At 44.8% G+C, this 72,089-nt stretch overlaps 1 protein-coding gene, 1 long non-coding RNA gene and 1 pseudogene across 2 annotated transcripts in view; 2 read left to right on the top strand and 1 right to left on the bottom strand.

Annotated features, from left to right (window-relative positions):
- Positions 1-29,216: 29,216 nt before the first annotated feature.
- On the bottom strand, positions 29,217-34,462 carry LOC139080742 (uncharacterized). The gene is made up of 2 exons (XR_011535482.1): positions 34,256-34,462; positions 29,217-30,480 (listed from the first exon to the last, which is right to left on the bottom strand). It is a non-coding gene; the product is annotated as an uncharacterized lncRNA (long non-coding RNA).
- Positions 34,463-39,049: 4,587 nt separating this feature from the next.
- Positions 39,050-51,130, top strand: LOC103542349 (retinoic acid early transcript 1E-like; annotated as a pseudogene).
- Positions 51,131-63,382: 12,252 nt separating this feature from the next.
- Positions 63,383-72,089, top strand: part of LOC103542348 (UL16-binding protein 1-like) — a 12,483-nt gene continuing 3,776 nt past the window's right edge. The window contains 4 exon segments of the mRNA XM_070602833.1: positions 63,383-63,421; positions 63,576-63,633; positions 63,636-63,815; positions 64,060-64,335. Coding sequence (XP_070458934.1) covers positions 63,383-63,421; positions 63,576-63,633; positions 63,636-63,815; positions 64,060-64,335 — 553 coding nt within the window.

Here is a 72,089-nt window from a genome sequence, read left to right as displayed (position 1 = left end):
AGAGTGGGGCAGCTCCACCCCTGAGAGCGGGGGGATCTACTCATCACTCAGACGTGGATGGAAGTGAAACTCCTGCCAGGTTGAGAGAAGAGAGGAGCTCTGTCCCCAGAGAGAAAGTCTTCTCCCTTGTGGGCAAACATGTGGATGTTGGTTTAGAGAAATGAGTTGTAAGAACAATGAATTTTGAAAGGAGAGAGAGCTTCTACAGCATAATGGTGAAGGCTTTGGGTTCAGAGAACCTGGGCTTGAATTCTGGCCCCAGCTCTTCTTCACACCTTGTCCCGGTACCCAATCTCGCTAAGTTCCATTGTCCCGATTTACAAATAAGAATAAACAGTGCAGCCAAGAGGGAAGACCTCTACCAGGGAGAGAGCTTTCACAGGGGGTGACCTCATCAATCCAACACCCCAGGAGACCAGATTGTGAGAGTAGAGTGAGAAAGCCCATAGAGCACATAGGAGAAAGCAGACCTCCCCCCACCTGCCCTGTGCCCACTCCACTACCAGGGTTCTCAGGTGAAGGCAATGGGCTCAGAATACACTGCTCTTGACCCCCAGCCAGTGGCGATAGGCAGTAACTGCAACCAGATAATATCAGGATGCATCAGAGCTGACCCACCTCCTCTAGGAATATCAAACACTATATCAAATCTCCAGATTAGAGAGAAAATGACAGGTACCCAGAATTCAGCCCTGAGGACACAGAAATATGTAATCTAAATGATAATGAATTCAAAATAGCTATCATAAAAAATTCAATGAGGTAAAAGAGAATATAGAGAAACAATTTAACAAGTTCAGGAGCTACTTCACAAGAGAAATTGAAACTATAAAGAAGAATCAATTAGAAACATTAGAGACAAAAGACACAATGGAAGAGATAAAACAAAATATGGATTCCCTGAATGCTTGAGAGGACATCATAGAGGAGCGTATCAGCATAATCAAAGATAGACATGTTGAAATGCTCCAGACAGAGAAGGAGAGAGAACTAAGACTAACAATAAATGAAGAAAGTCTTTGAGAAATATCCGACTCAATTAGGAAATGCAACATAAGAATTGTAGGTATTCAAGAGGGAGAAGAGAAGCAGAATGGAACAGAAAGTGTGTTCAAAGAAATAATAGCAGAGAACTTCCCAAATCTAGGGAAAGAGAAGGAAATCCATGTGGAAACAGCTTCCAGATCTCCTAGATATGTCAATGTAAAAAGACCTACTGCAAGGTATATAGTAGTAAAACTGGCAAAAATGAATGACAAAGAAAGAATACTAAGGTCAGCAAGGCAGAAGAAAATAACATACAAAGGAACCCCAAACAGGCTTTCAGCGGTTTTCTCTGCAGAAACCTTAAAAGCTAGGAGAGAATGGAATGACATATTCAAATCTTTAAAAGGCAGAGATTTTCAGCCAAGAATACACTATCAGCGAAAATATGCTTCAGATTTAAGGGAGAAATAAAAACTTTCCCAGACAAACAAAAGCCAAGGGAGTCTGTAGCCACAAGACCCCCCTACAAGAAATCCTCAAGAAGGTCCCCATATCTGAAAAAAAAAGGGAGAAAGAGGTCACAAAACACTAAGTAAGGAGATAAATAGGTAGACAGAATCAGAATAGGATAACAAATACTCAAGTATAGCATTAAGCTAAAGGGAAGGAAAACACCAAAAACACAGATAATCCTGTCATTTTAACCACAAACTCACAATACAAGATTGAATAAGATGTGAGAAAAACAACTTAGGAGGGGAGGAGGAAAGGGTCTGAAGCAGTTTAGACTAAAGAATAAGAGGCCATCAGAAAAAGGACTGTCTTATACATGAGATTCTGAATACAAACCTCAGGGTAACCACTAAACAAAAAAGCAGAACAGAGACACAAATAATAAATAAGGAGAAAACAAAGAAACACATCATAAAAAGCTACATAATTCAATGGGTACACCAAAACATGCAGGATGAGAAACAAAGGAAATGCAGGAAAACCAGAAAATGAGTGATAAAATAGCAGGCTTAAGCCATCATACATCAATAATCACACTAAACATAAATGGATTGAATTCTCCAATTAAAAGACACAGAGTGGTGAGATGGATTAAAGAACAAGATCTAACAATATACTGCCTCCAGGAAACATGTCTCAGCTCCGATGACAAACACAGGCTCAGAGTGAAGGGATGGAAGACGATACTCCAAGCTAATGGAAAATAAAAGAAAGCAGCTGTTGCAATACTTATAACAGAAAAAGAATTCAAGATAAGATAGGTAAAGAGAGACAAAGAGGAGAAGTATATAATGATCAAAGGGACACTTTGTCAAGAAGAAAGAACACTTATAAATATCTATGCACTCAACACAGGAGCACCAAAGTTCATAAAGCAACTATTAACAAACCTAAAAGAAGATAGCCATAATAACACAATAATAGTAGGGGACGTCAACACTCCACTCACATCGATGGATAGATCATTCAGACAGAGAATCAACAAGGAAACAGGGGAATTAAATGAAAAGCTAATCCAGTTGGACTTAATAGACATATATAAAACACTCCGTCCAAAACCAGCAGAATACACATTCTTCTTAAGTGTGCATGGAACATTCTCAAAGATAGACCATATGTTGGGAAACAAGGCAAGCCTCAATAAATTTAAGAAAATTGAAATAATACCAACTTTTCTCTTTTTTTATTATCTTTTTATATAGCATCTTTTTTATAGCATCTTTTCTGATCAAAATGCTATACAGCTAGAAATTAATTACAAGAAAAAAGCTGAGAAAGGGACAAAGATGTGGAGACTAAACAATGTGCTGTTGAACCAGCAAAGGATCACTGAAGAAATTAAAGGAGAAATCAAAAATATCCGGAGACAAATGAAAATGATAACATACCATACCAACTCATCTGGGATGTAGCAAAAGCTGTATTAACAGGTAAGTTCATTGCAATACAGGCACACCTTAACAAACAAGAAAAATCCCAAATAAGCAATCTCAAATTACACCTAACTGAATTAGAAAAAGAAGAACAAACAAAGCCCAAAGTCAACAGAAGGAGGGAAGTAATAAAAATCAGAGCAGAAATAAATGCTATTGAAACAAAAAAGGCAGTAGAAAGCATCAACGAAATAAAGAGCGGGTTCTTTAAGGTAAATAAAATTGACAAACTCCTAGCCAGACTTGCAAAGAAAAAAAGAGAGAAAGCTCAGAGAAACAAAATTAGAAATGAAAGAGGAGCAATAACAACAGACACCACAGAAATACAACGGACTATAAAAGACTACTATGAAAAACTATATGCCAAAAAAATGGATACTGTAGAGGAAATGGATAGATTCTTGGACTCTTACAACCTCCCAAAGCTGAATTAAGAAGAAACAGACAATATGAACAGACCAATCACAAGGAAAGAGATTGCAACAGCAATCAAAAGCATCCCAAATAATAAAAGCCCAGGAACAGATGGCTTCCCTGGAGAATTGTACCAAACTTTCAGAGAGGATTTAATACCTATCCTTCTCAAGCTATTCCAAAAAGTTAGGGAAGATGGAACATTTCCTAACACATTCTACAGGAACAACATCAGTCTGATACCAAAACCTGGCAAGGACAACACAAAAAAGGAAAACTACAGGCTAATATCACTGATGAACATAGATGCAAAAATCTTCAACAAACTTGGCAACCCGAATTCAGCAATTCATCAAAAGGATCATTCATCCTGATCAAGTGGGATTTATACCAGGGACTCAGAGATGTTTCAACATCTGCAAATCTATCAATGTGATACACCACATCAACAAATTGAAGAATAAAAACCACATGATCATCTCAATAGATGCAGAGAAAGCATTTGACGTTATCCAGCAGCCATTTATGATGAAAACTCCTAACAAAATGGGGATAGAAGGAAATTACCTCAACATAATAAGGGCAATACATGACAAACCCACAGCCAACACCATACTCAATGGGCAAAAACTGAATGCCATCCCGTTCAGAACAGGAATAAGATAAGGATGCCCACTATCACCACTCTTATTCAACATAGTAGTGGAGGTTTTGGCCAGAGCAGTTAGGCAAGAGAAAGGAATAAAAGAAATCCAAATTGGGAGTGAAGAAGTGATACTCTCGCTGTTTGAAGATGACATGATCTTATATATAGAAAACTCCAAAGAATCCAATGGAAAACTAAAAGAAATAATTAACAACTACAGTAAAGCTGCAGGGTACAAAATCAACTTACAAAAATCAGTTGCTTTTCTATACTCTAATGATTAACTTACAGAAAGAGAACTCAAGAATACAATTCCATTTGCAATTGCAACTAAAAGAATAAAGTACCTAGGAATAAACAACCAAGGAGGTGAAGGACTTATACAATGAAAACTATAAGACAATACTGAGAGAAATTGATAATGACGTAAAGAGATGGAAAGAGCTTCCATGCATATAAGATTGGAAGAATAAAAATAGTTGAAATGTCCATACTACCCAAAGCAATCTACAGATTCAATGCAATCACAATCAGAATCCCAATGACATTCTTCATGGAAATAGAACAAAGAATCCTAAAATTCATATGGGGCAACCAAAGACCCCGAATTGCTAAGGCAATCCTGAGGAAAAAGAACAAAGCCGGAGGGATCACAATCCCTGACTTCAAAATGTACTGCAAAGCCATAGTGATCAAAACGGCGTGGTACTGGTACAAAAATAGGCACACAGATCAATGGAACAGAGGTGAAAGCCCAGAAATAAAACTGCACATCTACAGACAGCTAATCTTCAACAAAGATCAGCAAAGGTGCCAAGAACATACAATGGAGAAAAGACAGTCTCTTCCATAAATGCTGTTGGGAAAACTGGGCAGCCACATGCAAAAGAATGAAGGTAGACCATTATCTCACGCCACACACAAAAATAAACTCAAAATGGATCAAAAACTTGAAGATAAGCCCTGATACCATAAAACCCCTGGAAGATAATATAGGTAGTACACTCTTTGACACTGAACTAAAAACGATCTTTTCAAATACCATGTCTCTTCAGACAAGGGAAACGAAAAGAAAAAATAAACAAGTGGGAGTTCATCAGACTAAAGAGCTTCTGCAAGGCAAAAGAAACTAGAATCAAAACAAAGAGACAACCTACCAACTGGGAGAAAATATTTGCAAATCATACATCTGACAAGGGGTTAATCTCCATAATATATAAGGAACTCACGCAACTGAACAATAAAAAAACAAACAGCCTGATTGAAAAATGGGCAGAGGATATGAACAGACATTTTTTTCAAAGAAGATATACAGATGTCCAATAAACACATGAAAAGATGTTCGACATCACTAATCATCAGGGAAATGCAAATGAAAACTACACTAAGATACCACCTTATGCCTGTTAAAATGGTTATAATCACTAAGAGTAAAAGTGGCATATTGGAGAGGGTGTGGAGAAAAGGGAACCCTCATACACTGCTGGTGGGGATGCAAACTGGTGCATACACTATGGCAAACAGCATGGAGATTTCTCAAAAAACTAAAAGTAGAACTACCATACCACTCGGCTATCCCACTACTGGGTATCTACCCAAACAACTTGAAATCAACAATCCAAAGTAGCATATGCACCCCTATGTTCACTGCAGCACTATTCACAATAGCCAAGACATGGAAACAATCCAAGTGCCCATCCACTGATGATTGGATAAAGAAGATGTGGTATATATATACAATGGAATACTACTCAGCCAGAAAAAAAGACAAATTCATCCCATTTGCAATAACATGGAAGGACCTGGAGGGAATTATGCTAAGTGAAATAAGCCAGACTGGGAAAGACAAACACCAGATGATTTCACTCATATGTGGAATATGAACAAACACATGGACAAAGAAAACAGTTCAGTGGTTACCAGGGGAAGATGGGTTGGGGGTGGGCACAGAGGGTGAAGGGGAGCACTTATGTGGTGAGGGTCAAGAAATAACATACAACTGAAATCTCACATCTATGTAAACTATTATGAACTCAATAAAAAACCCCCACACATCTCTTAAAATCATTGTGAGAATTATATAAACTCATTCAGATGAAAATCTTTTACAAGCCCTGAAAATGTTACCAAACCTGAAGTGAGTTCGCTCACCCATTGTGCAGCAAGCCAATCTCTGACACCGGGTGTGGTGGAAGAAAGTAGGAATTTCATTTTTGCACAGCACTGAACAAGGAGAGAGGGCAGCCAATGCTGAAATCCCAAACTCCCCGTAAAGCTAAAAGGAAGGGTTTTTATTTGGGGTTTTAGGTAGGGGAGGGGGAGCATATGGCCTTGCTGGTCAGAGCTTTCCCATCAGCCTGTATCTCTTTGCCAGGAGGAGATAATCCAGGTGCTTGTCCTTGATGGTGTCTGTCTCCATGGAGGATAGTGGATTCTGGAGCCAGGAAGACAGAGAGTAAGCAGGGAATGAGTGTTTTGGTTTTAACCCCGTATGTGCTGGGTTTAATGTGGGGAAACTGATATCAGGGTCCATATCAAAAAGAGTTTGTATAAGAAAAGTAGAAGGGAACTTAACATTCCCTTATCCATGTTATTTGCTAAGCATGTTGACAAAGACTTTTCACCTATTACCCGGTTCCATTTACTATTGTAATGAAATACAATCTGGATGACTGTGAGGTATTCATTAATGAATTTTTTGATTGACTGATTGTCTAAGTAGGTTTGGTTGCTTCCTCCAAAGCCATCATCACTTTGCTGGTGAGATGGGCTCTTCTGGCTGCTGCTGCTTAAAACCTGCCTGTGGTCCCCGCTGCACTGCAGGAGCAGCATCCTACAGTGGGATGCTCAGAGCTGTGGGCCTCACCTGGGTGTATCATGCACCTGAGTGTCAGGAGACCAGGGGCAACATGGCCGACTTAATTCAGGGGAATTGTATCATGGTTTATCATGAAATGCTGAGGGCCCTTCATTTACAACAGCCTCTTTTAAATCTAAATTTGTCCTGGGTATTATAGCAAGTAAAATGGACAGGTCAAGTTAACTGTCGACTAACAGTTCAATAACAAACCTGACAACAGAAAACTCAGACGACATATTAGGCTCAAAAAGAACTTTCATAAAGATGTGTTTGGCTTCCTCCTCATCTCACCTGCTCCTCACTCACTCCCACATGCTCCTTCTAGATGGGGTAAGAGGTTATGCCAACAAGTAAGCTTCGTAAAGTTATTCAAGAAAGGATGAATACACCCACTTACCAGCATTGCTATGAGAACTAAACTAGGCAATATATTTAAATAACAACAATGACTCCCAGTGACTAAGCACTTACCATGTGCCAGGCACTGTGTTGGGTGCCTTGTGTGTGCCATTTTGAATCTCTGTGAGATAGGAATTATTGTCCCCATTCTACAGACAAGAAAACTAAGGGCCAAAGAAGACACATAATTTGTCCAAAGTCTCAAAGGTCTATTAAATAGTAGACCTAGGATTTAAATCACATCTGTCTGACTCCAAAATCTGTTCTTAAACAAGACGTCCCTTCTGTATCCAGCCCATTGCCTCTTGCGCTTACACCACCCAGTAAATGTTATGTCTGCTCTCCTCCTTTGGAAACGTCAGCAACAGAAATCTTAACCAGTTTCTCTCATGGGAACTTGCCAATCAATTTAAACATATGTGTGCGTGTGCGAGTGTATGTGTGATCACTATTAATCTATTGGATCACTAATCTACTTGTAAATTAATTTCCCATGAAGACTTACACTGGACAGGATTGGCAGTCATTCAGATTCCAATCACATTTTGGGTATAGAAGAGCAAATAATGAGTTTACGGTATCTGAGAGACACAATCTGAACACTGATTCTGCCTCTCCCTGGCAGTGTCAGCTGGGTTTTCAGCTGCAAACATCAGAAACCATCTTTAGCAAGAACAGTCTGTTGAAAGGGCATCTCTCAGGATGGATGGGAAGGCTGGAGAGCCAGGTTTGCAAGCCACAGGGACCAGGCCAGGCTCAGCCAGGACCACCCACAGGAACATTCTGCTTAGGATGCCAGGCTTGGCCCACTGGGCACTCTCTCCATGCTGCTCCTGTGAGTATCCTGACTCTCCCTGCACTGGGGGCCACTCCTTCCAAGTCAGGATCCCCGCAAGCATCCAGTCAGCTCACTCAGGCCACAAGCCCGCTGCCTGGCTGCCAGGGAGCTGGAAGCGAGAATATCTGCCCTCACAAGCTCCTCCCGCCCCCCATGGAGATTAAGGGAGCACTGAGCTTGACATGCTGCAGAGGTCCTGTAATGTTGACTCCCTCCTCCCCCCTCCTAAATATTTGCTGAATTGGACTGAGTCATGAACTAAAGATTCCTAATTTAAACTGCAACTGGTAAAGGCCCTATCACCAATATATTCACCCTAATTAGAAAGTAGAAGAAGGTAAAATAAAAAATACTAACCAGAGGAATACCAATTTTTCAAAGGTTTCTTTCCAGTCTTAATTCTTCACAGCCTCTTGGGGTGGAGAAGAGCGGGTGGCAGCTCTTTCACAGGAGGATGGAGCAGGAATGATGGAAAGGCAGGCTCTGCTATCCCCCCATGATCTGGGACCCCTGCTCCCCAAGTCTCATTCTCATCACGAGATTGTTTTCCCAAGTGTGTTGAAAGGAAGGATCACAAATATTTCATGTACCCACGAGTAACTGAAGAACACTGTATCTGCCTATGCTTCCTGCTGCTGTCAAAGGTACTTGTAAACATCAGGGGTTTTCCCTTGTTAACCAGGATGGACATAAATTTAACCATAGACATTTGTTTTACAGAATTATCCATTCATTTGTTCTCCTGGCAAGCTCCTCTGATTTGTCCAGACCCACCTCAAATGCTACCACCTCTCTCCATGAATCCTCACTCATTCAACAAACATACATGAAGCACCTATGATGTGCTGATCACTGTGCTCAGTGGCAGAAAAACACTGCTGAGCAGGACAGACATGGTCCTACTCTATGGGGTTCCTGTACAAGGTGAGGTAGAGGCTTAATAGGGAGATGCAACCTGGTGTGGGGAATCAGAGCTGGCTTCTCTGAGGAGGTGATGTTTTATGCTGTTCCTCCTCTGCATAGCTCTTGTCTGTTACAGCAGTGATCACAGAGATGTGAGACTGGGGCCCAATCTACCTGTATGCCTCAAAGACAGGGATGCATGTGGAAGGGGAGGAGCAAAATGGCAGGGTGAGCTGACCCGGGATTCTCTCCCCTCCAAAATACAACAAAGGATTGGAAAAACTGAATTTCAGAGAATAAATCTAATGCCAACACGTTAGAGACCTACAATACCAAGAAGGCAGAGAACATAGACCTTGCTGACGGCCTCAGAGGAGCTGGGATGGGTAGGAGAGAACGTTGCTCCCTCCCCTAGAGTCTGCAGTCCCTGCTGCGTGGGTCGTGGAAGGAGCGGGGCAGGGGCTGTGCAACCGGGGAATCATCCAGGACTCCTGCTGCTGGTTCAGTGGAAACCCGCTGCTGGGGGAAAGCTCCCATGTGCGGGGACCCCATAAACCCTGGGCCTCGGGAGACCAGAGAACAGAACTGATCTGAATCCAGATGGCAGGCCAGAATAGCAGCCCCTCCCTCACGGAAAAGAGCACTGGGCGCTGCCATCTTGCCCGAAGGCAGAGAGCTCAGAATGTGCAGCTCTCGACCCCCATCTAGTGGCGAGAGGCTGTCACTGCAACCGAATTCTACCACCATGAGAAAAACCAGCTCCTCTACCATCCAGCAATTTATAAAAGCCCCAGACCAGAAGGAAAACAATAAAAACATAGAATTAAGTCCTGAGGACTTGCAATTAGGTGAACTAAGTGATAACGAGTTCAGAGCAGCTATAATCAAAAAACTCAATGAGGTAGAGAGAAAGATAGAGAAACAAGCCAATGAGTTCTGGAGTTACTTCACAAAAGAGATTGAAATCATAAAGAAGAATCAAACAGAATTACTAGAGATGAAAAACACAATGGACCAGATAAAACAGAATACGGATTCCCTTAATGTCCATGTAGACACCACAGAAGAGCAAAGTAACATAATTGAAGACAGACAGGCTGAATGGCTCCAGAAAGAGGAAGAAAGAGAACTAAGAATTAAAAAAAATGAGGAAAATCTCTGAGAGATAGTGGATTCAATGAGGAGTAAGAACTTAAGGATCATAGGAATTCCCAAGAACATGGAAAAGGAAAATGGAGCAGAAAGTGTGCTTAATGAAATTATAGAAGAGAACTTCCTAAATCTAGGGATTGACGGAGAAATGTGTGGAGAGGAAGATTTCAGATATCCTAGATTTGTCAATGTAAAAAGACCTACTGCAAGGCACATAGTAGTACAAATGGCAAGAAGGAAAGATAAAGAAAGAATACTCAGGGAAGTAAGAAAAAAGAAGAGAATAACCTACAAAGGAGCTCCTATCAGACTTTCAGTGGATTTCTCTACAGAAACCTTGCAAGCTAGGAGAGAATGGAATGACATATTCAAAGCTTTAAAAGATAAGAATCTTCAGCCAAGAATACTCTATCCAGCAAGAATTTCCTTCAGATATGAGGGAGAAATTAAATCTTTTCCAGACAAACAAAAGTTAAGGGAATTTGTAACTAAAAGCACTCCGCTACAAGAAATCCTCAAGAAGGCTCTCATACCTGAAAAAATAAAAAAGGGAGAAAGGGGTCACAATCCACAGACTAGGGAGACCGATGGATAGAACCAGAACAGGATAGCAAATATTCAACTATAGCATTAGGGTAAAGGTAAGGAAACTACCAAAGCAAGGACGATCTTATCACTCTAACTACAAATTCATAACACGAGTTGGAATAAGAAATGAAAATAATTATTTAGGAGGGGAAGAGCAAAGGGTCTAAATCAGTATAGGCCAAGTAAGTAAGAGACCACCAGAGAATGGACTATATTATACACGAGATTCTAAATACAAACTTCAGGGTAGACACTAAGCTAAAAAACAGAACAGAGTCACACAACATAAATAAGGAAAAATCTAAGAAACCCAGCATAAGAAATTGCAGTACTAAATGGGTAGGCTAAAGCACACAGGAAAAGAAATAGGAAAACAAGATAATGAGTGACAGATTGACAGCATTAAGTCCACATGCATCAATAATCACTCTCAGTATAAATGGATGGAACTCTCCAATAAAAAGACAGAGTGGCAAAATGGATTAAAGAACAAGATCCAACAATTTGTTGCCTCCAGGAAACACACCTCAGCCACAAGGACAAACACAGGCTCAGAGTGAAGGGGTGGAGGACAATACTTCAAGCTAATAGCAAGCAAAAAAGGGCAGGTGTTGCAATTCTTATATCAGACAAAGTGGATTTCAAAATAAGACAGGTAAAGAGAGACACAGAGGGACAATATATAATGATCAAAGGGACACTTCATCAAGAAGAAATAACGCTTATAAATACCTATGCACCCAACACAGGAGCACCAAGATTCATAAAGCAACTATTAACAGACCTAACGGAAGATGTTAAAAACAACACAATAATAGTAGGGGACCTCAACACCCCACTCACATCAATTGACAGATCATCCAGACAGAAAATCAACACGGAAATAGTGGAGCTAAATGAAAATCTAAAACAATTGGACTTAATAGACATATATAGATCACTTCACCCTAAAACAGCTGAATACACATTCTTCTCAAGTGCACATGGAACATTCTCAAGGATAGACCATATGTTGGGAAACAAGGCAAGCCTCTACAAATTTAAAAAAATTGAAATAATAACAAGCATCCTCTCCGATCATAATGGTATAAGGCTAGAAATTAATTACAAGAAAAAAGCTGAGAAAGGCACAAAGATGTGGAGACTAAACAACACACTACTGAACAAGCAATGGATCATTGAAGAAATTAAAGAAGAAATCAAAAAATACCTGGAAACAAATGAAAATGACAGCATGCCATACCAACTCATATGGGATACAGCAAAAGCTGTATTAAGAGGAAAATTCATTGCAATTCAGGCAAATCTTAATAAACAGGAAAAATCCCAAATAAGCGATCTTAAACTATACCTAACTGAACTAGAGAAAAAAGAACAAATAAAGCCCAAAGTCAGCAGAAGGAGAGAAATAATAAAAATCAAAGCAGAAATAAATACTATTGAAACGAAAAAGGCAGTAGAAAGGATCAATGAAACAGAGAGCTGGTTTTTTGAGAAGATAAATAAAATTGACAAACCCCTAGCCAGACTTACAAAGAAAAAAAGGGAGAAAGCTCAAATAAACAAAATCAGAAATGAAAGAGGAGAAATAACAACAGACTCTGCAGAAAGACAACGGATTATAAGAGAATACTACGAAAAACTATATGCCAACAGAATGGACAACCTAGAGGAAATGGATAAATTCTTGGACTCCTACAATCTCCCAAAGCTCACTCAAGAAGAGGCAGACAATTTGAACAGACCAATCACAAGGAAAGAGATTGAAACAGCAATCAAAAACATCCCAAAAAATAAAACCCCAGGACCAGATGGCTTTCCTGGGGAATTCTACCAAACTTCCAGAGAGGATTTAATACCTATCCTTTTCAAGCTACTCCAAAAAATTAGGGAAGATGGAACACTTCCTAACACGTTCTATGAGGCCAACATCACGCTGATACCAAAACCTGACAAGGACACCACGAAAAAAGAGAACTACAGGCCAATATCACTGATGAACATAGATGCAAAAATTCTAAACAAAATTTTGGCAACCAGAATTCAGCAATTCATCAAAAGGATCATACATCACGATCAGGTGGGATTCATACCAGGGACACAGGGATGGTTCAACATCTGCAAATCAATCAACGTGATACACCACATCAACAAACTGAGGAATAAAAACCACATGATCATCTCAATAGATGCAGAGAAGGCATTTGACAAGATCCAACAGCCATTTATGATAAAAACTCTGAACAAAATGGGCATAGAAGGAAACTACCTCAACATAATAAAGGCCATATATGACAAACCCATAGCCAACATCACACTCAATGGGCATAAACTGAACGCCATACCCCTGAAAACAGGAACGAGACAAGGAACTGGAGGTCCTGGCCAGAGCAATCAGGCAAGAAAAAGGAATAAAAGGAATCCAAATAGGGAGGGAAGAAGTGAAACTCTCGCTGTTTGCAGACGACATGATCTTATATATAGAAAACCCCAAAGAATCCATTGGAAAACTCTTAGAAGTAATCAACAACTACAGCAAAGTTGCAGGGTATAAAATCAATTTGCATGAATCAGTAGCATTTCTATACTCTAATAACAAACTAACAGAAAAAGAACTCAAGAACACCATACCATTCACAATCGCAACAAAAAGAATAAAATACCTCAGGGTAAATTTAACTAAGGAAGTGAAGGACCTATATAATGAAAATTACAAGGTCTTTCTGAGAGAATTGGATGACGACATAAGGAAATGGAAAGACATTCCATGTACATGGATTGGAAGAATAAACATAGTTAAAATGTCCTTTCTACCTAAAGCAATCTACAGATTCAACGCTATCCCAATCAGAATCCCAACGACATTCTTTACAGAATTAGAACAAAGAATCCTAAAATTCATATGGGGCAAGAAAAGACCCCAAATTGCTAAAGCAATCCTGAGAAAAAAGAACAAAAGGGGAGGCATCACAATCCCTGACTTCGAAACATACTACAAAGCTACAGTAATCGAAACAGCATGGTACTGGTACAAAAACAGGTGCACAGATCAATGGAACAGAATTGAAAGCCCAGAAATAAAACCACACATCTATGGACAGCTTATCTTCGACAAAGGAGCTGAGGGCCTACAATGGAGAAAAGAAAGTCTTTTCAACAAATGGTGCTGGGAAAACTGGAAAGACACATGTAAAAGAATGAAAATTGACCATTCTTTTTCACCATTCACCGAAATAAACTCAAAATGGATCAAAGACCTAAAGGTGAGACCTGAAACCATAAGGCTTCTAGAAGAAAACGTAGGCAGTACACTCTTTGACATTAGTATTAAAAGGATCTTTTCAGACACCATGTCTTCTCAGAGAAGGGAAACAATAGAAAGAATAAACAAATGGGACTTCATCAGACTAAAGAGCTTCTTCAAGGCAAATGAAAACAGGATCGAAACAAAAAGAACAGCCCACTAACTGGGAAAAAATATTTGCAAGTCATATATCCATAATATATAAAGAACTCTCACAACTCAACAACAAAAAAATCAAACAACCCAATCAAAAAATGGGCTGGAGACATGAACAGACATTTCTCCAAAGAAGATATACAGATGGCCAATAGGCACATGAAAAGATGCTCATCATCGCTGATCATCAGGGAAATGCAAATCAAAACTACACTAAGATATCACCTTACACCCGTTAGAATGACAAAAATATCTAAAACTAATAGTAACAAATGTTGGAGAGGTTGTGGAGAAAAAGGAACCCTCATACACTGCTGGTGGGAATGCAAACTGGTGCAGCCACTATGGAAAACAGTATGGAGCTTCCTCAAAAAACTAAAAATAGAACTACCATATGATCTGGCCATCCCACTACTGGCTATTTATCCAAAGAGCTTGAAGTCAGCAATCCCAAAAGTCCTATGTACCCCAATGTTCATTGCAGCATTATTTACAATAGCCAAGACATGGAAGCAACCTAAGTGCCCATCGACAGAAGAATGGATAAAGAAGATGTGGTACAGATATACAATGGAATACTACTCAGCTGCAAAACAGAACAAAATCATTCCATTTGCAATAACATGGATGGACCTTGAGGGAATTATGTTAAGTGAAATAAGCCAGCTAAAGAAGGATAATCTGTGTATGACTCCACTCATATGAGGAATTTAAAAACGTGGACTAAGAGAACAGTTTAGTGGATACCAGGGGAAAGGTGGGGTGGGGGGTGGGCACAAAGGGTGAAGTGGTGCACCTACAACACGAATGACAAACATTAATATACAACTGAAATTTCACAAGATTGTAACCTATCCTTAACTCAATAAAAAAAAAAAAAGACAGGGATGCATGTGAGTAACATGCTGACCACAGAGCCTGCCATGTGACAGTGTCCTGTAAGTGCAATGAGTGAACCAGCTCTGTGGCCCGGCCCTGCTTCATGGAGTTGACAGTGGTGACTTGGGAAGGACAAACATCAGCACCTTGTATCCCAACCAAACTAAAGAGATGCCCTGTGTGAGCTCTTTGGTGGATGCTGAGGAACAGCTCTGTGACCTTCCAGCAGGCTGAGGTGAACATGCATCCCGGTTACTTAGCTGTCAGGTCATCAGCCTGTTGTCCTGACACAGGCACAGCCAGGACACAGCTAGCAAACTAGCACTTTCAAGTAGAATCTTCCAAGTTTGAAACTGGAAGGAGCCCACAGCTCAAAAACCATTCAGGAGACTCTCTGCCCTCAACGTGTCCCTCTGTGGGTCACTGCTGGCAGCTAAGGTCTCAGGGGCACAGCTGTGCTGCTCTCTCCCACTGGCATGACAGCAGTGGGTGAGAAGTCACATGACTGCAAACCAAGCACCGTGCCCAAGGGTGTTTCTCAGCCTTTCTGGAGGAGGTCCCTTCCAGTCCCGGTTATTTGATCCCACACAAGGAGAGAACTCTTGGGGGATATTAAAATCTTCTCTGAGACCAGCCAGACCTGCAGAGAATTTTCTCTCCTTCTGCACAGCACACAAGAATTAATTAGTATAAAATTAATTATGGAGGCCTGAAAACAATTGCCAACAGAGTTGCTGCTTTCAACTGGCGTGTTCCTGCTCAAATTGTGTGTTCTTGACAAGACGCTGCTCCACCAGGGAACTTTCCAGCATGAAGCTCTGCAATGACTTGGAAACCGTGTTGGGCTGATGCCAGCGGCATCTGAATAAATTTCTCTTTCTGACTGTTGTCTCAGTTATATTTGAACCCCTGCCAGCTGGGATGGGGCCAAGGGTGTCAGCAGCTTTGAAGACGGAGGTTGATGAGAACTTCTAGGGGATCATAAAGCAGAATGAATTTCTTACTTGGGGACCTACTACTTTATTTTTTTTTTCTCTTTTTAAAATTTTTATTGCGGTAACATTGGATTATAACATTATATAACTTTCAGATGTACATTGTAATATATTTCGAATTCTGTGTAGATTACATCATGTTCACCACCCAAAGACTAATTATAACCCCTCACCACACATGTGCCCTAATCACCCCTTTTGTCCTCCTCCCTAACCTCTTCCCCTCTGGTAACCACCAATCCAGTATCTTTTGCTATGTGTTTCTTTGTCGTTGTTTTTATCTTCTGCTTATAAGTGAGATCATATGGTATTTGACTTTCTCCCTCTGACTTATTTCACTTAGCATAATACCCTCAAGGTCCATCCATGTTGTCACAAATGGCCAGATTTCATCATTTCTTATGGGTGAGTAGTATTCCATTGTGTATATATACCACATCTTCTTTATCCATTCTCTCTTGAAGGGCACCTGGGTTGCTTCGGAGTCTTGGCTATTGTGAATAATGCTGCGATGAACATAGGGGTGCAGGTATCTTTATGCATTTCTGTTTTCAAGTTCTTTGGATAAATACGCAGCAGTGGAATAGCTGGATCGTATGGTAGTTCTATTAATTTTCTGAGGAAACTCCATACTGTTTTCCATAGTGGCTGCACCAGTTTGCATTCCCACCAGCAGTGTATGAGGGTTCCCTTCTCTCCACATCCTCTCCAACACTTGTTTCCTGTCTTGTTAATTATAGCCATTCTGACCAGAGTGAGGTGATATCTCATTGTAGTTTTGATTTGCATTTCCCTGATCGTTGATGATGTTGAACATGTTTTCATGTGCCTGTTGGCCATCCGTATATCTTCTTTGAAGAAATCTCTGTTCAGACCTTTTGCCTACTTTTTGATTGGATTGTTGGTTTTTTTGTTATTGAGATGTATGAGTTCTTTGTATAGTTTGGATATAAACCCCTTATCTGATATATGGTTTGCAAATATCTCCTCCCAATTGTTAGGTTGTCTTTTCATTTTGTTGATGGTTTCCTTTGCTGTGCATAAGCTTTTTAGTTTGATGTAGTCCCATTTGTTTATTTTTTTCTTTTGTTTCCCTTGCCCGGTCAGACATGGTAGTTGAAAATATGCTGCTAAGACTGATGTCAAAGAGTGTACTGCCTATGTTTTCTTCTAGAAGTTTCATGGTTTCAGGTCTTACATTCAAGTCTTTAATCCATTTAGATTGATTTTTGTGCATGCTGCAAAAGAACGGTCTACTTTCATTCTTTTACAAGTGGCTGTCCAGTTTTCCCAACATCATTTATTGAAGAGACTTTCCTTTCTTCATTGTATGCTCTTGGATCTCTTGTTGAAAATTAGTTGTCTGTAGATGTGTGGGTTTATTTCTGGGCTCTCAATTGTGTTCCATTAATCTGTGTGTCTGTTTTTGTCCCAGTACTATGCTGTTTTGGTTACTATAGCTTTGTAATATATTTTGAAATCAGGGAGTTGATACCTCCAGCTCTCTTCTTTTTCCTCAATATTCCTTTGGCTATTTGGGGTCTTCTGTTGTTCCATATAAATTTTAGGATTCTTTCTTCTATTTCTGTGAAAAATGTTATTGAAACTTTGATCAAGATTGCATTGAATCTATAGATTGCTTTAGGAAGGATGGAAATTTTAACTATGTTAATTCTCCTAATCCAAGAGCACAGAATATCTTTCCATTTCTTTGTGTCTTCTTCAATTTCTTTCAACAATGTTTTATAATTTTTGGTGTACAGATTTTTCACCTTTTTGCTTAAGTTTTTTCCTATGTATTTTATTCTTTTTGTTGCAATCCTAAATGGGATTGTATTGTTAATTTCTGCTACTTCACTGTTAGTGCATAGAAGTGCAACTGATTTTAGTGTGTTGATTTTGTATCCTGTGACTTGACTGTATTCATTTATTATTTCTAAAAGGTTTTTTTTATTGGATTCTTTAGGGTTTTCTATGTATAGAATCATGTCATCTACAAATAGTGACATTTTCACTTCTTTTCCAATTTGGATCCTTTTTGTTTCTTTTTCTTGCCTGATTGCTCTGGCTGGGACTTCCAATACTGTGTTAAATAAGAGTGGTGAAAGTGGGCATCCTTGTCTGGTTTCTGTTCTTAGAGGGATAGCTTTCAGTTTTTCTCCATTGAGAATAATATTAGTTGTAGGTTTGTCTTATATGACCTTTATTATGTTGAGGTACTTTCCTTCTATACCCATTTTATACAGAGTTTTATCATAAATGGATGCTGTATCTTGTCAAATGCATTCTCTGCATCTATTGAGATGATCATGTGATTTTTATTCTTCATTTTATTAATGTGGTGTATCATGTTGATAGATTTGCGGATGTTGAACCATCCCTGCATCCCCGGAATGAAACCCACTTGATCATGATGTCTGATCTTTTAAATGTATTGTATTCGATTTGCTAGTATTTTGTTGAGGATTTTTGCATCAATGTTCATCAGTGATATTGCCCTGTAATTTTCTTTTTTTGTGTTGCCCTTGTCTGGTTTTGGTATCAGGATAATGTTGGCTTCGTAGAATGAGTTAGGAAGCCTCCCCTCCTCTTCAGTTTTTTGGAAGAGTTTGAGAAGGATAGGTATTAAGTCTTCTTTGAATGTTTGGTAGAATTCACCAGGGAAGCCATCTGGTCCTGGACTTTTATTTTTTGGGAGGTTTTTGATTACTGTTTCGATTTCCTTACTGGTGATTGGTCTATTCAAATTCTCTACTTCTTCTTGGTCCAGTTTTTTATGGGTGTATGATTCTAAGAATTTAACCACTTCTTCTGCATTATCCACTTTGTTGGTGTATAGCTTTTCATAATATTCTCTTATAACCTTTTGTATTTCTGAAGTGTCTGTTCTAATTTCTCCTCTTTCATTTCTGATTTTACTTATTTGAGCCTTCTCTCTTTTTTTCTTGGTGAGTCTAGCTAAAGATTTGTCAACTTTGTTTATCTTTTCAAAGAACCAGCTCTTGGCTTCATTAATTTTTTTATTGTTTATTGTTTTTTTAGTCTCTATTTCATTTATTTCTGCTTTTTAAAAAAATTATCCTTTCTTCTGCTGATTTGGGGCTTTGTTCTTCTTTTTCCAGTTCCTCTAGGTGCACTGTTAGACGGTTTATTTGGGATTGTTCTTGTTTGTTGAAGTAGGCCTAAATTGCTATAAAAAATTCCCTCTTAGAACTGCTTTTGCTGTATCCCATAGATTTTGGTATGTCATATTTTCATTTTCATTTGTCTCCAGGTGTGTTTTTATTTCTCCTTTGATTTCCTTAATGACCCAGTCATTGTTCGGTAGCATGTTTTTTAATCTCCACATATTTGTGTATTTTCTGATTTTCCTCCTGAAGTAGATTTCTAACTTCATATCCTTGTGATCAGAAAAGATGCTTAGTATTATTTTGATCTTTTAAAATTTATTAAGACTTGTTTTGTGGCCTAATATGTGATCAATCCTGGAGGATGTTCCATGTGCATTTGAAAAGAATGTGTATTCTGCGGTTTTTGGGTAGAATGTTCCATATATATATATACTAAGTCCATCTGGTCGAATGTGTCATTTAAGGCAAATGTTTACTCATTGGTCTTCTGTTTGGATGATCTACCTATTGATGTAAGTGGAGTGTTAAAGTTCCCTACTATTATTGTGTTACTGTCTATTTCTCCTTTTATGTCTGTTAATAATAGCTTTATATATTTAGGTGATCCCATGTTGGATGCATAGATATTTACAACTGTTATATCCTCTTGTTGGATTGTTCCTTTTATCATTATGTAGTGCCCTTCTCTGTCTCTTGTTACAGTTTTTGTTTTAAAGTTTATTTTTTCTGATCTAAGTATTGCTACCCCTGCTCTTTTCTTTGCCATTTGCATGGAGTATCTTATTCCATCCTTTCACTTTCAGTTTGAGTGTCTTTAGGAATGAAGTGTGTCTCTTGTATGCAGCATATTTATGGGTCTTGTTTTTTTATCCAATTGCCAGCATATGTCTTTTGATTGGAGCATTTAGTCCACTGATATTTAAAGTAGCTATTGATAAATATGCATTTATTGCCATTTTGTTACTTTTTTTTCTGAGTATTTTAGTAGTTCTTCTCTGCTCCTTTCTAGGGACCTACTACTTTAAAATGTTATTTATTTATTCATTCGTGCATCTGTTCACTCATTTATTTTTGCATTTCATGACATTCCCTATGCCAGACTTCACTGGGTGACAGGGACACAGAGTCATATATGCACAGATCCCACTGTCATGACCCTCTCAATCTGTCTCAGGAGACAGAGGCACAAACTCTGGGGAGAAAAGTGAGGAAACCATTTGTGCCGCATCACAGGAGCACCTAGGATGGGTCCCTAAACTGGAGGGCTTCTGTGGGAGGTGACATAGAGCTGGCTTATAAATGGGGGGCAAGAGTTCTCCAGGCAAGAGTGGGGAGAGGCATTGCAGATAGAAGGACACAAGAGTAAAGCACTTCACTTCTGTAGTCTTCAATTTCTTCATCTATAAAAAAGAGGGAAGGCAAAGACCCAGCCTCATGACATTCCTGAGAGGATTAGAGAGCAATGCTGACAATCACACACCCAGGGGCTTACCCTTCAGGGGACCCTGGTTCCCAACAGTGGGGGATGGGTCAGTGGTGATTCATTCTTTCTCTTCCCCATCCCTCTTACAGGCCTGGTTGTGCACCTCCACGAAGCCCAAAGCCCAGGAATTAAGCAAAGCTTAGCAAGGAGGGGAAGTGATGAGTCACCAACCACAGGCCTTGCAGATAAAAAAACCCAGTCAAGTACACTAGCTTGAAATTAGAATTGCTCAGGGTAAACCCACTTCTGTCCCTTGTCAAAATGTCTTCAAGTGCTGGATTCTAGTTGTTTGGGCTCCATCTACATTTTGTTTTTTAATTGTTGTAAAATATATGTAAAATTTACCATCTTAATAATTTTTAAGGGCACGGGTCAGTGGTATTAAATACATTCACACTGTTGTGTGACCATCACCACTATCCATCCTCATAACTCTTTATCTTGTAACACTGGAAGTCTATACCTATTAAACAATAACTCCCCATTTTCCCCTCCCACCAACTCATGGCAACCACCATAATAATGTCTGTCTCTATGATTTTGACTACACTAAATTTCCTCTTGTAAGTGGAGCCATGCAGTATTTATCCTTTGTGACTGGCCTATTTCACTCAGCACAATGTCCTAAGGATCATCTATGATGCAGCATATTGCAGAATTTCCTCCTTTTTTAAGGCTGAATAATATTCCACTGGCTGTATATACCTCATTTTGGTTATCTGTTCCTCTGTCAATGGACACTGGTTGCTTTCATGTTTTAGATTGTGAATAATGCTGCTGATGAGGATCAAGTGTGCCCCTGCCCCAGGGAGAAGCCCAAGGCGTCCTGCACTACATGCCAATCTATATCATCCTCTGGGAAGCATAGGACATCCTAACTTAATCCAATCTGATTCTTATCTAAAAATATAGGACCACCCAGTAACCAGACCCCACCAGCACTGATATCATTTTAATGACTTTTTTCATGATCTTTCCTTTGTCTTGTAAAGAGATAACTCACATATCTATGTCTTATAAATTTAGCTCTAACCCTCAACACATTGCAGCTCTTACTGCCCATGGGTCCTGTCCCCATGCTACGCCATGCTATTCTCTGAATAAAGGAGCACTACTGCCAAACCTTGAGAGTCCAAGAAATCTTTTTTTCAACTTCTTGACTTACTGAGACCCCATCACTGCTATGAATGTGGTGTATGAACTTCTCTTTAAGAACCTGCTTTCAGTTCTTTTGGGTATATACCCATAAGTGGAATTCTTGGATCATATAGGAATTCCCCTTTTCATTTGCATTTCCCCAGTGATTAGTGATGTTGATTAACTTTTCATGTGCTTATTGGCCATTTGTATATATCTTCTTTGGGGAAATATCTTTTCAAGTCCTTGCCCATTTTTTAATCAGCTTGTCTTTTGATAATGAGTTTTAGGAATTCTCTATACGTTCTGGATATTAATCCCTTATAAGACATGTAATTTGCAAATATTTTTCCCACTCTGTGAGTTGCCCTTTATCTCTGTGGTTAGTGTCTTTTCATGTACTTAAAAAAAATTTTGTGAAGTCCAATTTGTCTATTTTCTCTTTTGTTACCTGTGACTTGGTGTCATATTCAAAAAATCATTGCAAATCCAATGTCATGAAGTTTTGTCCTATGTTTTCTTGTACAAGTTTCATTGTTTTAGGTCTTGCATTTAGGTCCTGGATCCGCTTTGAGTTAATTTTTGTATATGCTGTTTGGCAAGGGTCCAACTTTCCTCATTTGCATGTGGATATCTGATTCCTTCAGTATCATTTGTTGAAAAGTGGGCTCCCTCCTTCTTTACAGCACTTCAAAGCTCACTTCACATCTGTTACCTGGTTTGATCTTTCTAACAATCACACAAGGCAAGTATGATGGGTGTTCAGATTTCTTTATTTTTCAAAGCATTACTTTATTACTGGGGGACTGGGACATCAAATCCCTTGCTCAAGTCACACAGAGGTTAGTGGCAGAGACGGACTAAAATAATGGACTCCCAAATAGGGCAAATGCTCACTTGCACCCACACCAGCCTGGTCCAGGAACCAAGTGTCCTTTGAAAGACGATGAGCCATGTGCCCAGCAAAGAGTTGTCTACTTGAAAGTAACATCTGAATCAATGAGTGTATCACAGATCTTAAGAGTAAGTGCAACAACTAGACCTTCAGATTAAATGTTAACTAGCACTCCATCAGTTACTAACCACGAAGCAAGTCTATTGTCCACTCTTAAGCAAAGCATCCAAGCTTCTTTGATGGCTCTTGATGACCAAAAGGATTTTTTAAATTGCATTTAAGCCTTTACTTTTATGGAAGTAGCTGATAAACTGTATAGATATCAGCTCACATTTTGGAACTTTCATATGTCAGAGCTGGAACGGCCGTTACTCTCTATGATCATGTCAGCTCCAGTTACAGCTGATGAGACTTTCCAGACTTTCAATTGTCTAAACACACAGGGCTGAGATTAGCATGGAGGGCAGTTGTTAATGGAAACCTTTTGTTAACTAGGAAAGGCTTCATTTGCCTCAATTTTCATTATTTCTGAAACTTAGTGCAGTTTATTGAATTATGAAAGGTCACTTGCATAAAGATCTTTATTTGTTCCCATAAAATTATGTTAACTGGAGAAAAAAGCATATAGGACAGAATAAAAATCATTATCACTTAAACACATATTAGAAGATAATTTAAGAGCCCTGGGTACAATTTAACACTCATGAAGTTATAGTCTCTATCAAGTTGCTTGTATTTCTAATTTTCAAAATGTATTATCTCTGTAAGATTTAAAAATGGTTCAATTAAATAATATTTCAAAGAATTATATTTCAATTATTATCCATCCATCTTTATCCATGCCCAATATTTATCACAGTCCTGCTGTGCATTTCTTTGAACCTAAATTTTACTTGGGGACTGAAGTCCCTGTGTGTGTACTGCCACAAGGTTAATTTATTTCAGGGGGCTATCTCCCCAAAACACTGTGAAAGCTTGTAGTGTTGACAGACACCATAAACAATGACACCTTTTCATTCACCAAATACTAGAATCCTGGATGCACTTTCCATTGCATAAGAATCCACAGCAAAAGATTAAGGTTTTTGTTTTTGTTATTTGTTCTGGTTTTATTAGTGTGACCATTTAAGCTTTATAACAGCAACAATCCAGATAAGGGTAACAAAACCATATACAACCACTCTCCCAAGGCGTGCCCATCAGGGGAGCTGAAGACTAAATTAAATGACAGCTTTTCACTTGGTTTTCATGGAAGTCTAATCTCCTACTACTTACTCCACCTGCCTCTACTCATGTGTTTTTCTCACCCGCTAAAAAGATTGGCCACGTTCAACCTCACTTTCTTCCAGCTCACTCTTTGACGGGAGTGCCCTCTGGTGTTATTCTTGATTTTAGCAACTGACTCATAGCTTTTGCTTTCTGTTTCCTTGTGCTTCACGGGAGAGTTTTATCATATTTCTCTTAAGTAGCATCTAGAGATAAATTAGAATTATAAGACTTTGTGGAAATAATTTGAAAATAAAAATGCCTAGAAGCCAGCCTTTACAACCTTCTTACTTGATAAATTGCTGGTAAAGAAGTGAAAGCGGGCCCAACTTGATTTAACTATACTCAGTTAGCTGGGTTTGCAAAAGTAGTTAGATAATGCATTACTGAACCCACCCTATAGATGACATCTCTGTTGCTTGAGTCACCATGGCAACAGGTGCTTAAGTTCTTCAGCAACTGAGAGTCTACTCCTTGTCCAGCCCAGGCTGTTAAGACCACCGACTCATCAGCTAGGCCTGTGTGGATGACTGATAGGTGACCCTTTGATGTCATGGAGCTGAAAACTCCAGTCTCAGATCATAGTAATACTGCCATTTTGTGAACATGTGTCTTCTGAAGAGCCATGAAGCTTGATCGGTCTTGCACAGATCATCAATTACCTCACTTCTTACCTGCAATCATCTATTCCCACACGTCAGACTGCTCTGCCCCCTTATCCCATAAATACCCTGGATCCTCATTTTTCAGGGAGGTGGATTTGAGATTGCTTCTCTCGTCTTCTCACGTAGCTGCCTGGTGAATAAACCCTTTCTCTTTGCAAACTCATCATCTTGGTGATTGGTATAATTGTGCCACAGGCAAAACAAACCTGGTTCAGTAACAGAGCTTCCTCCAGGGCCTCACTTTCTCCAGAAAGGGACTTGGAGATTATTGGCTCAGGCAATCTGTTTATGGAGCATGTAAGACAACTCCTCATCTGAAAAAGAAATCAAGACCCAGAGAAATGAAATGCCTTGTCAGGATAACGTAGTGAGTTGAGTTTAGCACCTAGAGCATCAACCACCTTATAACAGAAAGAGCTAAGTTTTCCTGGGAACTTATTGGGAGCTGGGCACTAGGCTAAGTGCGTTACATGTATTATCTTATCTGAGCCCCACAGCAATGTTTTAAAGTAGGTACTATCATTACACCTATTTTACAGATAGAGAAATATAAGCTGTGTGTGTGTGTGTGGGGGGGGGGGGGTTGGGGAAACTTGTGTGCTCCAGATCACACAAATACTGGTTTTGAATCAGGTAGCCTGATTCCAGAACCCGTGCATGAAGCCACTAATGGATCTTACTGCCTCTATGGAAATAGTACATGTAGATGTGGATATAGAGATACTGATGTATGGATGTGCTGTACTTATGTATAGATGATAGATCCATAACAAGATATACCATTACTTTGCATATCTTATAACTTTAAATAAATAGCATCATGTTTTAGAATGAAAAAAATAAAACCAGGTGAAGGGAGAAATCCGTGCATTCAAATGGATTTAGGAGACGTATACAGATTTTTTTAAATGGGCAACTCCAAACTATAATGTCTAAGAATGTTTGCACTTGGTTGCAAACATAAGGAAATGGCTACTTCAGGAGAAAGGAGGTGCTTAGGATGGGATGGGGTCCTGAGGGAGCTGCTGGGGGGCTGACAAAATTCTGTTTCTTAACCTGGGGGGTGCATATTGGGTGTTTGCCTTCTAACAACTCATTAAACTCATTAAGTAATACCAAAAAATAATAAATAGCATCATCACTGCAGGTACCTGAGGTAGATGGGGGAAACAGGTGCCTAACATCTGTCCCATCTTCTTTCTAGTGTACCTTCCTATACTACATGGAAACTAGAAACTACATTTCCCAGAATCCCTCACGACCAGAGCTCTGGATGTGATTTAGATTCTGTCAATCAAACATGGCCAAATTAGAGCAGAGGCCAGGCTTCTGCTTCTCCCGCTGCCAGGCCCAGTCGTGGAGACATTTGGTTTTTCTGCAGCAGCATTAGCAGCGACCCTAGGCTCTGGTCACAGGCTTTGAGGTGTTGTTGGCAGGGCGCATGGCACATGGCACTGGTCGTGGGCTCTGACATGTTGAGAGCAGGGCGCATGGCACATGGCACTGGTCGTGGGCTCTGACATGTTGAGAGCAGGGCGCATGGCACATGGCACTGGTCGTGGGCTCTGACATGTTGAGGGCAGGGCGCATGGCACATGGCATCCGTTTGTGCAGATCGTCACAGCCGCAGTGTGGTCCCCGAGCCAGCAGGAGCAGCTGTGGCTTCTGATTGTGGTGACTTCCTGATTACAGTGGTTTCCTACCTTGTATGGTGGCTTCCTAATTGTGGCCATGTGGTGTGGGAATAAAACCAGCAGCTTTTTGGTCATAGAAGGAGTAGCTCTTTTGGTGGCTTATGCAGGCTTTGGACAATTTCATGGGGCAAAGCAAACAAATATTGCAGTCCAGGGCTGCCAAGAGTGGGGACCCTGATAAACTCCCTGCTTTTTGGGTAGGGATCCTGAGGGGCTGGGCCCTGGGGGTGGAGGGGAACTGAGGGTTCTCAAACAGACTGCAGTCCAGCCTCAAAGCTTCTGCGTGGCCAAAATATCTCAATTTCTGAAATGTACTGGAAGTGAGTCTGGATTTACAGCTACCAAGTGCCTGATGTAAGCAACTGAAAGCCATTTCTGGAGGAGGGTAATATCATTTTAGACTTCCAATTCTTCTAATTCAATAGCCATTTTTAAAACACTAGTACACAGAGAAAGATAACAAAATATATGAGGGGATAAGACAACAAGAATGAAAAGCAGGAGAGATATAAAATAAGAAGAGAAAATAGAAGCTGTGGATCAGTGCTCTAATAGAACTATAATACAAGGCGCAATGTGAGCCACATGCAGGCCTCCGTCAGAGATGCTGTGGGTTCAGTTCCAGACCACCACAACAAAGCAAATATTGCAATAAAGTGCGTCACAGGAATTTTGGGTTTCCCAGTGCATATAAAAGTTATGTTTACACTATACTGTAGTCTATTAAGTGTGTAACAGCATTATGTCTAAAAGAACAATGGACATACCTTAAATAAAAAATATTTTATTGCTAAAAAATGCTAACCATCATCTGAGCCTTCAGTGAATCATAATCTTTTCGCTGGTGGAGGGTCTGGTAAAATATGCAATGTCTGCAACATGTAATAAAATGAGGTATGCCTGTATGTAGTTTTAAATTTTCTAGTAACGACATTAAAAAAGTAAAAAGAAACAAGTAAATTTAATATTTTAAATATTTTTATTTAACTCAGTATATTTTAACTCAAATTTTTATTTAACCTAAACTATTATTTCAACAAATAATCAATATAAAAATTAATAATGAGATATTTGAAATTTTTTAAGCTAAGTCTTCAAAATCTGGTGTACATTTTACACTTAAGAGTAAATCTCAACCCGACTACCCATATTTCAATTGCTCAATAGCCAAATGTGGCTAATGACTATCATGTTAGATCTTGCAGTTTTAGGTTTTAGAATTATCAGGCAGGACTTGTAAAATAACTATGCTTACTATGGGTAAGAAGCTAAAGAAAAAGATGAAAAAATTCTATATAGAATTGGAAGTTATATAAAAGTGACACAGGCTGTTTGAATTATGACGTAATCTATAACTACAACATTGAATAACTGATATTAAGAACTCAGTGGATGCCTTTAGTAGCAGGTTATACATACCTGAGGAGAATTGATCAACTGGAATATGCACCGAAAGGAATTATGTAGAATGAGGTACAGAAAGATCAAAGGGTTGAAAAATCCATAAGAGACAGTAAGAGACATAGCAGACACAGTGAGAAGGTTTACCCCAAATTTAATAAGAATCCTAGGGGCTGGCCCTGTGGCTCAGTGGTTAAGTTCGCGCGCTCCGCTTTGGCGGCCAGAGTTTGGCTGGGTTAGATCCTGGGTGTGGACCTAGCACCGCTCACCAAGCCATGCTCAGGCCGTGTCCCACATAGCACAACCAGAAGGACCTAGAACTATGCACCTGGGGGCTTTGGGGAGAAGAAGAAGAAAAAAAAAGAGGAAGACTGGCAACAGATGCTAGTTCAGGGCCAATTTTTGAAAAAGAAAATCCTAAAGGGAGACGTAAGAGAAAATAGGGAAGAAAGTATTTTTGAAGAGATAATGGCTGAGAATTTTTCAAAACTAATTAGAAATCTGTTGTCAGTTTGATTGTGTTTCCATTGAAGGTAATTTTGTCAATAGTTTCTTTAAAATGTTTTCCCCTTTAAGCTTTTCTCCTTGAAGATCTTGAAGACATCTTGCAATTTCACCACAATGTGCCTAGGAGTGAATTTATTTTTATATATCCTAATTGGAATTTATTGTGTTTCCAGAAATGGAGGATTAATGCCTTTCATAAAATCTGGAAAATACTTAGCTATCAGCTCTGAAAATTTCCCCTCCCTCGTTTTCTCTCTTGCCCGCTTTTGGAAGTCCTGTTAGATGTAAGTTGGACCATCTCATTGTAGATCCATATTTTCTACCTCTCTCCTATAATTTCAAAATGAAACTCTCTCTGCTGAATTTTGAATGATTTCTTCAGATTAATCATCCAGTTCACTGATTCTCTAACCTACTGGGTCTAATATGCTGCTTCACCAGTGTGTTGAGTTTCTAAATTTAACAAACATATTTTTCATTGCCAGAAGTTCTCTTTGGTTCTATTTCAAAAATAACTGATCTTTCTTGATAGTGTCTCATTATTTGCAATGTTTCTATTCCTTCTTGTATGCTTTCAATGATGTAAATATACGTAATTTACGGTTCTATTGGTAGTTCTAATATCTGTAGTTCCTGAGGGCCTAACCTACCGTCTTGGATGGGCTCATTTCACTTACTGTGGTTTGAGTCTTGACGTGTTCTGTAAGTTTAAACCATGAGCTTTTCTTGGGTGGGGCTTTATCTGCAGGAAATCTCTGCAGCCTGCTTGAGGGGGTGTTCTTCTGCAGGGGTACGGGGTTTGATTCTGCTAGACACTCAGGGATCTCCACTAACCAGGAACCATTTTAATTTAAGTTTGTTTATTTTGGAATCATTTTTATTTTAATTTTGTGGCTTGGAGATTCCTGGATCAGTTAGACGGAGTAAATTCTAAACCTATATCTAAGTAAAGATAGACTATAGTTATTAATTCTTAGGGAATAATTTTTTTATTGCTTGTTTTGTTTTTACACACAGACTCAAGGCCAAGACAGAGAAGTGTGCCCGCATCTCCTTTTATGTTGTCTCCCTGTGTCCCTGAGGACATTTTTTTCTGATCCATTTTTTCACTCTGTCTCAGCTTCACATGGTATCTCCCTTCCGACTCCTCACCTTGATGGAGCCCATAGCTTAATCTCTGGTTCCTGAAGGAGTAAAATCTATGAAGTATGGCCTTTGCATACTGAGGCCAACACCCCCACCTTGCTTCCCTGCTCTTCCTCCAGCCTCTGGAAAGCCAGCGTGTACCCTTGTCTTACCACTCCGCTTTTCAGCTCTCTCTTTAAGTCTGGCCCCTGTAAATTTCCCTCCCATGTAAACTCAGCTGTGTGGTTAACAATGGAGTTACATAATCCCCCACTTTGGAGACTGAAAGCCAAAACTCTGAACGTAAAATATCCTATCTCTCAGTTAAAGATGGATAAATTCATCTCGACTCCTAACCAGTTAAAACACAAAAGAAGAGTAGCTGTGAATGATTCTCATGTGTTCTTATCCACATTAAACTACAAGAGAATAAAACCTAATCTGACCTATGTCAGCTGAGTGGACTTTATGGTCGTAACGTACAGACAAACATTAGATTTTTCTCTCAACACTTCCACCTTCACTTTCCACCATCTAAGCAAGTAGCTTTCTGGGTTCTTTTCCTCAGGGGAGATTCATGGCAGAGAAGAAAATAGAAAAGACTCCTTTCTTTTTTCCAAAATCCTGAGCTCTGAAAGAAATGCCTAGACAGGGTGTCTTCAAGAAACATCATGAGCAGGTTTCCCCCCACTAGAGAGCCCGAGGTGACAGTGATAAATCAGTGGGGCAATCCTGGGCAGGTGTTCGTCCCATAAACAATAGCCGTGCACCACCACCTGAGCCTGTTTGTGGTACAGAGGACTCCGTCTCAGCTTTCTCCCCTCCTTCTCATTCTCCTCCTCCTCCTTCTTCTCCCTCTCCTTCTTTCCCAGGGCACATTCTTGACTGCTCATGCTATGGCCCAGTCCATTCTCTTTCCCACCAATGGCTACCGAACAAATGAGTAAACCTGGCTTTGTGAGAAAATGAGCATTGTTTGCAGTAACCTTTGACTCAGCCATGGAGGACCAGGGACTGGCTTCAAGTTTCCACGGGGACAAGCAGAGAGTCTCAATATTACCATCGTGAAGATGAATCTTTTTGGCTCAGAATGGAGACCAGGAAGCATCCTAATGAAAAAAAGAGAGGTAAGGGACATTTCAAATAACATCAGGTGAGAACGTTCTGCAAGCAGCAGTCAGACAGAAGGCAACCAGACTGCTTTGAGACAAGGATCACTTTTATGAAGAGATGAGAAATATTTTGACATTAATTAAAAGGGATGGCATTCTCTGACAGGAGCAATTTTTTTAAGCCTTCAATATTGTGGGAGAAAAAATAAGAGAAATTATTTGTAATACACACAAAAAAATCAGAAAATAAAATTATCTGATTAGTTAAATACAGGTGTAATGAAATGTTTTGGTGCTCGCCTGCTAATCAAGCAAAACATTTTCATGCAAAAATGTATTATGATGTAGCTTTTTATTTTATGTCTATACACCTTTATTCCCAGATGAATATTTCTTCCCTCTATTGACAAATTTCATCCTTTGTTGCAGAAATCAGAGGCTTAACTGTCATTCGTCATTGTTGCTGTTGTGCTTGGTGGGTTAGTTTGTTGGGAGTTTGAGGGACTTTAGCTAAAGTGCTTTGCAAAAGAAGATTTGACGTCCTTTGCTTCCTAGCAGAGCGTTTTCCTGGTTTCCTTGCGCTGCTCCTGCCGCATCACATGGTGTCTGCCAGCGAGTGCTGAACAGTCAGTTATGCAGGTTCTAGGCAGAAAAACGCACACCTTGTAAGGGGCTGTGTCAGCATCCCACGGGGGAACTCTGGTCACATGGAGTTTCTTTGCTCATTTGTACTCTGAAAGGTACAAGTCTCCTGACTTTACACGTTTTCCTGTGGTGCCACTCTGCTCGTTAAATCCAAAATGAATGGTTGCTCCTCAAAGGCAAAGTGTTACTATAAGTCACACCAACTAGATATATTCTAAAAATGCATTTTAGCTATTTAAAATTCTTCATTAAGCTTCTGTTAGAGCTTGGGGTCCTAAAAATATCAAGTAATCTCTGAGTAATTCAGCTGAGTTCCGTTTTAAAGGGCACTGATGTTCTGCACTGTGGCTATTTTTTAAAAGCCTTGAATTAATATAAATGTTTCCAATGACTGAAAGAGATTGGATAGTTTCTTAAAATATCTATCATATTTGTAATAAATCTAGGATTACGGGGGCTGATGTTATGAAATGTATAAAACATAAAAGTGATCGCTAGTGAAAGAGACTTAATCTAGTTCCAGCACTCACTTTGTCGAAAAGCTCAAGTGTTTCACTGAAAATATCATTAGTTTTTTGCCTCTGCAAACCTGAAGATGGTACTGCTTGGACACATAATTCTCTCTAGAATTTAGAGGCTGGTAGGATGAGTCCTGGCTGAAGCAGCATCACTCATCTGTTTTTACTCCCACAGCCTGGGAACACGCCTTGTAACGTGGCCAGAGGCCTCCACGTTTCTCTCACACTCCCACAGATAAGCGACTTCCAGCTACTTGTAGCCCCAAAGCAGGGGAGTGTTGTCTGTAAATTATACCTAAATAAATTTGATTTTTATAAGAGGTGGAGGGACAGGAGACCAGCAGTACCTGAACGAAAGAAATGCAATGAGCCTGTCACACCTATAAGTGCATCTGTTGATCGATTGGTTGAAAGAACTTTAAAACTTTCCCCCACGAGACCAGGACTGGCAGCACAGGATAGAGCAGAGTCAGCTGGACGGAGACGAGCGCAGTCTTCTGGCCCGTCCCCAAATCACCCCTGAGAGAAGGAGGCAGACCAACAGCAAATTTCCACAGTGATCCTGGTAGCAAGAGGACCAAGGAGAATTTCTTTCAAAGTGTTGAAGGAAAAGAGTTCCGGGCCTAGAATTTTATATCCAGTGAAATTCCTATTTAGGTAGGAGGGTGTCTGTATTAGTTTCTACTGCAGCCATAACACGTCGCCACACACCTAGCTGCTCGGATCAGCACGTATTCATTCTCTCCCAGGTCTGTAGGTCACAAGTCTGAGCTGGCGTGGTTAGTTCCGCTGCTCTGGGTCTCACCAGGCCAAAACGAGGGCGCCAACAAGCTGGGCTCTCAGCAGGAGGCCCTGGGACGAATCTGCTCCCAGCTCGTGCAGAGTGTTGATAGAATCCCCTTCCTTGGAGTCTGGGGACTGAAGGACCCCTCCCTTCCTTGCTGGCTGCCAGCCAGGGGCTCTCCTTAGCTCCTGGGGCCTCTTTCCAGGCCTAGCCTATGGCCCCCACATCTCAGGGCCGGGGACAGCACATCAGATCTCTCTGACTTCTCCCTCTGCCACATCCTTCTTGCCTCCAGTCACAGAAAGTTCTCCACTTTTAAATGCTCATGGGGTTACATTGGGCCTGCTCTGATAATCTAGGATAATCTCCCTATTTTAAGGTCAACCCATTAGTCACCTTAATTATAGCTGCAAAACCCCTTCACAGCAGTACCCAAATCAGTGTTTGATTGATTAACCAAGGGACAGAAAATGGGAAAAGTCTTTAGGATTCTACCATAGTGTATTAAAAATGTTTTTGAAGATATAAAGCATAAAGAATAATTTCCCAGGGTTGGTATCAAGATGGCAGTGTAGGCGGACACTGACTCACCTCCTCCCATGAACACAACTAAATTACAGCTATTCTGGGAACAATTACCCCTGAGAGAGAACAGAAAACTGGATAAAAAGAACCCCCACAACAAGAGGCAGTCCTGCCTGAGGTAGAAGAGGCAGAAATTCCTTTCTGGAGAGAAAAAAAGCCACCTTCACAAGTTGCGGAGATTCACAGGCAGCCAAGTTGTTTTCAATAAAGGATGGTATTTTCAGTCATTTTTCTTCTTATTTTTTTCATCTTCAGCAATGAATAAAAATTGTCATAAAGAAGTTCTTAAAATAGTGAGAGATTATTTCAGTACAAGGTGTGCAGAGTCTGCTGAAAAGACACACAAGCTAACAGAAATGTGATCGTCTGTATTTCTGTCTCGCATGTCATACAACCATGCAAATATGAATGTGCAATAAAGACATTTAAAAAGATAGAATCCTGTAATGTTTCTGCAGTGTGAATATATTTAAAAATCTTGTTAGCCTTGGGGCTGGCCCCGTGGCCGAGTGGTTAAGTTCGGGCTCTCTGCTGCAGGCGGCCCAGTGATTCGTTGGTTCGAATCCTGGGCGCGGACATGGCACTGCTCATCAAACCACGCTGAGGCAGCGTCCCACATGCCACAACTAGAAGGACCCACAACGAAGAATATACAACTATGTACTGGGGGGGCTTTGGGGAGAAAAAAGGAAAACAATAAAAAATAAAATCTTAAAAAAAAAAGTCTTGTTAGCCTTATTAAAAAAAACCCAAAAAATTACTGATTTAGTTAAATTGGAGGAGTAACACTGATTACTCGCACATGAAACCGCGTTAACATGACATCATAGTTCTTTACGTTCACTTGCTCAGCGTGAAGAGGATTTGCAAGAATACAGAGGGATCGTGCCACTTCATCTCAGAATAAGCTAAAATTGAACACTTAGGGCATTAGTTTCCGTAACATAGGTGTTAAAAACTTCCTAAGCAACTTATTTACAAGTGAATGCATTGGTACCTCTGGAGTCTGTACACACGGGTATAGAAATGCAGGGGTGATGACACAGATCTTCCTTTCTAGCAATAATCAGTGCAAATGTCAGGTGTCCTTATTTTATCTTTTTGACCAAATTCTTGATTTTAATTCTCTTCTTCCCTTTAAGATATTTCCTTAATGCTCTTCAAATATAACTTTTATTTTGAGCCAAGTGTCATTATAGAAAATGAGGATCTCTGGGGAGAACCGGCCTCCAGTCCTTACCTGGCATCCCAGGGTCGGTCGGACTCTCTGGTCCCCAGAAGGCGGAATGATTCCTCTTCTCCGTGTTTGAAGACGCAGGGGGCTGGTTTGGGGCAGTGACTTTCTGGGGCTTCTCCAACAAGGAGCCCCCCCTGGCATCTTTGCTCGGTCCTGTGGTTCTAGGCTGGGCAGTTGCTGTGCGGGTCCCCATCTTCCGGTCAAGGCTCACTGAAGCGTGGAAGAGCAGCTGTTAGTTGTTGGGTTTCTTTCCTGAACTTTAACCAAAACCACTAAATTTGTAGTAGACTTAAAAGTCGTGGATATTTGGGAAAAATAACCTATCCATGTAAGACGTGTTGGAGCCCCAGAAAAATTTCCTCTCTCTCGTTTTCAGATGGGTCATCTGTTCTCTCTTCTTCCAATAACTGACTTTCTAAATGTCACACATAAACTGACAAAGACAAAATTTAAACCTAAGCTTTGAGTCTTCATCTTTTCTCAAGCTAGAACTTCCCAGAATTTTTTGCAGCTTCTCTGCTTCGTTCCGGTGACTTTTCTGTACATGACATTATAAGACTGGTTTACAGCTCTGACTGAGCCAAACTCTAGTATGTCATAAATTGTCTAAAAAATTTATCAAAACAAAATGTTAACTCACGTCAGTTTTTAAAAGAGCATGTGCTATACAGCATTTTTAGGACTGGAAGAATCTTTTGGAAAATTGAAAGCGATTTTTGAAAAGTGTAAGCAATATCAAAAATTTGATATTTGTCACTCAAACTAGAGACTCATAGTAAATTCTCATTTAATTTAAGGCACAGCTGGTTCACATACAGTTATACATGAAACCGGGCAGAAAAAGAAGAACATTGAGTTTGCATTGTCTCATGAGATTACAGACATCCCCTCCATCCCCTGGCCTGAAAATGCGATGCAGCTGACACACAGTGTTGACAGAGAGCTTCTTCAGACCCATCAGGACACTGCTCCACTCCATCACAAGCCAGCGTGGCATCAGTGCAATAGCCATCATCCCAAAAGAAGTGGTAGCGTGAGCTCAAGTACCCTGTTTATAAACGAGTCTCAAGTCACAGGAGGGCAGGGAAGGTAAGACTTCCACTGGGCCAAGATTAGCAGAGACTAATGTGAGATGAAATGCCTTTGGGTGTGCATGAGAGGCAGACAACGAGGAAACACCTAACAGTTGGAGCTGGATGGAGCAATGGGTTCTGGAAAGGTTAGGGGGTCTCCTCTTGGCCCTCCTGACTTAGTTCTCAGGAATCACCCTGGGCTCTTCGTCTCAGGGCAGTTCTCAAGCCGACACGGCCTAAGAGGTGGGAACAGAGAAGCAGCAGCCCTGGGCTCCTCCAACCAGACCGTCTTCACGCTGTGTCCTGCAGTCTTGTTTCCTAAGTAACAATTTTTACTGAGATAAACTTTCCTCTATTAAACTCTATTGGTTGACTACCTTACATCCTTGGTGCTGTAAAGAATAAACAGAATCTTTAGGTACTAGCCGGTATGAATTAATTTTCTTCAAATAATAAAATGGCCTCCTTTTTGGAGCTCTTAGGAGGTTTTAATCGATGATGTAATTTATAGGAGCTACAAGGATTTTCTTGAAAGGCATTTCCCCTCACCTCCCACCACACTCCAGATTCAGCCAACTTTACAAGAGCTGGGTGACTGTCTGGCACCGGTAACGAAGATTAAAGGTATTAGGCTAGAAGTAGGTCATGAAGAGTTCCATAATTCTCCAGGGACAGAACGGACTGGACAATTCTCTCAGGATGTGGGAGAGTGGTAAACGATGATATTCTACTGAGACAAATGGCTGAGCATACTGTACACACCCAAGCCGAATCTTTGATACATATCCCGTTAGAAAGCTGCTAAATTAAAGGCTGGGAAAGGAGTCCACCTGGGTGCAGGGCAATTTGAAGCTATCTTGATCCAGGAGGAAGGAGAGGGTAAAGACACGGTGGTAGATTCCTGAGGAAGAAGAGGAAGCAAAGGGCCTCAGTTATGACTAAGAACTTGGGCCTAAAACAGAGCTTGCTCCAGTCACAGGGAAGGAGTCAGGAGGAGAAGTGGAGGGGACCTCTGTGTCCAAGCGGGACACAGCTACTGCCCACATTTCTTAAATTCAGGACGTGAAAATCCGAAATATCTCAAGGTTTTACTGATTCCTTGGTAGTTCTGGAGACTGATCCAGATTTGTAACTTATCCATCTATCTCTGGATTAGTGGTCTCCAAACGTTTTTGACCATGCATCTCGATCAATAATATATTAGAGAACATGCATCTCCAATGTGTAAATAATATGCATATACTACTGTACCAACATATTGTACATCTTATAAAATATACTGAAAATTTAGGAGATTAAAAATTGACAAAAATATAACTTCCGGTGTCTTCTTTTCTATCCTAAAAATGTCTTGACCATCTGTAGGGATCCTATTTGGAGACCACTGCTGTATATGATGTGCGAAGTGCTTGTTGGCTTGCTATTGGAATAGGCTATTCTTCCCAAAGCTTGAAAACATGCAGACATTACAGCCGAAACAGAACCAAGTTGTGCTCTCTGTTTATCCCTGAAGGTGCCACCCTTGGTTGCCGTTACAGCTGAGTCATTAACTGCAAGATCACTATTTATACTAGAGGAGAGGGAAACAGCTGTGGTTTTCAGTGTCTGTCTGTGGGGTTTCATTAATTGTAATTCGCAGCTGTTATTCCAGTTTAACCACTGGGTCATTCCAGATCACAGTTAGGATGACAGCCTTTGTCTATTTTCTCTGTAAAGTTACAAACCCAAGTGTCCCCTCATCAATAGTGATTCTATCCCTCTCTGCCACTTCAAATACATCATCATCTTGGAGAAAGGCTAGAAAGGACAATTGACAGTTTCCCTTGGAGCCTGGAAAATTGGCCTGAGGAAATAAACGAGGGCAGACAAGTGGCTGGTGAGGGGTCAGCCGTCTGCTTAGTCCACTGCAGGCCCTTCCTCCCTCTCAGGGACCTCGGCTGCATAAAAGCGATCCTTTTTTGATTTCTGTAGGGGATCATATACAATGTATATGTATCATTTTCAAAAACAAGAGGACCAAAGAAGGTGGTAATTAAGACAGAATTAAACTGCTTATCTTGCCATTTCAGGAATCAAAGGGAGAAATATTTTTGGACTGGGCCTTTCTCTTACTCTTCAAATCCTCTCAAAACGCACCATGGAGACAGTGGGCCACCTATAGAATTAGCCATGATTAGAAGCCTCTAAAGTAGAGAACAGAGGGAAAAAGGGAACTTATTCTTCCCTCTATGGCCCAACAAATTCTACTTCTGTGTCACTGTTTTAGAATATGTTTACCACCAGTTTTTCCTACTCTGCCCTCATTTCTTATTATGCCTCTAATACAATGTCATCAGAGCAGAATCATTTTTTATACTGCAATTTAAAAATGCTTTTAGATACAAGCAAGCTGCTTCATAGGAAGAAGAGTTAGAAGCGTGAAGAAGCAGCTTGTACAAGCAAAGGGCTGGGGCCCACTCGGCTCCTAACAGCGTGTGGACACATATAGAAACAGAAACAGAAGAAATACAGGAAGGAGCCCACCTTTCAGGCATTTCCCAGGGACTCCACTCCCTACGTCCCGTGTCAAAGCTATTCCTGGGCACTCCTGGCCTTTCTTACTAGGGCACTTTGAACAAGGAATCTTCGTCATCTTCTTACTTCCAGAAGCACCTACGTTCTAAGACTAGAAACTCAATGAATGTTTGATGGATGAATGCACAAAAGAGTGAGTAGAATGGCAAATCACAGGAAGGAAGATGGAGACAGAGTTAGAACAGAGAGGAGAAAGAGAATAAGACATGAGATCTCATTGTTCCCAGAGCAGGACAACATTCCCTGAGAACATGAGTCAACTGTCTTGGCACTCGACCATAACGCAGAATTTCTGCAGACCAAAGACCAGCACTGAGTCCCTCTGGTTTCTTCTCCTACTGCCCTGCCCTTCTTTCCAATCTAGGGAATTTTGTAAAAGTGTGTAAAAAAAAAAAAAAACAAGTATGTAAAAGCACAGACCACTGGACCAATGGACACTGTCCTCTGGGGAAAGCCAAACCGGATTCTCATTCTAAGTGGACACTGATTCCATGACCCCGTCATCAGAGAACACATACTGAACTTGCATGCCCTCAGACATGGCCACAACTATCGCACTACAACATGTGGACATTTTCAATCTGAAATTTCCATGTCCGTATAGTGAGATGAGTCCTACGGTCACATATCAAGAGCACAGACGTGAGCTCAGGGCCTCATCTGCAGTCTTCTCCGACTCCCTCAGCCAGACGACAATCCCTCCCTCCTCTGAACTCCAGGGCACTTCGTCTACACCCCCTTGTTGCCTCGCCACCTTCTCCTTGCTGCGATTGATAATAGGGGCCCGTCCAGTCCCCTCAGCCGGAGTCACGAGACCCGAGGACAATGTCCTCTGCGAACTCCTCCCAGGGCCTCACTCCGCGCTCCTCGCCGTGCGAAGGCCTCACAATTCCTCGTTCGTTTGTTTATAGACAAGGGAGCAAATCGCTTCTGACTGCAGTTCAGTTGCACTACTGGTCAGAGAGACCCCACAGATACTGTACGTCCCCAGGTGCTGAGAACGCACCGCAGAAGTCCCCTCTCCTGAGGGCTCCTTTGTGCTCTGCAAGGTGCTAAGGGCTTTATCTGCATTTTCCCCTTTCAGCCCCCAGGGGAACCCTATCAGGGCGTGATCCTCTTCACAGCTGAGGAAGCTGAGGCTCCCAGATGAAGTCCTTTTCCCACGTTCGCCCCGCTGGGGAATTGGCGGAAGGAGGTTTGAACGCAGCCCGTCTGATCCCAAGTCCGCGCGCACAGTCCCTGCAGAACTCACCTCCCGCCCGGCGGAGGGAGGCCGTCCGGTCCTTGTTCCAGAAGCGTTTCTCGGAAGGAGCCCAGGCACGGCTGACACACAAACCAGCCGCCGCTGTGGTCAGGAAAGGCAGGACGCTTCCTCACGAAAAGAATCGTGAGGACACTTTGGGACCCCTCTCCCTGGTCTGACAGGCGAATCTGGCGAGCGAGCTGCACAGGCTCAAAGCCAGTGCAGAAAACCACGCAGTTCGGTGAAGCAGCCGTGCAGCCTCCTCAGCCGTGTGAGAACGACCGTGCACCCCCACCCTCGTGACGGAAGCTGCCAGCTGCACAGACCCACAGACCTGAAAGACAGAGGACGCCCGGCTCTCACATTTCCCAGCTGCTTTTCTTTCTTTCTTTCTTTCTTTGAGGAAGATTAGCCCTGAGCTATCATCTGCTGCCAATCCTCCTCTTTTCGCTGAGGAAGACTGGCCCTGAGCTAACATCCATGCCCATCTCCCTCTACTTTATATGTGGGACGCCTGCCACAGCGTGGTTTGATAAGCAGTGCCTATGTAGGTCCACACCCGGAATGACAACTGGGGAACCCTGGGCCACCAAAGCGGAACCTGCAAACTTAACCGTGGCGCCACCTGGCTGGTCCTCAAGCTGCTTTTCTGAGAGATTGAGGGGAAAAGTGACAACCGTGGTCCTCACCTCCCTCCACATGTGGGGAACACCAACATTGCAAGGCTTGTTTGATTTATAACCAGAAAGTTCGTTTCCAAAAAGGTGAAGCACCGTCAGAAGAATGAATTGGATGCCTGGTGCCATGTACTTAAAATTTTTTTTTTTATTATTAATTTTAGCTGGACTTATGAGGAACTCCACCTAAGAATGACTGTGGTGACAGCTGTCAGCTGGTGCAACCAGGGTCTGCTGTGGGCATCGGCCTCCTGGGCAGGCTCCGTCCATGCCAACAGGGCTGAGCTGTTTTAGCTCCTCAGTTTCGGCTCCTCAGAGACTCAGCCTGCAGACTCTGACCAAGGACACAGTTACACTCTCTTCAGGCCTCTGCAGCCTACAAAGGGATGAACACCTCCTTGCAGGGACAAGGTTGGGAGTGGGGGTCCCAAAAGAACCAAGCGAGGGGGAATGTGTGCTCCTGTATGACAGAGAAGAGGGTGCAGAAACTGGGCGGAGAGAGGGTAGGGAAGAGGGCACGGACGGTTAGGAAGCGTGGGGGGTGTCAGTAAAGTGGGGGTGGACACACACGGGGCGGGATGCAGGTACTGCATATAAGGCAGGGCGGACAGGAAGGTCGCTCTGTGGGTCCTTTGCCTGCCCCACCCTCCAATCCCGGATCGCTAAAGTCCCCGGGGCTTGGCAGGAGGAAGGAACCTGTGCGTCACCCGCATCTCCCAGCAGAGAGAGAGTGCCCTCACCTTGCTCCGTCGGGCGGGGCCCGCTCCCGTCTCCCCAAGGCTGTTCCCGGCCCGGATCCTCCGAGGACCTCGGTGTTCCCAAGCGCGGGGGCATCGCCCGGCGGCCTCGGCACAGCCGCTGCGAGTCCCGCTCCCGCCGCCCCGCCGGTCAGGGCACCGCGCCGAGCTCCGGCTCAGAGAACTTCGCTTGTGGTTCAAGTCTGCAGACGCCGCGACATCTGCAAACAGCACCTGGTGAAAGGGAAGCAGCGAGTCCCTCGGTCCCCTCGCCGCAGCCGCGATCGCTCCTCGGAGCGTCCGCGTCCCCGACCCTCGTGCGGAGAACTGATCCGGCGGCCGGGGGACGGTCCTCGGCGCCCCCGCCCCATCCGGACCGGGACAGACGGGCAGCCGCCACCGCGGACAGGTCTCGTCCAGGACGGCGCCCCTCGCCCGCCGGCGTCAGACCCGGAGAAGGTGAGGAGGGGAGGAGCGGGGGGAGGAAGCCCCAGAGCCGGGCTCGTCCTCCCGAAGCCCCCGAGACCAGGCTGCGACCGGCGCGGGGGGCCACTTGCGAGCCAGTTGCCGGGCGGGGGAGGGGCTGCCGCTGGAGAAGGAGAGGACAGAAATCCCTAGACCTTCTGCTCTGACCTTGCTCGTCCGGTGCCCTCGGAGGAGTCTGGAGCCGGCAGGTGGACAGAGACCAGCAATGACGTCTGGGGTTTCTTGAGGCCTCGGCTCCAGCAGGATGGTTGGAATCCATGGTCACCCCGTCTTTATGACAGAGCAGGTGCTGTCTGTCCTCAGTGAGTTTGCTTAACATCCAGTGCACTTGGTGAGAGCGAATCTTAATCATTTGAGAGGAAAGAGTTTGAGAGGTTAGGAGCGGAGAGAGGAGGTGGGAGAGAACAGGGGAAGATGGAGGGGGAGAGGGAGGGGGGACAAAGAGGCAGGAGGAGAAGGGACAGGAAGTCACTTGGTGGAAGGTGGGCAGAGGAGCTCGCTTCGCCTCCAGCAGCCTTGCTCACAGCGGAAGAGGTTTTTGCAGTGGGTAGTGAAGGAAGAGAGGTTACTTAAAGTGAATTTTGATTTTTATGTCACATTTTTTCTTTTAAATAAGTAACTGCATTTTGATTACTTCCAAAATATTCCTTTGGTTTAATTGTTCTTCCCGTTGGTTTCCAATAGGTCTTCCTCAGTTTTCCTGGAGTGAAGAATTTGGGGGTGCATACTGGTGAAGGTTTATAAACACGCCCAACCACTTTTGCGAGTTACTCTCCTAAAATGTCGCTGCCATCTCACACTGCACGTCTTCTTTGGAAGATTCTGCTGCTGATAGAAGCCTGGAACATTCTGGGCCATGGTGAGTGTCCTGGGATCTCCAGACCTGGCTGGGAGGGGGAGAAGAGGAGGAAAGGGAGGGCTTCACCCAGGTTTCAGCAGGTGAGCGCCTGTCCATGTGCTCTCACCACGGGGAGGGTGTGGTTTAGCTGGAGTGGCTCCCGGCTGTTCCTCACACCCAGTTCTGGGGGTGGACCCCAGCCTCAGGCACCCCGCCTGGTACTGTGCTCACATGTGGCGGCTGTTCCTCTCCTGCCAGGTCCCACCTTCTGCTCCAGGAAGCCTTTCCTGAGTACCCAGGACCCATCAGGAATTTGGCATGTGTCCCATAGTGTCTTTTTTCCTTTCTGTTGAAAGTCCTGTCTGTTCAGCTAGATTTTAAGCCCTGGGAGAACACATACTGTCTTGTACATTTTGTACCTCAGAACTTGGTAGATGTTGCTTAAAATATTTGTTACATGAATCCTCCTGGTAACAGTACATACTCCCGAGGGGCTCATGGTATCATGTATGTCACATCTAAGTATTTTCTAAACCTGAGGCAGGTAAAGGTGAGAAAGGACTAAGGATGCAGGGGGCTGGGATGGGGACTCCTCCCCCTGCAGCCCGGCCCTTCAGAGCAAGTCCCAGGGCCACACCTGCATCTTTCTCTCACAGATGCTCACTCTCTTTGCCTCAACCTCACTGTCAAATCTCAGGCCAGACCTGGACAGCCCTGGTGTGAAGTCCAGGGCTCAGTGGATAGAAAGCCTTTCCTTCAGTATGACAGTGACAACAACACGTTCAGACCTGTGGGTCTCCTGGGGGAGAAGGTAAACGCCACCAATGCCTGGACAGACTTGACCCAAACGCTGGGAGAAGTGGGGCAAGAGCTCAGGATGGTCCTGCCTGTCATCAGACTGGAGAAGAACAGGACCAGGGGTAAGTATGGGAAGGGGGAGGGGAGATGGGGACAGTCAGCAGGAGAGGAAGGAGCAGAGCACACGCAGGGAAGGGGCTGGGCTAACAGAGCTGAACAGGGGTCCAGCCTCAGAGACGAGGTGACCTAATGGGCAAGAAAGGGCAGGTCACGGAGGAAAGAATACAGGCCCCTCAATGTGCAGAGACACATGACCTGCTGGGAGACATGGATGGGCCGGCTCTTGGGTTTGGATCCCAGGGCAGAACTAGTGCCACTCATCAAGCCATTGTAACCCCAGACTCTTGAGCGCTCCACTATCTCCCAGAAGGTCAAGTGTGTCTCTGCACATTGAGAGGCCTGCTACTAAAGAGGCATTGTCTCTGCCTCCTAAACCACTTTGACCTGTTTGGGTGGTTACCCTCTGGCTTGGAGTTATTTCACAATCACGGTTCCAGGAGTTACTAATGATTATTGTTCTATCTTTGCCACCTTTAAACTGCTAATGATTTGTATACCACGATGCTGTATGTCTGTCTCTACTGCTAGAGTGATGATTACTCAGCAACTTGAGATGATCGATGAATCTTGCAACTCTGGGCAAGCAAAGGACTTGATTTTTTTTCCAGACAAAGACTATGTCTAAGACTTAATTCCTGACTGCCTCCTTATTGCTCAGATGTGGTCAAGCCCTCTGACTGCATTACCCATACTGATGGCTGACTAGCTCTGTTTCTCCCCTATGTGGGACATGACATCCCAAGAATGAGCCTTCCTGACAATGAAGGAAATATCTATCTATCTGTCCATCTATCTATCTACCTATCTCTCAAATCTTTGAGCTATGATGCTTTCTGCCGAGAGATCTTGATCCAAAGGGCAAATGTGGACAGTGACAGCAAAGTGGAATAGCATATGTCAGGGCTTCTAAAATGGAGCTGGGAGGCCATTAAGGAAGTGAGGCTTATGTACGTACACCACGTCTCTGCCCAGATGGAATGTGACTTTTTGAACTGTACCTCACTGTAGATATATTGACTTTCTTATAAGAAAAGAAATGCTTAATCCACGGATAAGAACAATTTTCCTGAGAGATGGTCTTAGCAACCAATCTCATGGAGCCAAGGAGCAACAGTTGCAGCACCAATGACATGTCTTGCAAAACAGCCTGTGTTATTTTTCTCTTTTTGTCTTTGTAAACCTTTGCTTTCTTTATCTTCTCCAGAGCACATTTGGGGTTTCTGCCTAAATCTATGACTCCTGAATTGCAATTCTAATTGTCCAAATAAATGTCTGTTGTTTAAATTACAGTGACTTTTCCTTGGTTAACAAGATATAGAAGACCAGCATGATTTCATTGACATTTATAGGACATCCACTTAGCAGAAAACACATGCTTTTCAAATACACAGGAACATTTACCAAGATAAGTCATTTCTAGACTGTAAAATAAATCTCAACAAATATTAAGGATTGAGATCATGCAAAGTATGTTGTCTGAACACAATGGAAGTGTCCAGTGACAAAAATAATATAATTTAGTAATGAGTTTGAGGTCCTTTATTCAATGGATTGGGAGTACAGTGCCTCAAGCATGGAGCACTATTGCCAAGGGATTTGGGACAAGAGCAAGTTTATAGATGTCAGAAGAGGCAACTTGGAAACAGAGCATGATTGGCTAGGAGATGGGAATTCCTTACAGGCTTGCAGGTCCTTTTCCAGCCCAGGAAGTGGGAGGACAGAGAGGTCTGGGCAGCTGCTGCTGCCAGAAGCCAAATTGAGGCTCCCTTTCTCTCCCTCCATCCTCCATGGGGTGGGGGAAGGCAGTGCCCGCAGCCATGTTTGTACCTTATGATCTCTGCACCTCAGTAACTGGACCTGAGGAACAGAGGACCACGCTGGACTCATCAGAATCTCTATCCAAGGACTGAGTGTCTGGTCCCAGTTTCTGTGCACTGCTGGAGTTGACTTGAGGTAGACTCAGGCTCTGCACGTGGAGGGCAGAAAACCCCAGACTCAAGAGAAGCATGAATCGTGTGTGCAGAGAGAGGTGGAGATGCAAGACCACCTGGTCCCATGGGGGAAGCAGGAACGGGAGACCAGTGGCCCTCTGCCCTGCCTGGGAGACGTCTCACATGTGGAAGCACAGTGGCCCTTCTTCCTCAAGCCAATTTGAAGTGGGTTTCCCTTGTTTGCAACGCACAGAGATTAAACTAGAACAAACCTGGATCACTCAGCTGCAAGGAACAGAAATCCATGCAAAGAATTCCAAGTGGGAGGCCAAGGAGGTGCTCAGGGAAGCCAGCTGAGACGAGAAAGTCGTCAGGCAGCTCCTGTCTTCACTCTCTCCCTCTCTCAGGGCTGTGTGTACACTGTTCTCTCCTCCCCCCACCCCCCACAACTGCTCCATTTGTCCCCTCTGCAGAACAGCTTTTCTGCCCCATCGTCCCCTTACATGGAGCCCTGGAGCCCACCTGGCTCTCCGTCTTCTCACTGATTCCGTTTGTTTCTCAAGTCTATGTTTCATATTCCTGGGAGAGAGTATGTGATTGGCTCAGCTTGGGCCAGGTGTTCATAACTGGTTCCATCAGTACTGGACAGGGGCGGGGTCACCTGGGTCTGGGGCTGCCCCTTCCAGTGATGTGGGCAGAGGCGACCCTATGAAAGAAATGCGGACGGGGAGGAATCACGTGTAATGAGCGCTTGGCTGCGAGGTCGTAGAGATTCAGGCTCCAGCTGGTGGCACTCCTGCTCATCTTGGGGAGGCTCCTCCATTTCTGGGGACCTAGTTTTTTACCTGTGAAATTAAGAAGTAGGACTAGAAATAACAATCCTAAGTAGCCTTTATTGGGCATCTAGTATGTGACAGATGCCCCTCTAAGCGCTTCACCTGCATTAATTTACGTGATTTAATGCCTGTACAGCACTTAAGGTGGTCACCAGGGGGCCGTTTCCTTCAACATTCAGTAAATTGACCTGCAATGTGCAAATCTCAGTCTGCTCCACCTTCACCCTTAATGATCTCGTGAAACAGAAACATAGCCCCGTCCTCTCAGACCCCAGACCTGACATTTGCATCCTCACATAAAATTCTTCTGTCCACTGATAAGGGTTTGAAGGCTTTCAAAACAAGGATATTTTATCTTTGACAAAACTGGAAAGAGATATAATTAGAATTTGGAGATAAATGATTTATTTCCTTTATCACAAATCATAATCAGCCCAAATCTCCCTGCTAATACACCATGCAATAAAACCTGGGGTTTTATTAAAAGTATCATTGAAGACAATTAACTGTGTAGCTACTTAACGTGAACAATGTGAGCAGCTGCGACACACGCACTCACCAGTGGAACCATCACCACAATCGAGCTAATGAACACACCTATCACCCGCAGAAGTCTCCTTGTACTTCTTTGTAATCCTGCCCTCGCGCTCCACCCGATGCCCCTTGTGTTACAAAGCTTCTCCACTCTGGCTGTTGGGAACAGGAACTATTCCCTGGCCTCTGTAGCTCAGGAAATTTTTCCGCCTACTTCTTTCCTGTGGTTCTTTCTCTGGCCTTGGATGGTTTCCTCACACACGCGCCTTGACCTGTACTCAGGTGAAGACTCAAGGGGAAGCCTCAGCAGATCTCCGGGACTCTCTCTGCCTGTGTAGCTCTTGCCTCTGGTCCTCTGCCCTGTGAATGCCACCCATCTTGGCCTCCGGAATTCTCAGTTCTGTTTTCTCTACTCGGAGACACTGCCAGGCTCCCTGTGGCTCCCCTCCCTGCCCTGCAGTTGGGAAATCCTCTCAAGGCAGCTAGCCAGGGCCGTCAGAAGCCTCGCCTCTCCTGTCTCCCTTCTCTCAGCCCCTGCATTGCCTGACGTCCAAAAAGCTTTGTTTCATATATTTTCACCAGGATTTTTCATCTAGAGTTGGAGGACAAAGCCAATCCCCGTTACTCTATCACAGCTGCAGCAGAAGACACAGCCTTTTTCTTTAACGAAAAATGCTTTATGACAAGCTCATGGTGAAAAATTCAACTGATATAAAGTCTTGGAAAGTCAAAAAGCAAGCATTCCCCTTCACTACTCCTGTCTCACACCCTAGAAATGCCCACTGCTGATGGGAAACTCAGCATTAAGTCATTTCCACTCTTCTCAGGAAGACCCTTTTGTGAAGCTGCAGAGGTGGGGAATCTGGCGGTGCTGGAGGTTCAGAAATGAAGGCCCCTGAGGAATGCCGTCCTTGCTCCTCTCCCTCACTATCTCCCGCCCCGAGAGGTGAGCTAAGTCTTCTTCTCTACTGACTTCTCCTTCACCGTCCCAAAGGCAGGCCTCAGGGTCACCTGTCCATCTTAAAATCTTTATGAAGGCCACATGCTCAAGTATGTGAAAGTATTTGACAAACTTTGAAATCTTATACAATTGCGAGTTAATATTATATAATATATATTCTCATACGGCTGTATTTTTAATATTAATAATTATTTGAACAGTAAGTCTTTAGAAGGTTTGATGATATCTTTAGAAGTCATTTTAATCACAAGTGAAAGTTTCTGCTCATAACAAGCCTACCCAAGCTGTCTGAGTCTGAGGCAAAAAGGAATCCTGATGCTGCTTCCAGGGCATCTGAAGTGGCGGCAGCTGTGCGGTGACTCTCTCGCAGGTGGGAGATCCTCCAGCCCACAGTGGTGCAGCCCAGACACGGCCTTCAGGGCTGGGAAGTCATTTCTTATCAACCTCAAAGTATCTCAAATATACACCCTCAAAATCTCTTAATGTCTCCTTTTCATGGAATGGTGAAAAATATTGGACTACTTTTTTTCTTTTTTCCTCTTTCTCTATTTTGCTTTCTAGTTCTACTTCCTACTGTCTTCTGGACCTGAAAGCAATGGGTTCTTAAATGTCAGCTCTGGAAATGAAAAAAAGAAAATTATACCAGCGACTGCTATTTTCCTATGCAGTGATTTATTCTTGCCCTGTTAAAAACTATAGACATTTAACCATGCACAATTCACAATGTTCAAGGATTCAATCAAGAAATTTCTGCACATGGTGCAAAGCAAGAAAATATGATCCATAACCAGGAGAAAAATGAATCAACAGAAACTGACTCAGAAATAAACAGCACATGCATAAGATAGCCACCCTGCAAAAGAAAAAATTGAACCTCTTCCTTACACCAATAAGGGAGGACAAATAATTTTCCCTCTACGCTTCTGAGTTCTTGGCTGACACCCCTGTAATAAAAGAGAGATTCACGAGAGAAAAACAGAAGCTTACTCACACATGTACCTCATGTACACATGCGAGATATCCAAGGAAAAATGAGTAACTCCAGAGGTGGCTTAGAATTCAGGATGAAATACCATCTTAATAAGGAAGGACGGTGACAGAGGCTTCTTAGGGGAGAATGGATGATTTTTAGGAAAGACGAATGGGCCCTTAGAAGACTGGATGGGAGGTATCACAGTTTGTGACAAAGTCTGTCTGTAAGTAGTATATCTTGGGGTGAAATATTCTGCTACCCTCACACTATACATGAAAATTAATTCGAAATGAATCATATACATATGTATGTGATAAAACTATGGCAGTATTAGAAGAAAACATAGGAGTAAATCTTTGTGACCTTGTTTGCAAAATGTTCTTAAATACACCAATAGCACAAATGACAAAAGAAAAGATAGTTTAATTTGACTTCCTCAAAATTTAAAACATTTGGGCTTCAAAGGACACTATCAAGAAAGTGAAAAGATGACCTCCAGAATGGGAGAAAATATTTTGAATTCATATATCTGGTAAGAAACTGGCACCTAGAATATATAAAGAAATCTTATACTCACTAAATAATGATAAATAATGCAATTTGAAAGTGGGCCAAGGATTTGAACAGACATTTCTCCAAAGAAGTATTCCAATGGCCAATAAGCACATGCAAAGATGCTCAATATCATTAGCTATCAAGGAAACGCAAATCAAAACCACAAAGAGATACCACTTCACATCCACTAGGATGGCTATCATCCAAAAGATAGACAGCAACAAGTGTTAGGGACAATGTGGAGAAAACTGAACCCTCCTGTATGGCTGGGGCAGGGTGTAAGGAGATGGAAAGTCAGCATGGGTGACAGTGAGAAGTGAGGGCGTACATGTGTGCTGGAGGAACACTTGTGTATCTGTAACCATGGAGGTTCAAGAGTGAAATGTGGGGACCATTATAGCTGAGGAGCAGGTCAGGAACGTTGCTAGAGAGGCCTAGGCAGTGGCTACTCCCTCTGATTTGTGTGGGCCTTGATCTCAGAGGTGTGGATTGCTAGGTGGTGTCACAGAGTTTGCACAGTTTGAAACTGTTAGGCAAGCCCACCCACACCAACGGGCTGAGCTGGGTTGAGCTCCTCAGAGAGTTTGCCCAGACTAAGCAATTATATTCCAGTGGACACTGAACCCAGGCTTGTTTGTGTCACTCCATAAAACATATAGTGAATCCTCAAAGGAATGTATTAGGTGTGGCCTTTGAGAAGTAATTAGATCATGAGAGTGGACTCTGTGACGGGATTTAAGTAGACACAGGAGTGCTTGCTGTCACTCACTGCTCTCTGCCATGTGAGGACACAGGGAGAAGATGCCTGTCTGCAAACCAGGAAGAGAGTCCCCTCTACACACAGGATCTGCTTGTGCCTTCATCCTGGACTCCCCAGGCTCCAGAATTGTGAGAAACAAATGTTTATTGTCTAAGCCACCCGGTATATGGTACTCTGTCATAGCAGCCCGAGCTGACCAAGATAGATGGATAGAATGAATGGGACAGCTGTAAACGTGAGGGAGGGAGATGGGGCCAAAAATATTAAGTCTTAAGAGGAAACCTGGAGCAAAGGTGACAGGAGGAATTTCAAAGTGTCACCAAAGCTTTGTTCTTAGATTAATGTTCACAGCTCAAAAGTCAGAACCCCAAGACTTTTTCTAATGACAAATGACTTGGCTTTTCTTGAGGTCTTGGCTCCGACAGAACTGTTGGACTCTGTCATGAAACTCATCTGTGACGACAGACAGGTGCTTCTGTGTTCAGCTGGTTTGATTAACTTGAGTGAAATTGGTGAGAGTGAATCTCAGTCATTTAAGGGGAAAGAGTTCAAATGAGTTAGGGGTGGGAGAGGGGAGAAACTATGGGAAGATGGAGGGGGCATGGGAAAGGAGGGCAAAAGAAGCAGCGAGGAGATGGGGGGAGGAAGTTGGTGGGAGGTGGAGGGCAGAAAGGAGCTCACATCACCTCCAGCAACCTTGCTCACACCAGGAGGGATTTGAGGAGAGGGGAGAGGGGTTATTCAAAATGAATTTTGTTTTTTCATGAGTAATCATATTTTGAATACTTACAAATCTCTCTCCTGGCACCACTTTCTTCAGCTGGACTTCAAGAGGTCTCTCAGTCATCTGGGAGGGATGACTTGGACAGTTCCCACACACAGCTGTGTGTTGCCAGCAACTTTCCGCAAAGTGCTGAGCGGGAATATCGCCAGTGTCTTGTAATGCAGTTTTACTCTTGCCACTACTGCTGCTGGTAGAAGCCTGGAAGACACCAGCCATGAGTGTCCTGGAATGGAGAGAACTGGCTGGGGGGGGGGGGTAGGGGGGCGTGTGTGTCTTCACGCAGATTTTAGGCAGGTGAGCACCTATCCATGTGCTGTCACCACGGCAAGCGTGTGGTTTAGCTGGACTGGCTCCCAGGTGTTCCTCACACCCAGTTCTGGGGGAGGTTCCCAGCCTCAGGCACCCCACCTGGCACTGTGCTCACATGTGGCAGCTCTCCCTTTCCTGTCTTTTCTCCTGGAGACAAGAATAGAGGTCCCTCAATGTGCAGAGACACACTTGACCTGCTGGAAGATGGTGGAGCTCCCAAGAGCCCAGGATGACGTCTTCGTCGGTGGGGTGGGGGGGGGGGTGGTCTGCAGGTCTTCCCACCCTTCAGGTCAAGCTGTCTTGTCAGCGTGAAGCAGGACGATACACTGGTGCGTCCTGGCAGTTCAGCTTCAATGGACAGACAGCCGTCTTTGACACGATGAGCATGAACTGGACAGTCATTGGATCCCGGAGTCAGAGGGATCCAGGAGGAGTGGGAGAACAGCCAGGACCTGGCAGAGCATTTCAGGAAGATCTCAGCAGGAGACTGCAGTCACTGGCTGAGGGAATTCTTAGAACACTGGGAGAAAGTGCTGGAGCCCACAGGTAACTGAGGGGGCACAGACCGCTCTCTGGGCGGCACCTGCCAGCACAGAACTGCTCCCTGGGCCACACCCCCCTCAGCTGCCCTCCCCCCCGGGAGGAGCCTGGGGAAAATGCCAGAGCCCACATGTAAGAGGGGGCAGAGGATGGGATAGCTCTCTGTAAGTTCTACTGCCTTTACTGTGTGGATGTGAGTCTGTGTGTATATTTGAATATTTGATGGATGGATTGATTCATTTCTGGTTGACTTCCTCTCTGGAGAGTCATTGACTGCTATAGAATGTCCCACTATCCTCCTTTCCCACCCTCTCTCCCTCAATGCAGAAGCCCCCTTCCGCATTGACCAATGGTCCAGTGGCCCTGGACTGCTAGATGGTACCCAAATCTCTATGCATCCTTGTGCTTCCAGGCCTTGTCTTCCTCTGTTTTAGTTATCCTGTAACCAACCTAAATGTCCCTTCTTATGAAGCCTTTAGCCCTTTCCCAGACAGAACTAAGCATCCCCAATTCTGTCATCTTCAAAAAAGTCTACCCATAGTGAACATGTCACCCCGTATGGTGATCAGATGGACATCTGCCGTCTCCTTCAGCACAAACATGAGCTCCATGAGGACAGGGCACAACCCCTGTTCATCTTTATCCCCCAGGACCTGATAGAGTGGCTGTCACCTGAGTCAGCATATATGTGGGGGCACACGTGCTACCTGGGAACATAGGTGTGTTCTTAGGTTTGACAAGGCTTTTGCTTTTATCTTGTTTTAGTACAATCAGTAAAGTTCTCAGATAACTGCCAGGCTTCATCCATCCAGTTAATTACGTGGATCATCCCTTCCATCTTCATCTGCTCAGTCCTAATTGGCATCATCATCACAAAGCATAGGAGGAGATCAGGTACCAGGAAGGTGAGGAGCAGGCTGGCCTCTGGCTCTCGGGGAGGACATAGTCTAATGAGGACTTGGGAGAGGTGAGCCATGATCTCACCCCAGCCCTTGTCCACTTCTTCGTCTCTACATAGAAATGATGTATTTAATCTTAAGCCCCCACCCTCCACAGGAGCCGCATGAAATCAGGTATGTGAAAGTGTCATACAAACTTTGAAATTATATATAATCGTTAGTTAACATTCATACTTGTTTATTTTTCATATAAATCATTATTCTAATAACCAGTATTTAGAAGGTTTGATGCTATCTTTAGAAGTCATTTTAATCACAAGTGAAAGTTTCTGCTCATAACAAGCCTACCCAAGCTGTCTGAGTCTAAGGCAAAAAGGAATCCTTATGCTGCTTCCAGGGCATCTGAAGTGGCCGCAGCTGTGCGGTGACTCTCTCACAGGTGGGAGATCCTCCAGCCCACAGTGGTGCAGCCCAGACACGGCCTTCAGGGCTAGGAAGTGTCAAAGTCACTCAAATAAGCACCCTCAAAAACTCTGCAATTTCTCCTTTTCGGGGAATAGCAAGAAATACTGGGTTAACTTTTACTCTTTTTTTCTGTTTTCACCTTCTAGTTCCACCTTCTATCTGTTCCGGACCTGAAGGAAATGAGTTCCTAAACGTCAGCTCTGGAAATAAAAAACATGGCAGCACAGACTGCTATCTTCCTATGCTGTTATTTATTCTACTGCGACTAAAAAAATATAGACTGTTAACAATACGCAATTCACAACTTTCAAGCATCTCATCAAAACATTTCTGGACATGCCAAAGAGCAAGGAAATGTGATCCATAATCAGGAGAAAAATGAATCAATAGAAACTGACAGAAATAAACAAGACACAGAAGCTGCTCACGGGCAGGTGGAGCTCTCAGGTGTAGCCTCCACTGGTCGGACGTTTTATATACCTTACGATGTCATTTAAAACACTGCTCCTCTAGCTCCACACGCTCTGAGCTGAGGGCCTCTGCACGGGCTACAGAGATAGCTCACCAGGTCCACGTAATTGGCCGTGCTCAGATTTCTCGTTATGTTTGTGGAAGCTGGGTGAATGTGACTCCCAATTTTTGTATTTTTCAATAGCACTGCCCGCCTTGTGTTACCCAAGTCCAACATCTCGGGAACCCAGTGTGGAAATAACTAGGGACGTTGGAGGTGAAGGACTGGAGACAGCGTCTGGTGGTTCCCCAGTAGAGCGTGTCCCTTCCCTGGAGCAGGGCCCGAGGTCACAAGGATTGGTGGAAGACCCCCTTCCCCCAAGTGCCCGTGCCCCTTTGAGCTGACACCCGAGCAGGTCTGGCTAGTAATAAAGCCCAGTGGGCCTAGACAGAAACGCTGCCCTAACCCGGAGACCGCGGGCGCAGGCGGCTCTCTGGGCTGCACCCGCCGGCACAGAACCGCTCTCTGGGCCACACCCCCCTCGGCTGCCCTCCCCGCCTGGGAGGAGCCTGCGGAAGGGGGTGCGGTGGGCGGGGTCAACCCTAGCAAAGGGGCGGAGGGGCGGGGGAGGGGGCGGCCTGGGCGGGGCTCCGTGCATCCCCGCCCCCTCGGCGCCGCTGTTCCGCCCCGCTGGTGCTGATCTGCGCTCAGGCCGCCTGTCGCCGCCGAGCGCGCCCCGGGGCCGGACAGAGAGGCGCGGGCGCGCCCGGAAGCCTCGGGAAAGCCCGAGGAGCGGCGCCCGGCCGGGCCGGCTATGCCTCCCGCTGCAGCGCGGACGCCGCGCTGTGCTGCTACCTCTTCAACTGCACCGCGGCTACAGCAGCTACAGCCTCCACCTCCGCCTCGGCCGGGTAAGCGCGCCGCTGAGGCGGGCTGGGTCGGGCCCGCGCTGGGGGACGGGGCCAGACGCTTGGTCCTGCCGTCCTTGCACCTGTCGGATGGCTGCATCCGGGAGACGCGCCTAGGCAGGAGCGCGGGGCCCTTCTCAGCCAAGCTAGGAATAGAACACCCTCCCTCCCAGCTATCGTAGCTGCGGGCGTCCAGAAGAGTGGCTTTGATTTCCCAGTCCAGGCATGGTTTCTGAAAGATCCCAGCAGATCGGGCAGAGGCAGGCACGGAGGGCTGCTTCTGGAATTTTTCTGGGCTTGGGGATAGCGGCTGATCTGAGAGGATTCTCGGAAATTCGATTTAAAAGAGAAAACTCTGAGACAAAAAACCCCAAAATATGTATTTTGATTTCCAATTTTTATAAGGCGTGGTTTATGTCAAGTAATTACAAGAGAAAATCTAGTTAGATGTCACATGCTGATAACACACCCGTGTCTGAGCTTGGCCCTCATGACTCATAGTCTCACCTCTGCTTGCTTTCATCAGGGGAAAACTGGAAGGAAAAAGAGTCAGGCATTTTTGAAGCGGATCCAACTGATTCCTGTGAATTACTGTTCCCTTTTATAAACAGTGAAAACAAGGGACTTGATTTTCCTTGAAAATCAAAGTTTAAGATATCTCTTTTTTTAAAAAGAACAAAAAATGAGGCGTTTCATTCAATGGTTTTATTTTCTGTGGATGCTCAGAATGAGACTTGAGACAGTAGAGGAGACTCCAAAAAAACTGTGGCAGTTGGAGACTAAGGTCACTATGGAACAAAACTTGACTGGGCCCACTGGTGGTGAGCTCAGTGTGTGGGATCGCTCTCTGTTGCTGTTTGATGTATGATAACACGAGGGTGATGTCACAGCAAGATTAGAGGGTGTAGCCTCAGCGCCTTGGGGAATCTGGAGTCTCCATGACCTGCGGGTCCAGTGAGAAGGGTCTGGAAGTCTGTGTCCACACTGGCCTGCCTCCCTACCCACCTCCAACCAGGAGGAGGCTCAGCACCCTTGTCAGGGGGCAGACATCCGAAGGTCACCCTGTGACCGCTCAGCCTTGAGGCAGACACAGGGAAGGACACTGACGTTTTCTCCCTGAGGGGAGCAGGAGGCCCTTTCACCTGGACCCCCACCAGCATCCTTGAGCCCACCCATGGTCACACACACATCCTTTCTCTCTGCCAAACAGGGACCCAAAAGTCCCAGCAGCAAAGAGACAAAGTCCCTTTCTCTTGTTCTCACCGCATATCGGGAAGAAACCCACATTGCAAAGGGAGTTTTCCGATAAACCAGAGGAAACCAAAAGGAAAACTAACGAGGAAAGAACATGCCCATGGAAGTTAACGAAGAAGTTTAGTTCACTAGTAGAAGCTTCTGAGTCATTTTTTCCTTCTAATTCCTTCTTTGCCTTTCCCTTCCCTTGGGGGAGTTTGTCTAGGAATTCGGTTTTGGAGATGGTCAGGGGGAAGACAGGTCACCACTGGGGTTGGTCCCCTTCTGGAAAAACACTGCCATGCTGGCACATCTTCAGATCCCAGCAATGGGGAACATGGGAGGGTGCAGCTCAGGCCCGGAGGCGCCCTCTTCCTGCTCTGCAGGTGGGGCACAGGTTACCCTATTCACTGTCCTGTGCTTTCCCTGCCCAGATACTTGACCTGTTGAAGTTCTTTATGCTTCTGAGACCACTAAGTTTTTCCACCTTGATTTTTCTTTTCTGGATCTTGTGACATGTGGAGTTAGAGGCTAAAGGAGCATGAAAATGGTCTAGAAAAGCCCTTGTAGAGATTTCCTAGGGGTCCATTTAAGGTGAATATAAACATGATGAAGAAATGGGGAGGGAATAATGGGATGAGACAGTGCAAATGTATAGGGAACCCATCAGCCCTGTTTATTGCTGATGGGTATTGAGTTTTAGTACTGGGCACTGTTATAAGCTCCTTACACACAAGAACTCCCTCTGTCCTCAAAACACCCAGAGATCTAGGTTCTGTTATCATCCCCAGGGTACGCGAAGGCGTGGTGAGAGAAAGTAACTTGTCCTAGGGTCTCACAGCACAGGAGCCGTGGAGCTGTGTCACGGGAACTGGGGAGCGGTGTTGGGGGAGCTGTGTTACAGAGCAGTTCAAATGATTTCTCCAGCAGCACCAGGCAACCTGGAAACAGAGAAGAGGATGCTTGGGTTTCCCACAGTGGGACTGGCCAGGTGGCTGTCGGGGATGGTAGGAGAACGCGGGATTGTGTGGAAGATGCTGGAGAGAGGTGTGTTGGAAGGACTGACTCTGCCTGCAGTGCTGTGCAGAGAGCAGGGCAGGGGGCTTGAGGTCCTGAGACCTGGGTTTGAGAGCCAGCTCCTCCACGTACGGGTCCCTGCTAATCTCCTGGGACTTGAGTGCTCCCCTTGTGCTCCAGCCCGGGCTGTCGTGAGGATCAGGATAGACGTGCTTTGTGTATTATGAAGGTGGCACACATGTCCGTGATGTCATCACAGGACGCTGGTTGGGTCACCTGGCTGCCTGGAGGGGTTGGGGACTGGGTGTCCCCATAAAACTGAAGGGCAGCAGGAGGGGGGAGTGGAGTGGTTAGGACCTCAGAGGAGCTTGAGAATATATCTCTAAGGGCTCAAGGACAGACCCTTGATGCCGTTTCCACAGGATACTCAGCTTGAAACCCAGGATCCCTGGGAGGACCTTGTGTAATTTGGGAACTCAGGCCCCACTCTGAGGGAAAAATCAAAAGCTGGTAGGCAGCGCCCTGCTCTCCCCACTGCAAACCCACACACCGCCCCCCAGCCTCTCCCTCATCTCCTCCAAGCGTGGAGGAAGGAGTTGACTCCTGTTCAAGGCTGACCCCTCCACATGGGCCTGACCAGTCTCCTCCTCCAAGGACCTTTCTCTCTCACATTTTCAACCTCTCGCTTTGTGTTGTAAGCAAAGATCACAAAAGAGGCAAACATTTATATTTTGTAAATAATATCGAGATAACTGGTAAGAATATGGGGGAAAATACATTTAGACCTGCAGCTCTGACCACACATAAATTCTAGATGGATAAAGAATTAAATAATTTAAAAAAACAATTAAACCATAGGTTACTCCACACATAGGAAGACTCGAAGACAATAAGCTCACTATTACATATCTGGAGGGAAGATAACTTTCTAATCAAAGAGATCACAGAGAGAAAGGACGGATTATGTACATGTTTTTAAACAATTCTTTATGTCAAGAAACAAAAGGAATTGCAAATAAGAGTTTAGGGAAACATGAGATAAAAAGTATTTATTATATTAATAGAGCTTATGTGAATCAGTAAGAAAAACAAAAATAAATGGGCAAAAGATGTGACAAACAGTTCCCAGAAGAGGGTGTATAGGTGATAAACATGAAAAATTTTCGAGCTTAAAAGTAATCAAAGAAATGCAAATAATGCCAGCTTATGCTTATTAAACTGGCAAAAGTAAGTTTCGTCTGATACTGGCATGCATGGAGAACTTAGTATAATCTTATATGGTCTCCGGAAGTATAAAATGGTACCAATCAGGAAATATGTAGCAGAGTCCATTAAAATAGTCATTCATTCTTCTGGAATATTTTTTTAGGAAAATGATCCATGCTAAAGAAAAAGTATGAGAAGAAAAGTTTATTATGGCAGTATTTATAACAGTGAAAATGGGGACAAAGTAAATGTCCAATAGTGGAGGTGAGGAAATGAAGTGGCAACTGAGAAGTTCATGTAGTGACATGGGCAATGCTAGCATATGTGAATAAATACCAATAAATAGAATATATTAATAAGTTAAATTCAGGTTGTAAATTTATTTTTACTGTACCTGGAATACACTTGGGGTGCCCCAAAGTGTAGTGAGATCTTTCAGTTAGAAAGATCTGGGCTGACGTCTGAACTGGCAGATTTACCACGTGTGGCCTTAGCAACTCGGTTATCCTCTCTGACCCTGGCTTCCTCGGGAGTGTGATGCAGACGAAAACACCCACCTCAGAGACTTGTGCAAGTGGAGCGAAGCTATGGCTCACGAGCACTTAGCATGGAGCCTGGTACAAAGAAATCATCCGATAAATGGCAGCCGTTCATTATCATTATCAGCTCATCTGGAGAAAGACTAGAACAGCACACGCCCAAAATGGTGAAAATCATGTTGGGGTTGTGAATAATTTTTTCCCAAAGTGTTGCAATTAAGAAAAACACAGTTAAAAAAACACAAAAACAAACAGCCACAGTGGATTTGGACCCACAATGTCTAAGCCTCTTCCCTTAGTCTGGGCCCACTTCCGTTTCCTGCCTTCAGGAGTCCCTTTTAACTTCTCAGCCTCAGCTGTCTCATTTGTGCCCACACGGTGCGGATCCAGATTCCAGAGCCTCTTCCTTGTGGTGAAGGCTCCGTTCACAGCCGTGTGTTGTATTCGGGTTAGTTAACAATACTGTTCCTCTCTATATAAGATGCCGCCTGGATTTGCTCCATCAAAATTGAGAGCAGTCTTATTTCGCCTCTGCAGAGCTTACCAAGTGTGTTTAGTTTTAAAAAGAAATCAGTGTTTCCATAGTATTTAACGCTGGTTTGCTACATTTTTATGACGAAACTTCAGAATTACATTTATCTTGTTCTTCGTCAGTAAGTCAAATATTTTTAAATGATAGGGCACTTGTTTCCTCTTCTTGTCGTTTGTTTATTTTTAAGGCCTGTTTCTTGGTAGATAAGCTCTGGCTTATTTTAACATACATTATACAGTGTCATTTGCCTGGCCTTGAACTGAGAGGAAATATATCTGTCTTATTTCAAATACAACAGTGATCAATTTAGAGGATATGAGAATTTCACTGTGTTCAGAAATCATATCTTACAGCTCCCCAAACAAAAGTAAGTGACTAAAACAATGATTCTTTTTCCTCCAGGAGGGGCAGGATTAATTAGTTTTATATTACGTAGGATATTTCAGAGCTTCCTTGATTTTTCCGTCTTAAATCTTTGGGGTTAAATTTTTGAGGGCTTTAAAATACATTATTCGCATTCATTGCTGTTTATATCATATAGGCGTATTTTGGTTTGTCTACTTAAAAATAGTATTTAAAAGTAAACTTTAATGCAAACAGCTGCTAACTATAATGTGTTACTGATGAGTTATAAGACGCTTTCCAGAATTATAAAGTGGTAAGCCATTGTGTGGAAAGCAATGAACCTTCCAGAACCAAAGGAAAGTTCTCTATAAAAGGCCTATTATTGATGCAGTTGTCACATCTCCCCTTACTTGGAGGAAGCAGAACAAAGACTTCAGCCCTGGATCTTTCCAGAGGTGGAGAAAGACAGCAAATTTCTTCTTAGGCGGGGGGTTACTATGTGGCTTATTTAAATCGAACTTACTAGTCCTCACTGTTTTAAGTGACTGTCAAACTGGGGCCCATCTTCTCAATAGATGTGTGCTCTTTGGCAACGTCAAGTGTGCTTATTCCTGGCCAGGGGCTCATAAAACAAGTCTTCTTTCCCGGAAGCTGCAGCAGCCTCTTCCTTCAGGAAAGCCCCTGCTGTGAGAGCTGCGAGCCCCTCACATGCGCTCTCTGCTGTTGGCCCTTGAGGGCATCGCTGAGGGAGAGCCGGGGCTGGACGGGGGTCTCTGAGCATCAGGAGGGTAATGGTGACGTGTTGGAGGATTTTTCTTAAGCAGGGGAATGACCCAATCAGATTACATTCCAGAAGAGTCCTTGTAGCTGCAGCAACACCCTTTATTGTCTTTGTTAATGAGAAACCAATGGGACTGCAGCTGCCCCAACCTCAGGCACTGGCTGTCTGGGCTGGTCCTTGGGGGTTTGCTCAGGAGGCAGCTTGGGCTGCGGAGGAGGAGAGGCGGTACCTTAGCGACATTGTGCAGAGTGAGCGGAGGCAGGGCAAGTCCAGGCCAGCGTCTGGACCAGAGCTTTGCACTGGAGGAGGAAGGAGACAGTGGATGCCTCTTCTGCCTCAGTCAGGACTGTCTCTTGTTGTGGGGGTTCTTCTTATTCAGTTTTGAGGTCTCTCTCGGGATAATTTTTCTAAGAATAATTGTAACCTGGTTGTGTTCGTGGGAGGCGGTGAGTTCAGAGTCCGCCTATGCCGCCATCTTGACAAGATCTCTAATACTTTTCTCTAACTCAGTATGTATGACTCAAATTTTTATTTAACCTAAATTGTTATTTCAACATGTAATCGATATAAAAAAATTAATAATGAGACATTTGACATTTTTATGCGAAGTCTTTGAAATCTGATGTGCATTTTACACTACAGGACATCTCAATTCAGGCTACCCACCGTTCAAGTGCTCAGTAGCCAAATGTGGCTAAGACTACCTGTTAGATCTTGCAGCTTTAGATTTTAGAATTATCAGGCAGGTATTTTAAAATAACTATGCTTCCTATGTTTAATGAGCTAAAAAAAGATGAAAAAATTCAATACTGAATTGGAAATTATATAAAAGTGACAGAGGATATTTGAATTATGGAATAATCCAAAACCGTAAAATTGAATAACTGAAATTAACCACTCAGTGGATGCCTTTAGTAGCAGCTTATACATACCCGAGGAGAGAACGGATCAACTGGAATGCGTGTCAGAAGAAATTATGTGTGGGCCGGCCGGGTGGCACACCTGTTAAGTTCCCATGTTCTGCTTTGGCAGCCCAGGGTTCACGAGCTCAGATCCTGGGTGCGGACCTACATACTGCTTGTCAAGCCATGCTGTGGCAGGGGTCCCACGTATAAAGTAGAGGAAGATGGGCACGGATGTTAGCTCAGGGCCAGTCTTCCTCAGCAAAAAGAGGAGGATCGGGGACGAATGTTAGTTCAGGGCTGATCTTCCTCAAAACAAAAAAAAAAGAAAAGAAACAATTATGTGGAATGAGTTACAGAAAGATCACAGGATGGAAAAATCCAGAAGAAAGAGTTAGCAGACACAGTGACAAGGTTTACCCCACACTAATCAGAACCCTAAAGGGAGAGGTAAGAGAAAATAACAAGAAGTTATTTTTGAAGAGATAATGGCTGAGAATTTTTCAAAACTAATTGGAAATCTGTTGTCAATTTCATTGCCTTTCCATTGAAGGTAATCATATCAAACCTTCTTGAAGTTTTTGTCTTTGAAGATCTTGAAGATGTTGTACAATTTTACCACAATGTGCCTAGGAGTGAATTTATTTCTATATATCCTACTTGAGATTTACTGTGTTTCCAGAAATGGAGGATCAATGTCTTTCATAAAATCTGGAAAATACTTAGCTATCAGCTCTTTGAATTTCCGCTCCCTCATTTTCTTCCTTCTCTGGCTTTTGGAAGCCCTGTTAGATGTAAGTTGGACCATTTCATTGCAGATCCATATTTTCTGCCTCTCTCTTATAGTTTCAGGATGAAACTCTCTCCACTAAATTTTGAATGATTCCTTCAGATTAATCACTCTGCTCACTGATTCTCTATTGAACTATGTCTAATATGCTGGTTCACCAGTGTGTTGAGTTTTTAATTTTAACATATTTTTTGTTGCTAGAAGTTCTGTCTGGTTCTATTTCAAATATAGCTGGTCTTTTATAATCATTTCATTATTTGAAATGTTTTTTTTCATTCTTTATGACTTTAAGGATGTAAATACACATATTTTACAGTTTATCGATGTTTTTAATATCTGTATTTCCTGAGGACGTAACCTGCTGTGTTATTTCACTTACTGTGGGTTGAGTCTTGATGTGTTCTGTAAGTTTAAAGCACGACCTTTTCTTTTGACTTCATATCACTTGGAAGCAATAACTTTCACAAGTTCACCCCTGAGTTCAGATATCTCCTCACTGGAAGGCCAGTGGGAAAGGGGAAGGGCCCACCCCAAGGCTTAGGGTCTGTTGATGCTAAAGGGGTTTAGCAAAGTCAGGCCTGACTCAGACCAGGTCACCTGTTTGGGAGAGTCTCTTTGGGCCCAGTGGGAGGTGGGGTGGGGACAGCAGGCTCACAAGTCAGGGGCAGGACTCACATTTGGGTGAGAGTCACGTGTTGGCTCCACAGTATGTGTCAAGGGGAAGGGGACTCCTCCAGGGGGCTAAGAGGAGAGGGGCCTGGGTCTAACCCGGGAGGAGGGCTGGAAATGCTTTGCAGACTCATGTCTAAAGGCTGGAGTCCAGGGCTGCGTTCTCACAGAAAGATCAGCTTTGAATCCTTTTGTGCCACAAAAACTTGGAAATACAAATTCGGAACACAGCACCCCAGACTTTCCCAAAGAGGGGTTAATTTATTTACCAAAAGGTCTTGGGCTCCGCTGGGATCAAAACTACTAGAAAACGTACCGTCGATGACAGGACAGCTAAGGGCTGTGTTCAGCCCCTTTCATTAAGACGGGAGTGTTCTCGAGAAGGAAAATCTTGTGTCATTTAAGAAGAGAGGAAAGATTGTGAACACGGGACAGAGACGGGAGGGCCAGGGGTGGGATGCAGGAAAGAAGGGCTGAGGGGCAGGGGGAAAAGGGAGAGAGACTTCGGTTACAGGAGGAGACTGGAAATAATGAGTAACGCGAGTCACCAGACCCACCAGACCCAGACCAGGAGAACGACGGACGCTAGGTGAGGGACGGGAGGCGAGCAATGACGCAAGGAGTCGCCTGGCAAGGCTGGGAAGGCGGGCCAGGAGGGCGAGGAGGGCGAGGAGGGCGGGCCCTGGGGAATAGCTCAGGAGACAAAGTCCGGCCCCGTGCACAGAACACTTAGTCTGCGGCCGACGGGACCGAGAGCTGGGTTCCCATCCCCGTTGCAAGTAGCCATGGGGTGGACCGCGGCCTCCAAGTTCTGTCTCGGCCTCCTGCCCCTGCTCCTGCTCCCGCAGCGGGACTGGCCCCGGGCGGCACGTGAGTTCGGGATGGAAGCTGCGGGGAAGTGGGGTGGGCGATGGATTAGGACCGGCGAGGGGATGTGGGGGCTCACGGGCGCTCGGGTGCCTTCTCGGCTGGAGGCGCTGCCGTCTTCCCTTAAGTATTTACCTCGAGCTCGCGTCTTCCCGGTGGTTGTCTCCTGCGGGCAAGGGGAGGGCGGGGAAAGAGGCGAATCTGGCGAATAGGAAATGCCAGAGAAGAGGAGAGGGGAGGCAGGGGAGGGAGAGATGGCGCAGTGGGAAAGGCTGCTGAAGCCCCGGGCCCAGCCCGCCCGCCCCTCGGGAAGTGGGAGCCTGAGCCCCAGGCACCCGGGGCGTGGCCAGGACAGGAACAGGGACAGGGAGGCGATCCAGACAGGTTGCCTGCCCTCCTCTGCTCGCACCATTGTCCCCACACACCCTCCGTCCTGCCCACCGCTCTTGACCAATGGCTCACCGCACGTGCAGCCCGAGACACTGACTGACCCTCCAGAGTCCCTGCTCCTCCACCCCAGCTCACAGCCTTTCACTGCCCACCTCACCTTGTCTCCATGCACTACACGGCCTCCAACAGCTTCCCAAATGGGAACTGTCTACCTGTCACATTGTAGACAGGTGACTGAACCCCAGAACCTCAGTCACCTGTCTACCAACTGACCCCTTATCCCCTTGCCTGAGGACACAGTCCAGCAAAATCCTCCATGCCTGGTCCCCAGAACCTGGAGTAGGAGGGACAGGAGGCGGGGGCGTGGTTTCCTGCCAGACGGACTCCTCCTCCTCCTCCAGCAACCAATGGACACGAGCCTAAAGCTGCTGAAGGGGCGGGGCCTGGTGGGGCGAGTTTGCTCAGCAGCCCAGCCCTTCGGAGACTCTGGCTTTGACAGATAGGGCGGCGGTGGGGGACAGTGTCTAGGGTTCCTTTTCTCCCAACCCCAGTGCTCACCTCAGTTTTTCCTTCACAGACGCTCCCTCTCTTTGCTATGAGTTCACCTTCATTCCTAAGCCCAGCCCTGGACAACCCTGGTGTGAGGTTCAAGGCCAGGTCATGAAAAGACTTTGGTTTCCTATGACTGTGGCAGCCAGGAGGTCAAATCCTTGAGTCTTCTGGGAGAGGAGGTGAATGGCACAAGGGCCTGGAGAGCACAGGCCGACACTCTGAGAGATGTTGGGGACTTGCTCAGACAGCAATTGCCGGACGTTAAACGAGAGACATACACGGACAGGGGTAAGTGAGAAAGTCCAAGTGCAGGGGAGAGCAGGTTGTGGGGTTAGGGGCGTTGATTGTACTCATGTGAAAAAAAAAGAAAGAAAGGATGTTGGTCATTCCCAAGTAGTTCAGCAGAAAGGGCAGGCCTTCGAGGAAAGAACAGGATAGGTACAAAGGGGCCCAGAGGGGTGGACACTGGGGTGGCCGGGGACAAAGGATTTGTCCAGAACAGAGGCTGACCTCTTTCCCACGGTGGGGACAGACCCTCTCCCGCTGCAGCGCAGGATGCTGTGTCAGTGTGAAGCCAATGGACGCACGCGTGCATCCTGGCAGTTCGGCTCCCAAGGACAGACTTTCCTCGTCTTTGACTCGGAGAACAGAACCTGGAAGGTGCTTCACCCTGGAGGCAGACGGATGAAAGAGAGGTGGGAGAGTGACAGGGATGCGACAGAGTTCTTCAGGAAGATCTCCATGGGAGACTGCAGGAGCTGGCTTGAAAGTTTCATGGTGCACTGGGAGAAAATGCTGGAGACAACAGGTACCTGAGAAGAGGAGGAGGAAGGGACAGCTCTCTGGAGACAAGAGCAACACAGCTCACCTTGTGTGTGTGTGTGTGTGTGTGTGTGTGTGTGTGAGAAAGGGTGATTCATCCACGGTGAGTTCTTCCTGGGAGAATAAGGGCCATAGGTCGCTTCTACCATGCTTCTTTCCCCTTCTCACCTCTTGACATGTCTTCTTCTCTGCACATGCCTCTGGTCCACTCACCAGGGATCTTGCTGACCTCAAACATGAGGGCATCATTCTCTTTCCAGACCTTTACTTCTCACTGTTCCCTCTTCTCAGCCTCACTTTTCTTTTTCATCTCACCTGATCTATTTCTGGAAATCCTTCAATACCACTAACTGTCCACTCCTGAGAGGACTGCTCTCCCACCACCCTCAGGTGTCACCTCCTCTGTCACATCAGCAGTGATTGGTTACATTGGAACTCTTGTTTCCCTCGTTAGCTGGATGAGCCTCTTGGGGACAGGGCCCATCTCCTCTGTCCTTTCCTACCAAGGAACTGTGACAATGGCTGCCACAAGTAGAAGACTAGAAAATGTCTACATTGTAGGATTATCTGGGGCAGCAGGAGTTGAGAGGGAGTCTCCTCAGAGGAGGTTTCGGGTCCGTCCAAAGGCCGTCATTCTTCCTTTTTGATTTCAACATCACCAACCACGGCCCCAGATACAGGCTGATTTAGGGCACGGCCAACATACCCATCAGCTGGAACCTCCCGATGACCCACTCCAGTTCTATTCTGGGCGTCATAGAATGCATCCCTCATGGTAACAGGTACCGAGAGCAGATACCCTGGTGTTAGGGTTGAGGGAAAGGTGAATTATCAGCCCAACCCTGCCCCCTCACTGAACTTTCTCATCATGGAAATGCGACTGGGAAACTAAGGCCTCATATCATTCCATAGCAATAACTTGGCCAAGCTCAGCCCTGGGTTCTGCTGTCTCCTCACTGGAAAGGCCAGTGGGAAAGGGGAGGGACCCGCCCCAAGGCTTAAGGCCTGTTGATACTAAAGGGGTTTAGCAAAGTCAGGCCTGACTTAGACCAGATTTCCTGTATGTGAGTCTGTTTGGGTCCAGTGGGAGGTGGTGTGGAAACAGCAGGCACACAAGACAAGGGCATTACTCACATTTGAGCGAGAGTCACACGGTTCTTCTACATGTTGTGTCAAGGGGAAGGGGACTCATCCAGGGGGCTAAGAGCAGAGGGGCCTGGGTCTAAGCCCAGGAGCAGGGCTGGGAAGGCCTTGCAGCCTCAACTCAAAAGGCTGGAGTGTAGGGCTGCGTTCTCACAGAAAGTTCCTTGGCTCCCAGCAGGTGAGACAGAAGGCACACAGTAGGGTCTACGCAGGTGATATTAAGAGGAGACTAGTTCTCCATGGAACAAGGGGAATTCTGACTCAGCCTTTGGCATGCAGCTGGCAGCCAGCCTCCTGCAAACCCCAGATCCTGAGTCATTGAGCAGCCCCTCCCTGGAGCAGAGGTGACTCAGGAGGTAGGTGGGACTGAGCTGCTGTTGATGTCATAGCTGAGCTGCACCAGGAATGGATGGGGGTAGGGACCATCACACTGAAAACTATCTATGCTGCTAGCTAAGAGGCTGGGCGAGGAAGAGAAGAAAGATGTTTGCCAGCAACCCTCCCCAAGGCTACAGGTGTCAGGATGCAGACCCTTCTCTTCCATCAGAGCTCCCACCAGGTGCTTTAGGCCCTCTCATCAGAGGGAGAATCAGGACCTGAGTACAGCGAGCAGGTGATTCATCACTTGATCTAGTCATGAACCTGCACATTTGGTAGCAGGGCCCAGGCCTGCCTGTGGTGTGGGAAAGGGTGTGGGAGATTGGGACAAGCTGGTGGAACCAGGGAGCAGGTGACAGGTGGGGAGAAATACATGACCCTCAGTGAGGGCTGTACTTAAGATGAGGAGTGAGTGGGAAGCTGACCCTGGAGACATGACCCAGAATTTCCTCAGCCTCTTGGACCAATACTGTTTCTTTTCTGAAGGCTAACGATGCTCCCAAGAAGGCCCCGAGAGTGTGGTCCGTGTCACGACTCTGCCTTTTGTTTGGCTGCCTTTGGATCACCTGCTCTTCATTTCTAGACCACCAGGAGCTCAGACCTTGCAAATCCAGAGACCACCATGAGATCATGAAGAGACAGTCTGTGCAACATCTCAGGTCCCTCATTGCATTGGGCAATTCTCCTATTCAGTGCCTTTCCTTAACATATTGTGCCACTTCCTCTTGGTGCTCACCCCCCCCCCCCCACACACACACACACAGCAGTGACTGTCCTGTGATCCCTCCACCCTGGCTCGCCTCCTTCAGTGAGAAGTCCGTCTTCACAGCAGAAGCAGCTCTACTTCTAAGAGTTGTTTTCTTTCCCCTCAGACACAGGATCAGTATCCAGTATATACAGTGACCTCCTACAAATCCATCAGAAAAAGTCCGATTCTCCTAACATTTGAGCAAATGTTTTGAGGAGTTCAGAGAAGGTGAATAAGCCTATGGGAAGATGGAATGTGTCCCAAATCATCCAGATCACACAGAAGAACAATGGGCACCCTTACATACCCAGTGAATGGAAACACTGTGAAATATATCAGGTGGTGGACAGGAAATGGAATGATGTCCCAATCTCCCCGACCCTTTACGACATCCATCTTACACCGTTAGTAGGAGTATAAATGGAGTCACTCCTTTGACATGTGTTTTACCAGATCCCCACAGTGGACGATGTGTTCTTCCTACCACACAGCCATCCCACTGTTAATTCCAGGCTGGCGAACGTGTACCACAGAGCATGTAGAGATATTGTTCATTGTAGGGCTATGTGGCATAGAAAAAGCGAGCATTAAGATATCCAACTGAAGTAGGATATATTTTTTAAAATGGTTAAAAGATTTCTATTTCTACTTCTATTTCAGAGTAGATTATCTGAAATTCTATTAAAAATAAAACCACCACATGACAGACACAAAACTTTTAAACCTTTCCAATACATATTTGAAAACTTCTGGTTGACATACAATAACAGTGGTGACATGAATCTAAATCTCTCCACATACATTTAAAAATTACCCAGGTCAACAAAAGGGGCAAATAAAATACCTTAACCCACATCTTCAGCTGATCAAGGACATGAAAATACCTTAATCCATCAGTTCCTTTGACTCAAAAGAACATTATTATGACAATTTGAAACTTGTGGTGATTATATCATGGTGATATAGGGGAGAGGCCTGCTTAGGAAATACATACTAAGTATATGGCATCAGATGACGCCATGAAAAGTGGGGGACATCAATGTGACAGCTCACTGTCATATGGTTTAGCAAGAGAGGTGCTCTGGAGAGTACTCATAACTTCTGTATCACTGTGTGCTTGTGTCAAAAGTTCTTATTGGGGGCCGGCCTGGTGGTGCAGTGGTTAAGTTCACCCATTCCGCTTCAGAGACCTGGGGTTCGCCAGTTTGGATCCCGGGTGTGGACCTACGCATCACCTGTTAAGCCATACTGTGGCAGGCATCCCACACATAAAGTAAAGGAGGATTGGCAGCAGATGTTAGCTCAGGGCCAGTCTTCCTAAAAAAAAGAAGTTTTTATTGTTTCTGAAAATGGGAATGTAAGAAAAACATAATTATCAGAATGTGATGTAAGAAAGTAAATGCCTCAAGAAATACAGTAGACATCCCGCTCCTTGTCTAGAGGCAGGTCCTCCCCCGATGTTCCCTTCTCACCCGCTGTGCTCCAGCCTTCCTCAGCTTCTCCCTCCTCCACCTCATCAGCATGGTCAGCAGAGGCCCTTCTAGAGATGAAAGCAGCTCAGACCAGGAATGGGGGTGTGCAAATTCACAGGGCAAAAACCCTGATCCTCACTTGGATGTGCTAGTTGGCAGGGAACTGACTCAGAGAAAAGGGTGTGGCAGCTCTTCTAAGATTAGATCCACCCTCTATGGTGTCTGTGTGTGTATCTGTGTGTTTGTGAGTGTGTTCCCAATGACTTTTCTGCTTGAAACTTGTGACTGCTGAGGGCTTTCCCACATAACCTCTTAGTCGCAATTCACTTGCTGGAATGTCTTCTTCTCTAACACCCTAAGCACCAGCCACTCTGGCCCACCAGCCAGTCCTCACCATCGCGCTTCCAGGCTTTCTGTGCTGGCCTATCCTCTGTCAGGTAGTCTGGTTGCCACTGGTCACGACCCTGTGGAACTTCAGAGCTGAGCACAAATATCATCTCCCGTTAAGTCTTCCTTACCCTGCTGTTTTAGTCACAGTTCTCCAGAGACCCAGGACCGGATTGATGTGGAGAGAGAGAGAATGACTAGAAGGAATGGGCTCATTTGATAACGGAGGCCATCGAGTCCACAATCTGCCGTGTAGACTGGCTCCCTGGAGCCCAGGGGAGCCAATGCTGCAGATGAAGTCTGAAGGCAGTCTGATGGGGCATTCCCTCTTCTTAGGGGACGTCAGTCATATTGTCCCTTCCAGGCCTTCAACAGATTTGACAAGACCTACTGACATCGTGGAGGACAATCTCCTTTACTCCAAGTTCACCAATTTAAATGTTCATCTCATCCAAATCGTTCTCCAAATTGACAGATAAAATTTCCCATCACACATCCCCAAGATAATGAATCATCTTCTCTGCCCTCCTCTGGGTCCTCACACCTGAGGCCGCAGTAAGCACATCACACTTGGTGAGAGGGATTTGTATACTCGTGTGCTCCACATTCACGTGGGCATTGGGAATACAATTTGTCCCCGTATCACTTTTGCTACAGAGCCTAGGAACATGCTGTTGCTCATTCACTCTGAGATCAATGAAGTCCCTTGAGGAACAGGAGCTGAGAGAGGGCTCTCCTCCTGCATGGGGCCCACTTTACAGCACAACCATCCATGGTGAAAGCGTACCCGAATCTATGAGTCTAATTGCACCTCCACTCACTTCATCGCTATGAATGCTGCCCATCCCCCACAGTGAAGCCCCAATGCATCCTCATCTTGGTCTTTGTGAGGGTGGCGGATGTGGTGAGCCAAAATGAGAGGGAGGTTGGAGTCCAGTGGGCCCTGCCTGCTGGGAGGGTCTTTGCCTCCTGTGAGGACTGGGGAGACCCTGAGTCCCACTCTGCCCCATCCATGAGCCTTTTCCCCTTCCAATGAGGAAAATACACTAAGGCCTCCTACTGCACATGTTCTCCATGTGGAGAGGATGAGCTCCAGGGGAGGAGAAGTCCCCAACATCCGGAGGCTGTGGGAATGTGGAGGAGGCCCGTGCCAGGACACAGGGCCTGGGTGCACTTGAGGACAGGGACATAGGATGGCAGCAAATTCTGTGAATTCACAGGTATAAAGGAGGTTAGAAGGTTCTGGCCTGATTTGCTAGGTTCTTTTTGCAGGAGGGGCCTGTGCTGGGTGGTGTGGAAGATCAGAGACACACAAGGAGTGGGCAGGTCCCAGGTTTGTGTGGGGCAAGGTCTTGGTGGGCCCAGGTGATCTGTGTGTGGGAAGAGACTCCCATGCATAGGGCTGGGGGACAGGAGCCTGGGTTGAATCCCTGGGAGGGGGCAACCAGGAAGGGCCTGGCAGCCCAACCGGGTGAGGTGGGTGAAGTGGGCAATTGACTGGGAGAACAGGAGGAGGGCAGAAGGCTGGCATTAGATCAATGGTGGGATGGCCTGGTGGGAGGAGGACAGGCCTCTGTGGGAACCTGGGCTGTTCCCGGCTCACCTCCATGCAGGCTCCTGGTCCCTAGACTCACACCAGGCCCCAGATTGTGAGGAATTGGCTCCTGAAGCAATTTTAATGGAAGTGCACTATAGATCACACTTCCAGAAACAGGAATTGGGTATCTGGATGAAATTCTGGCTGCTTTCCCTCTGCTATCTTCTTCATCTTTCATTGCATCAATTTCCACATTTGTAACTTACGAAATGCTGCCTCAGGGAATGACAAGAGATTCAATGAAGACATGGTCCAGGTGACCCTGAGAGGACTCAGGTGCAAGCATCATGCTGAGGACTCACCTCAGGTCTCCTAACTCAGGTGTGAGTGCTGCCTGGTCGGGAGTCCTGGACCAGGGTCGCTGGTGATGAGAGAAACAGACCATGCACTGCATTCCTCTGTCACTTCAAGCGCCTTTGACTTGTGGAATTAAAGCCCCATCAGGCCCTACTGGGGAGAAATCAAGCATCTTTCTCACCCTCAACATGCGATTGTTTCCCTCCTCATGTCCTGGTGAGTCCACAATTGCTGCAATGCCTGGCGAACAGTGTGAGAAGCTCACAGCCACAGAGGCTAAACCAGCAGTGCAGGATCAGCGGCCCGGGGAGGAGAACCCTCTAGATGCCTCCAGGTTGCTCCAGAGCCGCTTTGAATCCTTGCCTGCAGCAGAAACTCCTAAATACACATTTGGAACTCTGCACCCCAAACTTTCCCAAACACGGGTTAATTTATTTACAAAAAGGTCTTGGGCTCCGCTGGGATCAAAACTACTAGAAAACATTCTGTCGATGACAGGACAGCTAAGGGCTGTGTTCAGCCCCTTTCATTAAGACGGGAGTGTTCTCGAGAAGGAAAATCTTGTGTCATTTAAGAAGAGAGGAAAGATTGTGAACACGGGACAGAGACGGGAGGGCCAGGGGTGGGGTGCAGGAAAGAAGGGCTGAGGGGCAGGGGGAAAAGGGAGAGAGACTTCGGTTACAGGAGGAGACTGGAAATAATGAGTAACGCGAGTCACCAGACCCACCAGACCCAGACCAGGAGAACGACGGACGCTAGGTGAGGGATGGGAGGCGAGCAATGACGCAAGGAGTCGCCTGGCAAGGCTGGGAAGGCGGGCCAGGAGGGCGAGGAGGGCGAGGAGGGCGAGGAGGGCGGGCCCTGGGGAATAGCTCAGGAGACAAAGTCCGGCCCCGTGCACAGAACACTTAGTCTGCGGCCGACGGGACCGAGAGCTGGGTTCCCATCCCCGTTGCAAGTAGCCATGGGGTGGACCGCGGCCTCCAAGTTCTGTCTCGGCCTCCTGCCCCTGCTCCTGCTCCCGCAGCGGGACTGGCCCCGGGCGGCACGTGAGTTCGGGATGGAAGCTGCGGGGAAGTGGGGTGGGCGATGGATTAGGACCGGCGAGGGGATGTGGGGGCTCACGGGCGCTCGGGTGCCTTCTTGGGCAGTGGGGCCGCTGTCTCCCCTTAAGTTTCCACCGCAGGCTCGCGTCCCCCCCCCCCCCCCCCCCCCCCCCCCCCCCCCCCGCCCAGTGGTTGTCGCCTCTGGGCAAGGGGTGGGCGGGGAAGAGAGGCGACTCTGGCGAATAAGAAATGCGGGAAAACGAGCATAGGGGTTGGGTGCAGGGGAGGGAGAGAGGGCGCGGCGGGAAAGGCTGCTGAACCCCCAGGGCACCCGAGGCTTGGTCAGGACAGGGGACATTCCCGCAGGGACGCAGGGACGCGAACCCCAGACACCATGTGCCCTTCTCTGCTCACACCACTGTCCCCACACACCCTCCATCCTGCCCACCGCTCTCCCCCAGGAACTTCCCAGCGATCCTGCCCAGTGGCTCACCGCACCTGCAGACCCAGCCACTGTCCCTCCAGAGTCCCTGCTCCTCCACCCCAGCTCACAGCCTCTCACTGCTCACCTCACCTTGTCCCCATGCACCGCGGTGCCTCCCAACACCTTCCCAAATGGGAACTGTCCCCAGTCGCCTCTCTACCAACTGATCCCTTATCCCCTTGCCTGAG

This window comes from Equus przewalskii, chromosome 32, assembly GCF_037783145.1.
Source record: "Equus przewalskii isolate Varuska chromosome 32, EquPr2, whole genome shotgun sequence".
Classification (NCBI taxonomy): Eukaryota; Metazoa; Chordata; class Mammalia; order Perissodactyla; family Equidae; genus Equus; species Equus przewalskii.
The sequence above is the reverse complement of the archived record's forward strand: the minus strand, read 5'-3'. Positions and strand labels throughout refer to the sequence as shown.